At 39.8% G+C, this 72,089-nt stretch overlaps 1 long non-coding RNA gene across 1 annotated transcript; it reads right to left on the reverse strand.

Annotated features, from left to right (window-relative positions):
• Nucleotides 1-7,163: 7,163 nt before the first annotated feature.
• Nucleotides 7,164-40,671, reverse strand: LOC140225233 (uncharacterized). The gene is made up of 3 exons (XR_011900378.1): nucleotides 40,436-40,671; nucleotides 8,705-8,788; nucleotides 7,164-7,723 (listed from the first exon to the last, which is right to left on the reverse strand). It is a non-coding gene; the product is annotated as an uncharacterized lncRNA (long non-coding RNA).
• Between the last annotated feature and the right edge of the window lie 31,418 nt (nucleotides 40,672-72,089).

The following is a 72,089-nucleotide window of genomic DNA, read 5'->3' on the forward strand; positions in this document are numbered from 1 at the left end:
GTCAACAACCCCCTTCCTCTTTCTACACCCCTTCCATGTCCATCGGGTGCGCGCAAAGTGAGACGCTCGCACGCTCGGCTCCTTTAATGACGTTATTTAACTCGATCTGCTCCTGCAGCGACCGCGGCCGCGGAGAGACGCAAGTTCACCGATGGAAAAACGTCGCGCAGGAGCATTTGAAGGCTGCCAGATTTCTTGTAATAAAGTAGTTTTAAAGGAAATTCATGGCCATGTTTCCTTGATATTTTCAAATACTTTCTATTGAATCGACCACTAGATAAGGTACGAATTTCAGCATTCTGATGCAGGTTTTTTACCCAAAATTTCACGTAAAACACGATTCTTACAACGAAAATTACTGAAACCCACTCTAAACGAAGATATTAACGTTTATAATTCACATTGGTTACGAAGAATTTGAACTGCCCGCTCACAAGAAACTCAAAGCTCTACGCGAGTCAAATCGCGCACTACAACGGTTTCAACAAGCTTCTCAATCGAGTAATGTTCATTTCCCACCATGTGTTGTTCAAACTATAAGCCACTTGCTATAACTGAGCCAAACAGTCAAAATTGAGGTTGCCAGATTTTTATATCGCAGAGACTGTCATGATAACGTTCAGCGCGCGATGTGAATCAAGCAGAGCATTGAGTTTTCATGAGCGAATGGTTTAAATCCACGCATCAAGAATCATTAAATATCTACGAGAGGAGTTGATTTCGGTAATTTTCGTTGTGCAAATCGTGTTCTACGTGAAATTTTGGTAAATAATCGTGTGCCAGAATGCTGAGATTCGTTCCTTGTCTAGTGGTCCATTTTAAAGGAAATGCATGGCCATCTTTCCTTGATATTTTCAAATACTTTATATTAAATTGCGAAAAAAAAACTCTGAAAAATTGGAAGAAAATGATTCACGAATCCGCCTGAACGTTTGTACTTTATAAAGGGAAAAGTGGCAATGCATGAAGGATCATACGACGTTCTTGCCTAGCACGACAGATCAGTCGTGACGTCATCGTAAGGATTTCGCGTCATCCCTGTCTTGCAAATTCGGGTCTTACGAAGCCTAAAGTGTACCAGATAAGCAAATTGGATAAAAGAGAAGAAAAGGAGAAGAGGAAGAAGAGGAAGAAGAGGAAGAAGAGGAAGAAGCGGAAGAAGAAAAATAAGAGAGACATGAACTTAGGGAGGGAATACAAGAGAAAGAGCAGGAATAATAACTGAAGAGGCACAATAGGTTAAAGAAGAAAAATAAAGCGGAAAACATATGAGAAAAAAAAGAGGAAGAGAATAATTACCTATAATACTTTACAATTTGGTAAATAGATGGTAGATAGAACAGCTGGAGCAGATAAATGAACCATTGATCGTTGAAACTAGAGAAAATCATAGAAATCTTTACGTAATAACAATGGTTTCATTCTTTGGAAAGGCGTACGCTTTGTAAAATAAGTAAACAATGAAACGTGATCTCAGATGTCACAAACTGAAATACTTGTTTAGCTAGTTTCATTGCCGGTTCATCTACTTTGTTTGGAAAAGTACATAAAATTAGTTTAAAATGGAGATCGCAATCTTACATTGTAAGAATCCTATAGTGGCAAAGACGAGATAAGAGTTGAATTTACAACGTAGATGTAAGAGAGCAGCTGAACGTTTAGAGAGAAAATCCCCCTTTCGAGTGCTAAAGAAAAAAGCTTCGACCTCGGTAATAAAATCCGAACTTTTTTTCTGAATATCGTGTTGCAGTCGTTTCTAAATGGAGCTCGGAGTCGGTTAACCAGTGAATTATTTTACATTCATTTCTCCAGACAGCGGCAATGAGCAACAATTTATGCACATTGAAAAATAAAAATGTACATTACTGCACCGCAAATTGAATCGTACAGAGGGCCTAGAAAAAACTGCAGACGGGGATTCGATGACCAATTCGCGTTGAAAATACTCTAGAGAGAATGCATGACGTCACCCGGTCACGGAAAATTAGTGGCAGCGTCACAGGAATTGCTCTTGACTCATTAATTTTTATATTTTCACTCCCTGCTCTTGAGAGCGTTGATGCGTTTTTAACTCTACTTCTTTTTTACATGTTCTCTGTTTATTATTTGAAAAGCATGGGAGTAAGTTATCCAGGGATCGTTGTGTCCAGGGATAATGTTCATGTTTATGTGTATTTCGATTAACACTCAATGTTATAGATGAACCATTGAGCTGCCTAATGTGACCCAATGAGTCGCAAATTTTAAATATATATTTTAGGAACATTTTTGACAACTTGGTTACATTTCCGGGCAAAATAATTGTTCAAACACTGATTATTTGTTAACCTATTTTAACTAACTTGCCTGAAAACTCATTTCATGTTTAACTTCGTAACACTCCTAAATGCATGACTATAGAGTAAAAACCAAAATCGGTTAAAGCAAGATTCCGTGCAAATGCAAGTGCAGTCATGAGGCTGATTGGATTAATAATTGTAATATGCAAAATATCTCCACTTCTTTATGAGACGAAATTTCTTCGACATGAAAGTTCAAAAACTTAAACTTCACGTAAAAAGCCTTTAAAACGCAGCTCACATAGAAAGAAACACATCGGTCATAAGATCTTAGCAAGAGCCAACCAGCTTATTACACGAGCTTATTAAACTTCTGAAGTGAAGCAAGTACTATAATAAATGGTTAGCTGGATAGTTAATCGGTTAATTTGGATTGAGACAGAATTTTCCGTCGAAATTTAAAAATCCAATCTTCCATTTCAACTCAACACATATGGGTGGTTTCGCGATGATTGGAATAGTTGTGTCGCCGTAACAGACAACACATTTTTTGGTCATATTTTTAGTAGAAATGATAATCACTCGAATTTGTTCGCATTAATCTTCAAAGGGTTACGTATTATAACGCTTTCTAATGATTTATTGTTCTACTTCTCAATTAATATTATGTAAATTCCGGAAATGTGCTGTCTGTTACGCGGCAAAAAGTCAGCGTGACCGACAGTACATTTTCGGCCATTGATTTATTAAAATTGAAAAGTAGAGCGATAAATCTTTGAAAAACGATATAATACGAAACCCTATATAGATAAATGCAAAAGTCATCGAGTACTTATCATTACTTCTAAAAATATGACCGAAAAATGTGGTGTCTGTTACGGTGACAAAACTATTCCAGTAATCGTGAAACCACCCATATCAATCCAGTGAAAATAATAATTTCGTGGACGAAGGTCTAATTCTCCAATGAACGGTCTCATTTGTATGAGGCCACGGATTCCAGTCGACCCCCGTGCTCAGATACAAATCATGATCCGCACTATTTTGCCTATTCCAATAGCATGAGTTCCGGTCATCGATGGCCCTCTTCCCGAACAGGGATCACGTTCATTGGAGATAGCAGTGAGAGAGAAAATCCGACCGAGATTAACTTTACGCCACATTTAAGTTCAAAGCTTTTTTTCAGCGAAGCAGTGAGCGGTTACAGTCTGAGCGAGCGTCGAAGAAGGGGGCGGGGGTGAGTGATTGATAAACACGAGAGATTTTCTCCGCACATGTTGCTGGAATGCTAGCAAACCGCCTGTAAGCTCCCGGCTCCCTGATAAACAGCTCGACAAGGGACAAAAAATAACTTTTTTCAGCGTCGTATTGGTCCCAATGTTACGTGCAGCGATCCAATGGCGTGGTGTGCTTTGCGATCTATCGATATTTCCCCATTTAAAACTGTGGTAAATAATCGATTATTAAGGTGTTTGTTGCGAACACCCTGTCTATCGATACTTTTCTATAGGATTAAATGGACGATCAATCAATATATCGCAAAGCACGCCACGCCACTGCAGCGTTCAGAAAAAAGCTGGTTTTGACTGCGGCGATGTAAATCTATTGAAGAACGATTTCCTGTCGATGCATGTTTTTTTTCTCTTTGAAGTTGCACTCTTATTTCTGAGCGATTTTCGCCAAAATGTTGACCTGTTAATGCTTGAAAATGTTCGTCTCTACAGGAAGGGGGGCGGCATTAGACAGAGTATGAAATAAAGTATTAATTTACATTTTTTATGCTTCCTCTTCACTGGAAAAAACACATTGGATCTGGAGTCCAGACTCTTAAAAACATCGACGAGAAAAAATACCCTTGATTCAATCAGATTTAAGCTTAAATCAGGAACCAAGCCTCTTAATTTGAGCGGATTTCCTTTTGATTTAAGCTTAAATCTGATTGAATCAAGAGTCCTTTTTCTAGTCAATGTTTTCAAGAGTCTGGACTCTAGATCCAATGTGTTTTTTTTTTCCAGTGTCAAAATTTTATCTCAAACGCAAACTTCACAACGAGAAGTTCGAAGATCAACCCCTCCGCAAGATGAAATACCATTTGGGTACACGAAACACTGATGCACTAGAACACAAGTTATTATATATTCAGGTATTGATTTGTAAAACTCTAGATTTGTTAATTGGACCGTGTTCAACAAAAAGGATCCGAACCACATCAGCTTTTGCGTGGGCAATTTAATTTTTAACAAGAGAACGTCTATGCGGATTCCTTTGAAAATGTCAAAGAATTCGCTTCGTACTATTAAAAAGAAATTCACAGAAATTTGTCACCAAAATCTTCAACACCAGGCAGTTTTAGAATCATCGCACCCGTCGCGTGCTGCCAGCGCGGAACGCGTACTAACGCCTCCAAACCTAAGGGGATACCTCAGGCATTGCGCTGGCAGCACCTCGCGCCACAGAGTGCTATAAACTTGCCCACATTTAATACGTCAGAGTATTAAAATCTTTGGCAATTTGGACCACAGTAAACAGAAAGGAACCAAGCCACATCCGCTATTGCCAAATTTAATTTGTCACTTTACTTTTTTACATGAAACCGGATGTGAAGATTTTCGTGCAAATTTCAGTGAATTTTTTCCTTAGTGCGAAGCAAATTGCTTAAAATTTTCAAAGGAATCCGCACAACCGTCTTTACGTAAAAAATTAAGTTGCCCGATTCAATTTGGCAATAGCTTATGTGGCTTAGTTCCTTTCTGCTTAATCCTCTGTGGCATGCATTAATTGTGGATCTCATCAGAGTCTACAGGACCCTAATCTATTCTGTAGCTTGCATAAAAAATAGAGTAACTAATTTGTTTTCAAAATTTCAAACTCAAGGGAATCAATTTTTCACAAAAAAGACAAAACTGTCGAAATTTTGGAAAATAATGCCAGAGGGGCAAGATTCAATTTTTAAAACCCCCAAAAACACGTTGTTACGAATTCGTAGCACTGAAAAAAAAAGAGGTAGGGGTAAGTCACAACTGTTGGATGATATGGACATTTCCAATTAATTGTGGTAGTACCCCAATAAATTAGTTTACTTACCCAAATGTTGCGGTACTACCCCAACTTGAGTTGCGATACTACCAAAATTAATTAGAAATGTCTAAATCATCCAACACATTGGGGTAGTGCCACAATTTTAGGGGATAACCCCTCACACTTATTTTTCCGTGAACGCTATTGTGCTGGTTACACGCTCAAATTTCCATCAATTTCCGATCAAATGGTGACTGGTGCGCACCACCTACCATCAAATTTCTGCGGCCTGCAAAAATTTGATGGTAGATGATGGAGCTGTGGGGCTCATCCTTCATCTGATTTCCACACAACCGTGCTTATTTCATGCTTATTTCAACCAACACGCTGTTTTAATTAATTTCACTCATCAATCTAGCTAACTCTAAACCGCCATCTTGGTCATCATTTTGATCAGAATTTGATGGAAATTTGAGCGTGTAACCAGGCCATATGCCATAGAGGGTTAACGTGGTCCAAGTATACACTAGATTTTTTCCATCGGATTAAACCCCTTGATTATCAATCCTTTAATTTATATCATTCCCCAGCCAATCCCTCATCACTCAAATTCCAGCAGACTTGAAATGAACAAATTCCTACGGCAAAAGTGTTGGATGCACTACCTTCGAACCCGCGGCAGTTTTTGTTATTGTTTCTGTTTTTCGATGACAACACCTCCTCGGCCCCGGGGAGAAGCGGCGAGTAAAAAGTTTCCGGTGACGATCGACTTCCGAACAGCCGCGGTTGATCGATGAGTAACCGGAGGAACTTGGGACTCCGCGCTCATCTCGGGTGATGAATCGTCCGCGGTGCGAAAAACACACGGAATACGCGAGCGCAAAAAACTCATAAAATCGCTGAACTTTGGGGATGCTGCCACGGTTTCACCATGCGAATTTCACTAATTTCAGGGTTAGCCCAGCTCCGCGTTTTATAACCAATCAGAATCATGAAACTCCGGCGTGCTCAATTGCAGCAAACACAAAATTTATTCCAACTTGAGTCCCTTTATAGCATGGTGGCAAAGCTCTTTCCCTGATTTTCGGAAGCTTATTCTCTGATGAAAAATAGCAAATTTTCATGAAAGTATCATAATTTATTTCAATCTGTAGCATTTAACGAACTCGTATATCAACATGATATTGTTATGTTAAATCATGACATGACAGGCATGTTAAGTCAAGTTACGACCTCGCATAGTAACATGATACATTCATGTTGATTTAAAATGACGATATCATGTTTCTTCAACATTTGTAATTATGTTCTCCTAAGTTGATGTAAGTTTGTACCCGTTTTTAAGACGCTCGTCATGCTAAATCAATCGTTCCCAAGTAACATCTTTTATTTTTTGAGTGTGACTACTCCTAAATTTTTCAAATTTACCCAGAAAATCCAGATTGGATGTAAATATAAAAGCATGGCGAGGACTTTAAAATAATGTAACCCGGTGATGAATCCGTGCACAATTTTTTTGAAACAAAATCCAACGCTTTACGCATATTTTTAAAAATAACAGATAATGAACAAGATCAAACTTTAACCGACTGTACCAAAATAGTATTTAGAATCTGGTAAAGCCAGAAGCGCCCAAAAAAACTTTAAAAGATAATTCTTATGAATGTCATAACGATCGTCAATCAATTGTAGATAACAATTTGTTATTGATTATTATCCATTGTTCCTAGAGCTATAAATGAGCATGAGGCGGCTCAAAACGATAAGCCCTTTTCTTATTTAATTTTAGCCTTTTTTACCCATGTCATTAGCTCTTACTCTTCTATGCACAGAGAAATGGACAAAAATAATAATTGACAAGCAAAATGAAACGTTCATGACTGAAATGCTATTTATTTATTTAATTTTAATTGTAATCTTATTTTAAAACATCTTCTTAGTTTACTTCGAATTGAAAATTAATGAAAAGCACAGGGAAATGAATCACTTTACGATACTAAGATTTAACAAGAGAATTCTCCTGATTGGAGAGGTGAGGGTGAAAAACTAAAGTGCGCGTCGTAGGAGTAAAACATTAATTCAGATGGAATTCACCCAGGCCTCCTAGACCTCCCAGGCCTCCCGGGGCAGCATTCACCTTTCCATCCATCAGGCCAGCATGACATCGTTCCCTGGAGTTCTCCGTTGCATGGAATTTCCTGATTGTTCGGAACACATCCGGTCGTATAGCAAGCAAAGCCAGCGCCAAGTAAGCAACCGACCAAAATAAAAACTGTAACTAACACAGAATATACCCTCATTTTGAAGACTTCACCACTGATTTGAATCGATGGGTCGTGGAGACTTTATACCCTTGTCGTGATGTTTGTGCAGTTGTGAGAACAGCTGTAGTGCGAGGTATGTATGCCAAGCTTTCCACTGTATGCCTAAGGACACAAGGTTATTATCATCAAATAAGTATAAATTTGGTAGACGGTTTGGTGACAGTTGCCTTGGGCTAGTTGTGTACGGTACCGCCGCACGGTGGAACGAGTCATTGGTAAAGGTCGGACAAAGACCATTTCCGCCAATCCCATGTTTGGCGGCTGAAAAGTGATCCTTAAGGGTTATATTTCAAAGATATGCCACTGGTTTGGGCAGAACCATTTCCATTTACGCGCCACATCCTACCAAATATGAGGCCACTTGGCCCCTCCAAGAATCGATACATTTCGATAGGTTTAAATGGAGAAAAGACAATGTTGCCAATTTGCTGCATCCGCCAATGCTAAGCGCCGACTGTATACGGCAGTGCTCCCATTTCCCTGAACTAGTTCCGAATTTTGGAACTTTTGGATTTTCCTGAATTCTTTCCGGAACTTTTGAAATTCTCGAAATATTCCGGATCTTTTGAATTTTCCGGAACTTTCTCGGACCTTTAGAAAAAATCTGAAAAGAATCCCGGAACTTTTACGGTCATGGAGTGTGAGAGATTGGAATGAAAAAGTTCCGAATCTCGGAACTTTAGACGGACATTGAATGGGAGCACTGGTATACGGCACTCATGAGCTGTGGAAAAGTGAAAAGAGCGTTGTGGACAGGGCTCATGAGTTAAAGAAGACCAAGGGCAACCGCGGCGATGGCTCCGTCGCCATTGACGTCACTGGCGCTTTATAATTCCCATTCATTCTTACGGCCCTTGACTGATGAGCACACCCCTTCTTTTTCACCTGTCTCTGGTTCCGTTTGGCTGGAATACGTCCTATTAGAGACTAGAAATATCACTTGAAGCTCATAGGTACAATGAAGATTGATTCAGACTCACTAAGAGTAAGAATAATTAAAGGAAGTGGCAAAAAACCACGCTGGTTGCTTTTTGGATTATCTGTATAATGCATGAAAAGGATGAAAAAGTATCTGAGACTCACTCATAATGTTACACTCCAAAGGTGCTTTTCCAATCATCGAAAATACGATAATAGTATTCCGTATGGGACGTGAACTCAGCTTACCTAGAACAGAATCGAAAGAATTATTAGGTAATTAAACATGACTAAAGCAGAATACAGTTCCCAGACAAGGAATTTTAATAAGAAGAAGCTCATGAATTAACGACGACCACTGGCAACAGCAGCGACGGCTTCGTCACCGATGACGCCACTGGCGCTTTATATTTTCCATTAATTCTTTCGGCCCTCGACTAACGAACACACCCCTCCTTTCCCAACTGTATTTGCTTCCGTTAAGCAGGAAAACGTCAAATTTTCCCTGTGGAATGACGCAAATTCTGTGAAAATTTTAAACAAATCGATACAATCACATATGCGACTAACGAGCGCACCCTTTTTTTCCCAACTGTGTTTGCTTCCGTTAAGCAGGAAAACTTCCTGTGGAATGACGCAAATTCTGTGAAAATTTTAAATAAATCGATACAACCACATACTGGACCGCGTGCAGCAGAAAGAAACCAAGCCACATCAACTATTGCCAAATTTAACTGGGCAGTTTAATTTTTTACATGCAAACGCTTGTGCGGATTAATGTTCAGTGAAATTTCTGCATGGTACGAAATAAATTCCTCAAAATTTTCGAAGCAATCCGCACAAACGTTCTCTTGTGAAAAATTAAATTGCCCAATTAAATTTGGCAATAATTGATATGGTTTGGTTCCTTTATACTACACGTGGTCTTTCTGTTGTAAACAAGTAAACTGCCTTGAAACGCGACAACAGCTGGCAAATTTCAGTGAAATCTCTCCATGGTACGAAATAAATTCCATAAAATTTTCGAAGGAATCCGCACAAACATTCTCTTGTAAAAAATTAAATTGCCCATTTAAATTTGGCAATAATTGATGTGGCTTGGCTCCTTTCTGCTACACGTGCGGTCCTACTGTTGTAAACAAATAAATTGCCTGACAAAATGCGGCAACAGCTGATATCCCTGAGCTCCCTTTCAAAAAACACGGGCCCCAATTTGTGTACTTACACGCACGCGAAAAACACACGAAACACGCGAGCGTGCAAAACCCGTGAAACCGGTGAACTTTCGCCCCCATCACTCACCATGCAAATTTCAGGCTAAGCCCGGCTGCAGCGCGGACGTGCTGCCGGTGGCATCGGTGAGATTAATCAAACTGTTGAGCGTTGAGCGGAACGCGCAGCGCGAACCTCCCCCAAAAAAGAAACGAAAAAAAGAGGACGGAACAAGAGCAAAACAGGAAATAATCGTAGCTCTTGCTTCTTTTTATTCCCCGTGGAGGATCCGTCTTCATTAATCATAAAATGATAATTTCCCCTCATGCTTCGTCTTTCGTCTGTCCTGTTGCGAGGATAGGGGGATGACGGGGGGGGGGGGATAGGGGGCAGGAAGCGGGTCGAATTACCGGGGGATGGAGGGAGGGGAGATTTTCGGCTTGAGAGGATCACACGAAACAAGGCGTGTTGCGAGCCGAATTTTCGGCCTAATTTAATCTTGCTCTCCTGCGCGATGTGACGCGTCCCTGGCTGCATTTGGACGGTTTTATGCTAAAAGGAACTATGTCTCACGCAAACCCTACACACATAGGTCCTTTTAGTATGAATACATCCATTTCTCTTTTTCCTCCCCGTCGTGCTCGATAATTTGGACCGCGTTAAGCATGCAGAAAGGAACCAAGCCACATCAGCCGTTGTAAAATTTGACCGGGCAATTTAGTTCTTTACATGAAAACGGTTGTGCCGATTTTCGTGCAAATTACAGTAAATTTTCTACAAAGTACAAAGCAAATTTCCTAAAATTTTCAAAAGAATCCGGGAAAACGTTCTTGTAAAAATACTTAAACTGCCTAATGAAATTTGGCAATAGCTGATGCGGCTTGGTTTCTTTCTGCTTGACACGGTACATTTGTCCTTTCGGCTGCTCCGCCGCGCTAAAGTAAAATGCCGTAAGAACCTTCGTGCGTTGCCAAATTTTTTGCGATAAAATACGGATTAAATTGGAAGGATGCATATCATTTTCGTCAATTTATCAGAAGATTTAATTAGTTATTTTAACTGAATCACTAAATACAAAAAGGGCACATGTCCAGAAAACCAAATTGTTCAGGAGACACAAAAAACTGTTTATTTCGTGGTAGATATTGTTTTAAACATAACGACTTTCCAAATAATTTCTACCACGAAATAAACAGTTTTTTGTGTCTCCTGAACAATTTGGTATTCTGGACATGTGCCCTTTTTGTATTTAGTGATTCAACGAAGGTATCTCAAAATTTTAAGGAAAATTATGCTTGACTTTCTTCTAAAATAAATGTTTGATACAAGGAAACTGGCAACTCTCGAATGATCATACAGCGTTTCCCCTTACTGCCGTGCTAAGGAAAAACGAAAAAAGAAGAATTTCCAATTTTTAACATTCACCATCAGCTGAGATAAGTCCGCGCCGCGTCACCAAAATCTTCGACACCAGGCAGTTTTAAAATCGTCGCACCCATCGCGCCGCGTGCTGCCAACGCGGAACGCCCACTAACGCCTACAAACCTAAGTGGATACTTCACGCATTGCGCAATGCGTGAAGTATCCCCTTAGGTTTGTAGGCGTTAGTGCGCGTTCCGCGCTGGCAGCACCTCGCGCCGCAGCGTGCTATAAACTTGCCCACATTTAATATGTCTAAGTATTAAAATCTTTGGCAATTTGGACCGCGTTAAACAGAAAGAAACCAAGCCACATCCGCTATTGCCAAATTTAATTTGGCACTTTACTTTTTTACATGAAAACGGATGCGCGGATTTCCGTGCTAAATTTCAGTGAATTTTCTCCTTAGTTCCAGGCAAATTGATTAAAATTTTCAAAGGAATCCGAACGTTCTTTGACAATAGCTGATATGGCTTGGTTCCTTTCTGTTAAACGCGGTCCATTCGACATCAAATTCGAATTCAGTGACTCAAAAAACATCCGTTACGAGACTTTCCTGTTGGAAAGTCTGAGACGTTAATGATCCTCCTGTCATGAACCGACTTATATCTTCCTATTTTTGAGTTCTGAACCCTACGGCCGTTCTAAGGAAGAACGCCGTATGAACATTCGAGAGTTGCCAAATTTCCAGCGATAAAATGTTTAATTTTGCGGAAAGTTATGCATATATTTCCTTGACATTTTCAGACGTTTTAATTAAATTGAGAACAAAATTGTCAGAAAAATTGGAAGAAGAATTTTAAGTATTTTTTCAGTGAATTCGTTTTTTATTGAAGGAAATATGGCAACGTCTAAAGGCCCATTCGGCGTTTTTCCTTGGCACAACAGCTTAGCACGGCAATGGTGCAGCGCATTCTGTCCGCATAAAGCATGGTTTGTCCATTTTCATGAAAAAAAGAGAGGGTGATAGCGAGTTAAGGATTCATAATGACTTATATCACTAAGTGCGCACGCGATAGTCGGGTAAAGTGTTGTACTCAGTTACTCTTTTCAAAATTTCTGGCAGTAAGAGACAATTTATTTTAGAGCCCCAGCACATCACTGCCATTCTTTCTTTCGCGTAAACTTTACTTTCGGAATTCAGCACCCAGATTCGCCTGATGATGACTCATCGTCCCTCTCCTGCAGTAAGGCCGAGACTGTATTTACACATGAGCCCTTGCAAACATTGAGTTAAATGGGGAACAGGGCTCAAAAGAGAATCGAAATACGCCCTAACGTCAAAGGAGCGACGTCAGGACCAAAGAGTTGAAAAATTGGCTCAACAATCTTAACCTAAGTTGCAAAAACTATCCTAGTAAAAGTTCACAACCCGGAAGAATTCTGTTTGATTTGTTGCGGAAATGGACGTATTTCTGTCAAACGGAACTGTGTGCATTAAGACATGAGCCCTGACGCCCATACAAATATATGAATGTCAGGGCTCACGTCATAATGCACATAATTCCGTTTGACAGGAATACTTGCAAATAGTTGCTCATTAATCATCATCAGGCGACAAAATATCTTTCCGATCCAAACTCAACTTTTTCTTCAGCCAATTAGATAGCTTTGATTCTCAGTGCGTGGGAGGGGGGGGGGGGGCTCCGGCCTCATTCCTTTGAATGGGAAAAGGTTGTTGTCAACCTATAATCGTCAGCCTATACCGCACTCATTGCTAACCTTGCCACGGTAGAGGTCTAGATTGAAAATAATCTCTCAAATTTAATGACAAAAAAAAAATGGTTAGCGAACGGGGTAGGTACGCCATCGTACATAATATGTGGATTGCATTTCGCAAAAAGGAACCAAGAGCATTCTTATGTTGCTAAGATTGTGTATCTTATATTCATTCAATGAAATTACTGAAATCATGCAAAAAATTAAATTTACAAAGGTAATTTTTGTCTTTAAGTTGAAGTTTATTGGGCAGTGAAGATAAAATTAGTTTAGATAATCTGTATCTATTTGCAAGGCAAGCACAGTTGCACAATCTTGGCGACATTGGAATACTCTTGGTTCCTGTTTGCAAAATGCAATCCCATGTCTTATTCTGGTTCGTTTAATTGGTTTTTTTGCAAGCGGGATGTTAAAATCGTCCATTTTGGACGAGGAAAATAAACGCAAATCTCCTTCGTTGGTTGATTTTGATTTTTTTTTTTATTATTATTTTTAACGTCGTCTATGTGAAATTTTGACGAGGAAACATACCCTGTGATGCTTAAATGCTTAAATAATGGATCCATTCCAGTCTGCTTCACGGAATTACTTGACATTTTCCTGTTTTCTGACTTCCCCCTAAACTATCGTAAACATTCAATCGATTTGCGTCACCAACGCCACTGACGTTCTCTCAATAATAAAATAATCTTACGTCTTAAAACTCAGCAAAGTACATATTATTTCATTGCTGCTTCAAAGTTCCTTCAAGTACGTGCCGTCGTTTTGCTAGAAAATCTTTGGGTACAAAGTCCCCGTTCACTATATGACATGACCCATATACATTACTACATGATGGAATGTCAGCTGGTGTTACTAGCTCTAGTTTTTTTTTTTTTTTTTTTTTTTTTTTTGAGAGCTTGCGCACTCTAGGTATAGTTCATTGGCCTTAGTCGTGTAGACAAACAGCCACCGCTAAATGAAGGAAAGTTTACAACATCAGTAGAAACGGAAGTACAAAGGAAGAAACGAAGAAAGAAACGAAGAAAGAACATCCATGCCACTCCGCAGTGACAAGATCTGAGACCATCAAATCTTGCCACCGTGGCCGGGATTCGAACCCGGGACATCTAGGTCTGTGATCAGTTGCGCTAACCACTGGACCAACCGATGTCGGCTAGCTCTAGTTAACAGGCCGCCATTATCTCCCCTCAAATTTTTAAGAATTATAACAATCAATAAAAATAAAGCATTGTCCAAGATGGGAAATTGCTCTTGAGGACCCATTACGTCTACAGGCCCGTAAATCAAACGTTTATTTTGAACGATAGATTGATTATGGCGTGGCGTGAATTGCGATGTATCGATTGATATGCCATTTAATTTGGATGCCAGGATTTCGATCTCGTCAAGATCGTCAAAATCTAAAATCAACGTGATCGGGGGAAAAACAAAGCAGTGGCGTGGCATGAATTGCGATGTATCGATTGTTATGGCATTTAAACCTATGATAAAGAATCTATTATTAAGGTGTTCGCTGCGAACACCCTGTTTATCGATCCTTCCCCATAGGTTTAAATGGCATAACAATAGATACATCGCAAATCACGCCACGCCACTAAAATTGATTTTATTCATGAAAATCCAAGTATTGTGTCGCACGAGTCTACGCGTCTTGCTTTCATACGTCGGATTTCGTATCATTCGCATCGTGGGACGAATGGCCGAGTGGCCACCCCTGACCAACCACCCCCAAGAATACTATTTGAGATTGTCACGAAAACCTCGAATTTCCGTACCTTTCAACAGCAAAAACGGTACCTTTTTCGTACTTCCATACTGACCTATTAAAATCCGGACTTTTTCAGTGTACACTGGAAAAAAAAAGAATTGGATCTAGGGTCCAGACTCTTAAAAACATCAACAAGAAAAATACTCTTGATTCAATCAGATTTAAGCTTAAATCAAGAACCAACCCTCTAAATTTGAGCGGATTTCATCTTGATTTAAGCTTAAGTCTGCTTGCATCAAGAGTCCTTTTTCTTGTCCATGTTTTCAAGAGTCTGGACTCTAGATCCAATGTGTTTTTTTTTCCAGTGTACCCGTACTTTTTCCGTACAGTATAGACACCCTGGACCATGACTATATGTCTAAATCCGAAGAATCATGCATAAATTTACGGAACGAATGGCAATACTGCTCACAGACTGTTGATCTGCGGCCCTCTCTTTTCAGCGCTTCCTTCATCCACTCTCTCAGTCCCTTATCTGGTTTCCTTGCTCCCTCGACGCCTATCCAAAGGGCTTTTTTTTCTCGGCGCGATAAATCCCTCGCCAGCGCCCCCGGAACGCATAACCGGTTACTGCCGGGCACAAATAGAGACGCTCGTCCCTCCGAGGGAGCGGGCGCACAGTGGATCCAGTTAATCAAACATGAAATTTTTGACTAAACCAGCAAATTTTGATGTTTAATTCGTCACATTTTAAATTTCGAGGGGTGCTATAAGAAGAAAATTTAATGGGAAAACCAATGGTACCACTTTTAAAAGCTCAAAGTTTTGTATAAACGGAGTTATAATGTTTCCAAACTTTGTCCAACCTCTCCAACTGACTCGATCCACTGAGAGGCGGGGGCCGAATTTCCATGCCGCCCGGGTTGCATAACTCACGGGCGCCGGACGACGCGAGGCGAATATTTAATTAAAGCCGACAGAATGAAGCGGTCGAGATGAAAGTTTGCATTTTTGAGCGGAGGCCATGCCGACCTGATGGATGAGTCGAAAGGAATAAGGAGCCGGTAATATATGAGGAGCGAGGAGTGGGGGGAAAGGGGTGACGGGAGGGGTGATGGGGGTGTGGAAGGGGGGCGATGCATCATCTCTCTGGTCGGCCTGTTCGCGAGGGGAGTTCGGGGGCAACGTTTCATCATTATATACGTGACGAAAAAACGAATGAGCCGAAAAATGTGACAGTTCTAATAACTGAGAATCACGCATTTATTCCATTCCTTCGTGGGGCCAGCGAACGATCCAGAATGCGTTCAAGGTTAGTGAGTAAAACGTAGGTGTGGTTTCGGCACGCCATGAAATGATGAAATTTTAATATTTATTTTATTTACTTTTTTAAGATGACAATACTGCCGTGTTAAGGAAGAACGCCGCATGCATATTCGTTGCCATAAGTGCACATAAGTTGCCAAATTTCCTTCGGTGAAATGTTTATTTTCGAGGAAAGCTATGAATAGTTTTCCTTGAAATTGTCGAAAAATTTAGGTGAAATCGCAAACAATATTATCTGCAAAATTGGAAGAAAATCATTCGTAAGTTCACTAGGGAGTTCGTATTTTATAACTGGAAATTTAGCAGCGCCAGAAGGTTCATACGGCGTTCTTCCTTAGCATGGCAAAATACTTTATCCAGCCGCGAAGGGAATGAAAAAGTAAAAACTTGTTCGACAGAGTTTGTGAATGACTGATAAGACAAAGTTTGGTTAAAACGGTAAGTAAAACACAAAATAACCCCAGCCTTCGGTTGAAAATTTCGAGAGAAACCGGCTAGTTTTCTTGAAGTTTATTAAAAAAACAAGCGCAATCGGAGGAATGCATTTTCCCAGTCTCTACGTTGTTTTACAGCAAACTACATCAAAATCAACAAAAAATGTGGATTATTTGTCTTAGGTAGGACGAGTAAAAAGTAGATGATAAATCGCAGTTTCCCAGACGAAGGAACAAAACTCCATTCCAAGGTTGCAAAATTAACTCTAAGTATTCAGTTTTTTATAAGAATGTACCAGAGTAATTTTTGTCCAAAACTTTTCTGATTTTTGCGTGGGGGTTATATGAAAGATTAATGAAATTTTTAGTCAGAAATTCCCAAGATTCTTCAGGTAAAAATGCAATTTACGAGGGAAAATTTGGCAGCATTGGAATGTAGTTACGCCCTTTCGTGGAGAAAACGAAAAAATGTTCAGGTTTTTTGTTTCCATCAGTCAACAGTGCCGCGACTGAGCTGAGACAAGTTCAAAGAGTGCCAGGAATCGAAAATGGCAATAGTTTGCTCTTATGGTAATGGAAAAGCTCAAGATTAATGACAACGAAGTATACTTATAAATGACTGCAATTTTCGGAGGATAAGAAACTGGAACAGCAGTAATGCAGAGTTTTCCTCATGGGCCGAATTTCCATAACTTCCGGTGTATAAAAGAAACAGATGGTATATGTGACGTGTTCTAGGAAAACAGTCTTCAACTTCCTGCAGGCTAACCCTTCATAAGAGCGCAAATAAGTGATTAGGGTCAAAATTATCACTCTCAAGTTTCAATGCAGAGTATAGTCTAGACGGACACACATGAAACCGGAGTATGTTTCAAGGGTCGTTGAACCGGTTCAACAGACGCTCTGCTTCTCTGAACAATGCAGATCACTCAGATTTGATCATTTGTGATCATCGTGTAACAATGAGCATGGCGGATTACAATGATAAAGTGTTAAATTATTTCGACACTAACTTATTTTTTTAGTTTTACAAACTGTTAACATTAAAGCCACTATAAGTAGCTTAGGTTTGATTTGATATTCATGAATTTGTTTCGTCCTTAATTTGGATATAATTCCTTTTTCTGCGCTGGTGGGCAGTACATAAAAGCGCAAATATCAAAATAAAGAAAAATTTGAGTTCATACATATGTGAGATTAAAAAATAAATAAAAAAAAAATTACTTAAAAGTAGAGAAATATTTTGCTCAGTCTTCTATATTTTGCCAAAAATAGAAAAAAAAAAATTGACACCAAAAACGACTAGTTGAAGAGCTTAAAAGGAAACTCTACAAATCTAAGACACCGATACAATTTTGAGGATAGGTAGCGTTATAATCTAGGCACAATCGTCAGCATTTCATACAATCAATGCATTTTTTTTCGGAAAATTGAAAACGTGGAGATAAAAATCAGTAATAATTTATTACTACATCGAAACAAAAGGCACCACCGGACGTAAGAGACGCAAGTAATGCATCCTCAGTTAGTGTCGCATGTGACGAATACGATTTTTACTGTAACGCCTGGATGCAACTATTCGAGCTCGACGGAAGTCCGCGTTGCATACGCCCGGAAGTGAAGGCGTTTATATTCTTCAACCGCATGCGACGAATTACTATTTTTTTTACTATAACGCCTGGATGCAATTATTCGAGCTCGACGGATGTCCGCGTTGCATACGCCCGGAAGTGAAGGCGTTTTGATTCTTCAACCGCATGCGACGAATTACTATTCTTAGTATAACGCCTGGATGCAACTATTCGAGCTCGACGGATGTCCGCGTTGCATACCCCCCGAAAAAAAGGCGTTTTGCTTCTCCAGGCACCCACCTCTTCGCCCACGTAGCGGCGGGGTGAAAAGGTGGTTAAGCTAAAAAGAACGATATCGAAAAGTTGGAAGAGCGATAAGTCAGGCGCGTTTTTCCTCCTACTTTTTCAGCCATCCTCGTTTATGAATATGTATCACTCATCATTTTTTCCTCGTCAAGTTGTTTTCGACTATTTGACAGGAAGCGCACACAAGTCACCTCTCCGCACCCACCCCCCCTCGCCCGCCGCGCCGCCCCCTTTCGCGACCGATTGTCGTGCGGGCTCCTCGCACAAAAACCATGTACCGCAACCGCTTAACCAGCACAGAGGATCGATACCAATGTTGTCAAATGGTGAAATACAATTTAGGGCAGTGCTCATCGGTCACGGCTCATTGATGGTATAAAAATTCGGTAAATCTATGTAAATATACTCTAACATCCTCTTGCACATTGTTTTATTTATTAAACTATGGCTTGAGTCGCATTCACTGCTTATATTTGAATCAGTGAGTTCGAAAACACACCAATTCGGGTTTTTTTCGATTTTCGCTTTTTTACGGTTTAGTAACGCTTATGGATAGAAGCATCTGCACGCAAAAGGAAATTTCGAAATTGCAATCAGATGTGCTCGAAACAGCTACGGGAAAAGGGAAAAATCGAAGTATTTCATTGGAAATACCAATTTTTGGCCATTTCAAGGGAAACGGGTGACCATCCGATTTTGCGGTTTTCTTTTTTCGGTTCAGTATACCTTGTATCAACAAGTTATATAAATATTCAAGCGTTATTCAGGTCGAAAAATATACATTTTTCAGGGCAGACTATGAAAAATTAGTATCTGAAAGTCGGTGAGAATGAAAACACACCAACTCGGAAATTTTTAAACGCTTGATTCTCTGTCATCAAACATGGTGTATCTTTCAACTTGGTGCTTTACAAAGTCTCTAGTCACTTGTTCTTTGGCGTCAAAAAGGTTTTCCTTAACTAACTTCTTCGCTCGCTGCGCAGTTTTAGGTGTTTCCTGAACAATTTGTTTTCCGAGTTGGTGTGTTTTCGAACTCACTGATTCATTTGAAAAATCGGCTAATTGCTCAATTGTTGTTTTCATCATCACGAGTAGCCGAAAACCGAAAAATAGTGTTAAAAATTCAGCTACCTTAATTTATCCAATACCTTAATTTAACGCATTGTTAACTATCCGAGGGCTGTATTCATAGTCTTTCCCGAAATTACTCCTTCTTCTAGAAGGGTCCATTCTAACAAAATTTTTGGGGATTTATTAATGAGCCTTCCAGGAGTTTGTGGGTATTATGTAGTTCTATTCCAATTAAAATTCTTTATCTTTACGATTATTTGTGTTTGTTTTATTCAAGCCGTTGCCTTCTCTGCTATGTTAACTCTTTATTCTAGTAAGGTTTAGTCAAGGATATAAAAACGTTTGAATCAGTTGTTTTCAAAAAGGGAACAAGTCCCAGTGGCGTGGCGTGAATTGCGATGTATCGATTGTTATGCCATTTAAACCTATGGTAAAAAATCGATTATTAAAGTGTTCGCTGCGAACACCCTGTTAATCGATCCTTTTCCATATCTTTAAATGGCATAACAATCGATATATTGCAAAGCACGCCACGCCACTGACAAGTCCATTTTTGCATGAGCCTTGATTTGCATGAAAGGACAGGCTGACTGAGACTCATGGAAGAATGGACCCGTTCCATTTTAAAAACAACTTATTCGTTTGTGTTCTTGTGTTACTTAAGGTTGATCTTGGAATTGAAACACAAACCAACAAAAATTGTATGTTGATTTTGATGGATTGCGGAGAATTTAGCGCAAGCAACGATAGAGAGATTGGAAAACCCCAGAGTCAACAGAGGGCTTAGGTTATTCTGTGTTTTACCTCCCGTATTAACCAAACTTTAATGTTGAGTTTTCTCTCTGTGCACTCACGAAGTTCCCTGACTTTCTTCATTATTTCCCTGGCTTTCCAGGTTTTCTAGGCCGCTAGAAATCCTGGATAACGACGATGAATACGGCCGTGCTAAGGAAAAACGCCGTATGAACATTCGAGAGTTGTCAAATTCCACACGGGGAAAAAAACACATTGGATCTCCAGTCCAGACTCTTGAAAACATTGACAAGAAAAATGACTCTTGATTCAAGCAGATTTAAGATTAAATCAAAAGGAAATCCGCTCAAATTCAGAGGCTTAGTCCTTGATTTAAGCTTAAATCTGATTGGTTCAAGAGTATTTTTTCTTGTCGATGTTTTTAAGAGTCTGGACTCTAGATCCATAATGTCTTTTTTATTTCCAGTGCAGCTAATAAAATATTTATTTTGGAAGGAAGTTATGTATATTTCCTTGATTAATGAAAAATATTTCCTTGATATTTTGGGTTGAAGTGCGAACAACATTATTTGAAAAACTGGAAGAAAATTATTCCCAACTTTCCCAGGAAATTCGCATTTTATCGAAGGAAATTTGGCAACGCCTGAAGGTTCATACGACGTTTTTCCTAAGCACGGCAGAATAGAGTACCTTTATAAACAGAGTATGGCCATTCGTATCTTTTTACTACAGGAAAAGTGTGCCGCTTTTTGATTAGTCAACATGTTTTTAGGCTTCACTGAAAAAAAAAAGGGTCAGATTTTAGCCGAACTGGTCAGTTCAGCGGCGATTAGGCTAATAGGCAAACTGTTTGAAGTAGGAAACAAAACCTTTGAGCTCCTAGCATAACCAAGTTTATGTGCTATCTAAACCCTATTTTAGATTCATCACAAACCTAAAAGTTTATGTTGTATCTAAACCACTTCTAGGTAGTAGCTGAACTAGTTCGGCTATAATCCAAACTGGCCATATACCGTCACAAACTGTTTAGGCAGGTGCAGTGACGAATCACGTGCGTTTAAAAAAGTCCGTTACTTTTTCAGTCTCAGTTGAAATGCTAATGGCGTCGCGAGTCGGTCGTATCGAGTCGGTTAACGAATTAAAAGTAATAAAAATTGATTATCTCAAGTGCTGTGCTATTTCAAATTCACCGCTCATTCTCGGAATCAGTGGCGCTCTCTGAATGCAGTAGAACTTAACTCTCAGTCAGTCAGTGCTGTTGACTTGATGTCAACAGAAACTGATAACAATAACACCATCCCGGTGGGTGAGTCAAGGTATTATGTTACTAATTCTTTAATCATTAAACTAAACACATCTGAAAGCATTATTGCTGATCTTTAATCTTTCAAGTAAGGCAGTATTCCTTCGTTCAAGAGTGTAGATGTTTAACTAATCTGTTCGTTCGAGCGGCGTGCTGCGTGACAAGAATTCGCGATGAAACCGGAGGACTTTAGTCTGACAGTGATTCTTATCATCAGTTTGTTAAATCAAGAAACATCAGCATTATCCAAATCATCATTTGATCGCTCGATATCGGTGTTATTGTTTTAATACATGGGATAGTAACAGTGTGTACCTATCTATGAGTCGCTCGTAATTAGAATCAGGACCTCATGTATGTATCAAAGCTCAATATTTTGGTTTCTTTCAGCGGCACATAGATTTTAAGGTGACAATTTTTTCTCAGGTAACTCATCTGAAATATTTTTAACTTCGTATAACAACTTAGAAATCAATTTACATCTCCGCTCAGCGCCAGAACACAATTGTTTATTTTTCATTAAAGCTAACCTCAAAATATATTTTCATTCTTTATCCGCCTTGGTTTTTCATAACAGTCACTGCGTATCCAATATATCCATGAAATGGACTGTATTTTGTAGGAAGGTACCAAGTCGCATCAAAATCAAATTCAGGCAAAGAGGTTCAAAGTTTTACCACTTCATATGACTCAACCAGAGATTAGTTCTGGAGGAATTCTTTCAAAGGCTGCCCTGAAATCATTTTATTTCAACTCATTTCTCCATCTTCTCTAGAATATCGATCCATCAAACCTGCTTAGTTCAACATTATAGTTTCTAGCTCTTTACTGCAATTAAATTGCGGAACTATAATTTGACAGTTAGCAGAATATCCTTCAATGTACCCACACTTCCAACCTGCAGAACTTACTTTGCAGATAACTGAACAACAATGATTAGCACGGAGGAGAAGTTCGTAAGTACTTAAGTACATATACACCTACTAGCAACTTTACATATCTAGCCCCATTTTCAGTTACAATATTAATAGTATGTTTCATTTTCATGGAACCGGTTATGACTCCAGGTTTGTCTTCCTATAAGCTGTGTTTTTCTGTGCCCATTATTCAGGAGTCAAGAGTAGAGGATTGGAAGTCTGGAGAAGAACCGATCCATTTAATGCTACATCATTAGCATGTCCAAAATTTTAATTTCCAGAGAATTATGTGGTGATGAAAAGCCAGAGCCCTGTTATCCTCTGATTTCTTGTATTTTAATGATTTGAGTTTAGGTATCAGATTTGTAATGGGTGGGTAGTGTACCTTTTTGATCGATTGATGATAAAAAAATTGATGGATGCTTGTCCTACATTCAATTTAAATTTACAAGTACCTGTTAAATGAATTCATAACGAAAATCAATAATTTCAGTGATATTATTTTTATGCTGTCTACATACACTGGGTTCTTATTCCGTGCCAGGATTGTTATCATTTACCAAAAAATACCTTGAAACTGAGCAAAAGATTTTTTCTGGTATGACCTTTTGGAACTGCATAATAAGGGAATAATGCGTGTTTAGAATTTGACTAGGCATTCTATCCACTTTCCCCCTTGTAAGCTAATCTTTTTTATTTAAGACCTTCACATCATTTTTTCCTATTTTAGAGAGAGTAAGGAAATGCTGATTATAACAAAATTTGAGGAACAATTACTTTCATCCCTGTTGAATGAAAAAAAATAAAACGAAGCACCTACCTAAAAAAAAAAATAAATAAAGTAAAAAAATACCATGAAGTAAAAAATAAAATAAAGTAAATTCATAAAATAAAGTAAATTAATAATATTAAGTAAATAAATAAAATAAAGTAAATTAATAAAATAAAGTCAATAAATAAATAAAGTAAATACATAAAATACCTGAAGTCTAAAGAAAATCAACCAAAAACACAAAATGAAGTAAAACAAATGACGTAAAATAATATAATGAAGTGAAAAAATAAAATGAAGTAAAATAATGCATTAAAATAAAAATCGAACAAAAGCTTTGTAAATTGGTCAAGATATCCTGGTTGTCCTAGCAATTGGAAGCTAAATGCGGGTTTTTCGTCCCCGATCATTAAGTTCTCGGCATGGCTCAGTAGGTAGGATCCTCGTCTTCGGTTAGGTAGGTCCCAGGTTCTAATCCCGACATAGGTCAAAAAAATTCTGCACGTAAATATCGAGAAATATGCCTCTAAAAGTCTCGTGGACCATATTTTTCGCGGTTTTAGACATTATTTCCGTAAATAATCCATTTTGGGGGGCTCTTTTCAACTGTCCCCTGGCTACAAACCCCAAAATTTGCTGCCGATGCTTCAATTTAGCGATCCAAACCAGGTTTAGATTTATGCCCAACTAGTTTAGATATTAGCTAAACTTCCGAGTCAGCGTAGATACCAAAATCGGGTTTGCCTACTATCCAAAATAACTAGCTGGGGCCATATCAGCTATCCGGAGTTGGTGTTGTACACCGATATTCCGGCAAAAATCCAAACCCTTTTTTTTCAGTGTTCATGATGCTCTTACGGCCGTAAATAAACAAACAAGATTGCGGCTTACCGTAACATCCATAAGAGGCTAAAATTTGACAAAAAGTTCAATTATACGGCAGTAACATTTTAAACTAGCATATTTACGAATAACACGTGAGAAACACTTGAAAACACTGTTAAATCGCCTTTCGCATTTAACACAGGAGGATGTGAGATGTCCATAACCTCAAACTTGCTTGCTGATAACGGTCATCTTGTTTGTTTATTTACGGCCGTAAGAACAACGTGTCAGCCTATTTTCACGCGACCAATGAAAAACCGGCACAGAAATGGCCATACTCTGTCTATGAAGGTACTCTACGGCAGAATACGGCTCTGGGATATTTTCGCGCTGTGCTGAATGGGGGAAAACACTGAATTTTCCGCAGAATCCGGCGACTACGCTCAGTAAAGTGGTGTAGCCCAGCGAGCGGTTCCGTTTTTGTGTCACTTAACTCGCGTGCCAGACAGACGGTCGGTCGGTCGGGCGGGTGGGCGGACATCCATTTTTTATCAGATTCGGCGGTTTGCTTCGAGCGGATACGATTCGTAAATTCCGGAAATACTCATGTAGATTCGGTCATCATGACATTAATATTGCAAAGAGCCAGATATCAATCTGATTTTATGCTAAAATATATGTGAATAATTGATACTCACTAATGGATTCTTCATTTATGGGCTACTTATTACTGCTTTATGAAGTGGCTTCTCCTTGCCAACTTCTTCTTATAATTCGACAAGGATTTAACCGGAATCAGTCTAACGACATCAGACGTTGTCTAACTTTCTCCGATGTTTTATTTGGTGTGCATTTATTTTTACACGGTGTGCTGCATCTCTGCAAACTAGGATCGCTCAGACATTGACTTTTCCCCTCCTATTTTAAATGCACATTTTAAACTAATGTTAAATACATTAGAAAAATATTATTCCCCGTTTTAGACACCATATTAGTTAATTGTTAAAATTGTTCGGAAACAATATTTTGAGCCCTGCCCAATACTGCCGTACGGAGGAAGAACGCCGTATGAACAATCGAGAGTTGCCAAATTTTCTCTCGGATAAACAATGTATTATTGACGGAATTTATGCATATTTTTCCTGGAGATTTTCAGATATTTTAGATAAAACTGCGTACAAACTTGTCTGAAAATTTTGGGGGGAAATATTCACAACTTTCCCACTAAATACGGTTTTTATCAAAGGAAACTTGGCAACGTCTGAAGGTTCATACGGCGTTCCTCCTTAGCACGGCAGAATAAGGCCATAAATCCAGTGGCGTGGCGTGAGTGATGCGATTATCGATATTTCCCCATTTGAATCCGTCGTAAAGAATCAATTATTAAGGTGTTCGCTGCGAACGACCTGTTTAATCGATCCTTTTCCATAGGTTTGAATGACAGATCAATCGATACATCGCAAGTCACGCCACGCCACTGCATTTCAGTGTTCATCCGTCGTGCTGTTGGGTCAAATTTATGTGGTATTCGTCACACATATTGTACTGTTTCAACAGAGGCGGCAGGCATATCATCACACAATTTATAGGTTTTACGTGACAAGTTTCTCACGCGTGCACCTATTTAAACATTTGCATTTCAGAGACTTGAGCCATATAAATAACTATAAAAATACCGCAGTATTCCATTATTGCTACCGACATCAGGATGCCGCTCAAAATAGCGTACATCTCATTATTATTGGTGCGTAGAAATTGGTTAAGTTCTTATAAATACTGGTCCTTGGAATTAAAATAAATTAAGGTGGCATGCTTTTAATTCTTTTTTCTAGATGCTTCATGTGTTAGGACAACCGATCTTCAAGTAGGTGTAATCGTAGTGCAAAACTTTAAAGGGTATAATTAACTAGTTGCGGAAAATTCATGCATTTCAGGAATGAACAACGGTAGATGTCCTAACTTGAAGTAAGAGCTGGTATGAAATTTGCAATTTCACAAATCGAGATAATGTTTTCCAGTTTTATCATCGATGCCATTGATAACGCGTCACACATTGTGAAAAATTCCTAGCTTTTAGTTCTAATTATTTAAAAAGCGTTTCTGATTTCGACCAATTGAAGAACTTTGAATCGCAACCCTCCCCCCCCCCCCCCAAAAAAAAAGAAGAAGTCCGGCGAGATCCTTACGTCAAATAAAAAAAGGAACGGTATATTAATAATATTAATTGGAATATGAATAAAACATTATAAGTTCGTAACTAGAAATATTTTCCTGTTTAATATGTTCCGACAGGAGTATTCTCGTTGAATCATCTAGGATTATCTTAGAAGCAACCGCTTGACATGCAGCGGGTCTTCAGCATCTTAAACCTAAAAAGAACAATCATTATGGAAAGCGATTTATAGGTGGCATGAACGCTTAAAAAATTGAATTTTTTTCCCGGTCACAAGGCGGAGCTAATCAGTGTACCAATGCAATATGCTAGGAGGACTTATGAAGTAGCCTCACATTAATATCATAGGCTTGAAATTAGAAGAAAATCTACTTAAGGTGAATCCAGTGTTCGATTAGGGATAATTCAAGATTAGAGATAGCGCCACCAGTCTTCACTGAGAATTTCACTTTCCTTCTACGATTACTGAAATAATATTCCTCAAATTACAAAAAGCAGATCCACAAGATATAGATTATTTTTTGCTTGATTTTTTGAGCCAAAAATATTGGCAATTAGAATTACAAGCGCAGAGAAAGTACGGCTTAAACTTTCAGCTCAGAGGCGGCGGCCGAGCGCGCAACCGAATCCCTCATGTTCTGTCTCTCTCTCTCCCATTGCCGCAATGGGAATTACTTTCCGCCGTAGTTACGAATTTATTTTGGGGAATTTTGAGAAGATTTTTTTACTCAGTGTTCCTCAAGTATGTTGCCATATCCCCTGGATCTCCAATCTTGATAAGTATTACGGTTTTTATTATTTTGGCTAATATATGCGGCTATTCTGAGCAGCGCGACGTGGTGGCCAAATCGCGAAGTTCCAAGCCTGGATTCACCTTAATCCTTTTGACTGAGGCTAAATGATGCAAATTCTATTTCGAAGTACTCTACTCGAAGTACTATTTACTCACTTTCACTCTCTCAAATTTTTCACAGGTGATTATCTGCTCAAATCAAATAGGCATGTCGTCGTCAGCGGCGCTCGTACCAAAGGATTCACCTTTACTCTTCAGGACGCTTCGAGCTCCCTTAGAGGTGAGATTTACTAAAATAAGTTTTATTCGCATTTTAAATGTATTTTTTTTGTTTGTTAAATAATCGCTTTCGGTCATTTCAGAGGCTACACAACCATAAAAGTCGTCATCTTATAGGTACTGAAATTCACATGAAATCATAAAAATCGGAGTTACGTTTTATTCTTTCTTCGGTTGAAGATTCATTCCAAAATTACACAAGGAGCTTAAAAGCGCGAATTTGGAAGTTAAGAGTGACGCCGTGTATTGAAATTTTAGAGTAAAAATCATTGAAATATCATTGAAATATCGTTGAAATATCATTGGAATATAGTAAGACTAAATTCGAAATATGAAGACTTGCTGTTAAAAATGCGCATTCACTGCTCTCAAGCAGCAAACTTATCCGTGTAAAGGCAAGTCTTTACATATTAAGTTTAAAAAATATAATAAATAACTCTTTCACTGACACCAGAAGAAGTTTAGGACCGTTGTGTTTTGTTATCAGGGAGATAATTTTGTCAGTGTAGCAGACAAGATTCTGCTTTTCTCCCGCTATAGTAAAGTTTGTCTTGAGTTTCAAGCCTACATGGTAAGAGCCGTTACCTTCGTGCTAGAATGGACCTGGGATAAACAGAGCTCTTGAGGAAGATTTTGATGGTCAATCGATCAACGGATAGTGTCGACTTAAGATCAATAGGACTAAATTTGGAAATTTGGAACTATAAATTCTAGCCCAGTTGAAAAACAACGTATAGGCCATCAGTTTCCCTATGCACATGAGTGTTTTTCCAGAGGAGCCAAAATGTATAGTTACAAATTGCAAAATGCAGTCCAATAATGGAAAAAGCTTCCTATTCCCAGTTCGAAGATGGTACCGACGATAGAGTATTGCGTATGATGTCTTAAAGATATTGTTAATGCAACGTTCCGCGGTAGTTTTCACACATGAACAATCGTGAAATAATAAAATTTAGCCCATTGTTAATGATAATTCTTTAGTATCTGGAGTTTGCAAAAATTGTTTCATAATCACTGAAGGCTTCATGAGACATACTTCGAAAAAATTTTGTAAGTGCTCCTAGGCGGATCAATTATCATCGCCAATCATAAGACAAAAAAATGTTGCGATAGACACTCTAGACGTAAAAAAGGGGAAAAGGTTCCGATTTCAAAACTTAAAATTGCTCGATAAGCAGAAACTCACTCTTAAAAGTGCTGCAAAACCACCTTGAACTCTCTGTTTTACTTGAGACTTGACCTGCAAACTGCATCATTTCTAAACGAAAGAAAATGCAACGAATGAATTTTCTTCTGTTCACAGAATTGCCCTCCAACTTGCACAGGAATTAGAAATGGGCAGGCTGCATGCTGGTGTAAAAATTGCCTTTGCTGAGTTGGACTACGTATGGTCAGCGTGTGACATTGAAGGCACTTTCTTTCACTGAAAAGAATTTTTGGGTTACAATGTTTACGTCCGTCTATTATAAGAATCTTGGCTATATCAACATGTTTCCCTGATAATTATATGTGAAATATAAATATTTTATCAAGTATGAGATCCTCGCAGATACTTCATTTGTTTAAGACTAAAATTTCCTTAAAAGAACAGATATATTTTTAAAAGCGACAACCGAAACATTTCGTTAAACTTGCGCATTGGAAAATAATTTAATTTATGCATTGCCATTTAAGGATAAGCCTTAAGATGTTGCCAAATTGATTTTAATGATGTACAAATGAATTTTCAGGAAAATGTTTCGTGGCATGACGTAATTTGCGATGTATCGAGTGATATGCAATTCAAACCTATGCTAAAAGATCGATTATCAGGGCGTTCGCGACGAACACCACAATAACCGATTTTTTATCATAGCTTCAAATGGAATATTATCGAAAGTCGATTATCACGCTTCGCCACTGAAATTCATGCACATATTTGTTACAATTTTCAAGGGAATTTCATTTGATTAGACAATTGAATCACTTAACGGTAGGAACATTAGGCTCAGAAGACAAAGTTTTATACGAGCACTGGAAAAAAACACATTGGATCTAAAGTCCAGACTCTTAAAAACATCGACAAGAAAAAAAACACTCTTGATTCAATCGGATTTTTGCCTAAATAAAGAACCAAGCCTCTTAATTTAAGCGGATTTCGTTTTGATTCAAGCAAAAATGCGATTGAATCAAGGGTATTTTTTCTTGTCAATGTTTTCAAGAGTCTGGACTCTAGATACAATGTGCTTTTTTTTTTTCCAGTGAGGGACAAGGAACTGATTTTCTTACGTCTTTTTTCTTCTGAACAAGCAGATTTCATTTTAGAAACCACGTCTGTACTATTACTTACCATTTGCAGCACGGAAAAAACAACTAAGCGCTGAGCCCTAGCACTTAAGGTAAAATAGCGCAATCTGCAGGCAGCAGGGCTGGATCTTAAAGCTGTAGGGCTCAACACTACTGCCTGTGTTTGGAGCTATTTTACCTAAAATGTTAAGGCTTGCCATCGAGTGTACAGAGAAATGAGTTGTCTACGGTAGAATGATCGACTGAAAATGTATTTCTCATCGCAAATTCTGTTGATCATATCTACATATTCTCCTCTTCAGAAAAACAAACGACGAAGACACATATCCAGAAGCACATTTATTGTTACATACTACTTCCGAAAAATCTGTTCCGAAACTGAAAAAGTTGAAGCGACGAATAACATTTCGCGAGGGAACTTTGCTTTAGCAATCAAGTTCATTCAACAAACAAGCCATGGAGTATTAACAATCATTTCACTGGTCAGGAAAGGTCAATCTCGAAAAGAAAGTAATCCATAACGAAGCTCTTAACACTAATTCGTTTGGATATCTAATTTGCGGAACGAACACGCGCTGGATGTACTTTATGACAAGCATTTTTCCCACGTCCATGTGTATAAAGGGAAAGGGGAATCACATCTGTATACACAATCACGATTACCGACTAATGTAAAATATAACCAGGCGGTAACAGAATGGCAATCTGACCTTTCGAACCTGCATTAGTGTGCTGCGTAAGCGACCACGATCCACGACTAGCTGCGTAGGGTCTGCCCGTTAAGTAAACATTTAAGTTTTCCAAACGCCCACTCTTAATTATGCCAAACTTGATTTACAAATAACAATTCTTATCAAAACTATAACCTCAATTAATACACAACGATAACAAGTGCGGTGATCATCATGACGTTGAGAGTACTTTTCAACTGTCTGTTTAATTAAATGAAAACAATGTAGCTTCAACATTAATGACATTTTTTCCTCGAACTTGGGACTATACATTCAGAAAGAATTGTTTCATTGAAAATTGTAGGAGAGGAGAATGCTTCTTTCCTAACCAGAGGAACATTTTTTGAGTCAAGTTCTTCTTCTTTTTCAATTCGAAGCTGTGGAATTTTGCAAATAATTGTTTTTAATATTTTTTTTTCAACGTAAGAGATAAATACTGATAACTTTCTCAAGTAGTGGCGTTACCAGAAATTTTCTTTAATTTGGAGGGATAGAAGGGCCTGCGATCCAATATTTCTCATTGAACCTCTGTCTAAAGGCGAGAAACCCTGAAAATTACGGGGATTTTTTAAACGAAAATTTTCCAGTGATGGGGGGGGGGGGGGGGGAGCGTGCCCTAGCCACGCCATAGCTCATGAGTTCGTAATGAGAATTTTCAAACAATCTAACTTGTGCGTCACTTACGCACTTTCGATGAAAAAGCAGGTGTTATGGTACTTAAATTGGACTTCATTTTGTAAAAAGGAACTACTTTGTTTACGGCCAATTTCACAACCAACGTATGTGCTACGAGTTTCCTTATGCAGATAAGTACTTTTGAGAGTGACGCAAAAATAGTGGTTCCTAATTGCAAAAAGCAGTCCAATTCTTACTCTATCCAGTGGTCCATTATCGAATAAGTGAAGCACTCGATACGGACACTGCCATGCTAAGAAAGAAAGTCGTATGAACATTCAAGAGTTGCCAAATTTCCCAGGATAAAATTTTGTATTTTAGAGGAAAGTAAAGCATATTTTTCATTATAATTTTCAGATATTTCAGCTTAAATTGCGAACAAAATCGCCAAAAAATTTCTAACAAAAATATTCATAATTTTCCCCGTAAATCCGTATCTTACCGCAGGAAATATGGCAACATCCGAAAGTTCATACGACGTTCTTCCTTAGCACGGCAGAACAGGTCGGCAGCCAAAACGGCGCACAGTGGATCGAGTCAATCAGAGAGGTCGGATATGAAATTGTTGACTAAAACTGCAAATTTTGGTGTTTCTTTCTGCTCACTTGAATTTTTAAGGAGTGTTTGTTCAAGAAAATTTCACGGGGAAACCAATGGAACCACTTTTCGAACCTCAAAGCTTTGTATAAACGGAGTTTTAAGCGTTTGAAGTTTCCAAATTTTGTCCGACCTCTCTTGTTGACTCGATCCACTGTGTCACGGTTGAAAAACGGCCACTAGGTATCGGTTAAAAAATTGAATGGTGTTAGAAGAAAGAGATTCCTCAAAATAAGACTTTTTAAGAAAGTTTAATTCCCTTCTCTGCAGAATATTTTTGCTCCCCCTTCTCTCTCTTCGCTCCTCCTGATGGCGGATACCGGGATGGTCATTTCCGGTGATAATTTGACACATCCTTTGAAAGCACATAGTTTTTTCTTTCATTTGCGTACCTAGTTTTTTCAATAACTTTAAGAACCTCAAAATCGTTTGTATAAACGGAGCAGGTTGTCTAATAAAATAGGCGGGCCAAAAATCAGTACTTTCATAGTACTTTTTCAGTACATTCCCAAAAAATTCAGTACCTCCTCAATAGAAAAATTCAGTACTTTTTCAATACCTCCATTTGACGAAATTCGAAAAATTTCAAAACTTTGAATATCTCGCTCAAATTGAGACAAAAATGACCAAAAATGAAAAAAAAATTCCGGATCTTTTGTTGAATTCTCTGCACTTCTTCAGTAATTCCGGACCCCCGATAAAAAATCTGTACTATTTCCGGACTTTTAGAGACCCTGTGGAGTTATTAGCTTTCAAAGTTTCCAAATTTTGTCCGACCTTTCCTATTGACTCGCTCCACCGTGCGGCGCGTTTCTGGTGCGTGCGTGCCGTGACGCAGCCCAATAAAACGCGATCCTCGAGCAGAACTCCTTCTTCCTTCCATAAATCAAGTTCCAATCTCCTTTTACCGATAGGCGCCCATCGAATGGATCCGAAACATGCATCGGGGGTGCATGTGCCGGGAAAAATTAGGGGGGCGCGGGCTCGTTTTGGATTGCGTTCAAAATGCACGCATCGACGAGCAGACCCCGGAGAGGGCGGAGGGGGGGGGGCGCACGCACTCCCGAGCAGTGTCCCGTGACGGCGCACAGTGGATCGAGTTAATAGGAGGGGTTGGACAAAATTTGGGAACTTTAAACGCTGATAAATCCATTTATACGAAAATTTGAGGTTCTAAAAGTGCAGGGTGTCTATAAAAAACAGGCTGGCCAAAAATCAGTACTTTCAGAGTACTTTTTCAGTGAATTCCCAAGAAATTCAGTACCTCATTGACAGAAAAATTCAGTACGTTTTTAGTACCTCAATGAGGAGATTCGGAAAATTTCAAAAAATTGAAATTCCCGCTCAAATTGCGACGAAAATGACAAAAATTAAAAAATTCCGGACCATCTTGCGGAATTCCGCTCTTCATCAGTATTTCCGGACTGCCCTGAAAAATCAGTACTTTTTCCGGACAATTCCGGGATTGGAGACACCCTGAAAAGTGGTTCCATTGAATTTCTCATTAAATTTCCTTCTAAAACCACCCCTTGAAAATTTAAAATGTGACGATATAAAGATCGAAATTTGCAGTTTTAGTTAAAGGTTTCATGTCCGACCTCTCTGATAGACTCGGTTCACTGTGCGCCGGTGGGCCGGGGGGGGGGGGGGGGAGACCCGCCCGTATAATCGCTCCCCCTGCCCCCCCCCCCTGTCGGCTGAGCTTTGCTCCCCATATTGGATTTTTCGCGCAATTTCCGTGAAACAACAAGTTGAGAGCGGCCATTCCTTCCTCCGCGGCGGAGAGTTTTCGGTTTTGGTGGAGCCTTTTCGTCTCAAACACGTTGCCAAATTGCCCTATAAGATTTTTTCAACCGGATAGGCCACCCGGTTAAAAGAAAGGATTTGGTGTAACGTCACAATATCGCCAACCTTCTAGCTATACATTTTTGAAGAAATAGTTAGTTAGTTAGTTTGATGGCAGGCGAGCATCTGCTTTGGCTATTTACGCCGAGTCCACAGGATTAAATTTTGAGTTTCGAGAGCTTAAAAAGTTTAAGAATGTCTGTGGTCACTTTCGAGTTATAGGATATTAAAGAGTGGGCGTTTGGAGGGAGATAATTTTAAATTTTGATGCGTGTAGCATGGGTTTTTGGGGAATATCGTAAAATATGGTTGATTACGGGGAGAATGATATATTATGTGGATATTTAATAAAATACAGATAAAAATATGAAGTGATATTTTTGCATTAACTGAGAAAATGTTTCCATTTATGTTCTCGGATGAGATTTACATGTATTCATTTTACATGCACTGTCAAACACACAAAAATGTTCTGATGATCTGGACCAAATTTAACAGAAACGCACCATCAAGTCGCATTTTTAAACAAGCGAGTCAGGAATATTCTAAAATTTAATTAGTGTCAAATTTATCCTATCAAAAATTGAAACCGATACACGAACCGATTTAAAAATCTGCGGCGACAGGAAGATCGAGGGTGTAAGGCTGGCAACTGTTTCTCCACAGGTGGTCTGCATGGCAGATATTAAATACAGCCCATTTTTCAAGGACTTCAAATCATTTTCCTGGCAAAAAAAATTTGAAAGTCAGATCCCGCATTATACATTCTGCTCTGAACCACCACAGACTTGATTTCCGAAAGCATGGATCTTGGTTTTACGCGGGAAACATTATCAAAATATTACCGCACAGCGTTAACCCAGAATAGAACACTGCCGTGCTGAGAAGAAACGCCGTATGAACATTCGAATGCTGCCAAATTTTCCCTGATGGACAATGTATTTTGGAGGAAAATCATGCACATTTTTTCTCAAAAGTGTCAGATATTTTAGATTGAATTGCGAATAAGATTCGCATGAGTTGAGATTTTCAAATTACTCAATAAATTTGTGGTTCGATCCAAGATTTGTGGTTTGAAAGAGAGCAGTGGAGGTTAGAAGTCGTAGAGCGCGAGGAAGTGCTGTATAGAGTCCCTTTATACTGAGAGTCAAGACAATTTGAATCCATTTCTGATTGGTTCCCGTATTTTAGGCCTCCACAGTGTCACAAACGGGAATAAAGATTACATTATCACCAATTGCAAAGATTATAATCTGGAATGGACCAGGGAATTACGGGTTCGGCAAGGAACAAACGGAATGAGAGGAGGAACGGAGAAAGGCATTTGAGAATGGGCCGATCAAAGATTACGAAAAACGTTCAATTTCTGTAATCTTTATTCCCGTTTGTGACATCCATGAGCCGAATTGTCTTGACTCTCAGTATAAAGGGACTCTAGTACTGTAAAGCGACTTATATGTTGTATGTATGTATGTATGTATGTATGTATGTATGTATGTATGTATCAATAAATTAATAGAACAATTTTACAGAAGTTCAAAAAACTAGCTTGCGACGATGTTTCCATTAAAAAATCGTAGCAAGGGAGGTTTTTTTTTTTTTTTTTTTTTAAACTGTTTTATATAATGTCATAACTTGTGCGAAAATATCGCTCTCTCTTTAAAAAATCGCTTATGTTTCCAAAAAAAATCCTATTTTATCAAAGGAAACTTGGCAACGCCTGAGGGTTCATACGGCGTTTTTCCTTAGCGCGGCAGAGTACGTCCAGGCGTCCAGGTGTTCCCGTGATTAAAATTCCAAAACTTTTTCTCGGGATTAGATATCGGAGAATTTTTTACCGCACCGGCTGCGCGCAACTGACCGGGCTGTGGGGAATAAATCTCGCATTAAGAAAGCGAGCGCAGGCTTGGCGATAGGAGCGAGAATATGTACTCGCCCATGCAGAAATTTTGGGAGTCATAAATAAATCGAAAATATGTGGCCGGAAAAGCCGCCCCGGGTGGAGGCATCTGGCAGTGCTTTTGAAAAGCGATGAGAGAGGTTCCGTCCTGCTTGTTTCAGATCCAGCGATTCAACGTTCAGCCAGAATTAAGAAGGGTGGAACACAACCCCTACACGGAAAAAAAAAAACCTTACCAGGGTGTCTACTAAAACAGGCTGGCCAAAAGTCAGTACTTTTGAAGTACTTTTTCGCAGTACCTCCTCAACAGAAAACTTCAGTACTTTTTCAGCACTTCCAATCAACGAAATTACAAAAATCTCAAAAATTTGAATTTCTTGCTCATTAATTGCGACAAAAAAGACAAAAATTCCGGACCTTTTGTACTTATTTTTTTTTGCTTGATTTCAGTAATTTTATTGCAGAGGATGTAAGTAGCACAATCTTATCAAAATGGGATTGCTCTTGATTTCTTTTGCAAAATGTACTTTTTTCAATCCAAATGCCTGATGATACATTCGGCATCGATGGCAAGTTAGAGGGAATCGAGTGACAACTCAATTATATCCAACTTCTAATTTTTCAAAAGTAATTTCCTTTTACAGCTAGTTAAAACCGCAGAGCTTTAATCGGAAAAATATCTTGCCGTCGCGAGGCCGAGTAACATGATTCGTTCGGACGTCAATGAGGAAAACTCTGGGTCTCCGAATTCCTCTCTCTCTCTCTATCTTTCCAGGAATCGCTCGTTGTTCACCCCTCCCTCTCTCTCGACGCTCGACGTGGCTTCAGCACAGAAACTCTCCACTTTAACGCGACGGAAAGAACGAAAAGTTTCACTTTTAGGGATTGAAAATTTCATGATAGACAGCAACAATGGAGATGTTGCATGTGTGAGGAATTTACGATTTGACCATTAATTCTTATGTAAAAGATCGCGAGAAACACGATGGTGCCACTGGTTTTCTCTGAAATCATCTCCCAAGCTCAAAAAAAGCTCTCAAGTTGAGGCCAAAATGGAGGGAATATCCCACCCTACCCTGATAGTCCACGTCTACATATAAAAAAACTCTCCATGCAAAGATAGGCAGCAAATACATTAGCAGTGATGCCGTGTTTTCAGTTATTTGAAGTCCCCAAATAAGGTGGCAGCCCTGTCAATGTATTTCCTCCCTATCTTTGCATGGAGTGTTTGTCTTGATGTAGCGGTAGACTGGCAGGATAGCGTGGGATATCCCCTCCATTTTGGCCTCAACTTGAGAGCTTTTTTTGAGCTTAAGAGTTGATTTCAGAGAAAACCAGTGGCACCATCGTGTTTCTCGCGAACTTTTACATTAGAATCAATGGCCAAATCGCAAATTCCTCACACATGCAACATCTCCATTGCTACCTACCCAAGTCTTGGTGGCAAGACGCAGAATGTGGACGGTGAAACTACCGGATCACGTATCTCGTTTCCGGTGTTTAAAAATCTCCGCCGTCGTTTTATTTTTTTGAAGGAGAACAAATCAATATCCTTTCTCGAGGATATCACAGAATCTTATTCGCGAAGAGAAGAAAAATCACGGAGGTTTTCAAAAATGGATGTTGAGTGGCTTTCAATTTAAAAATAAAGTGTGACAGGAAGTCTGCAACGTCGTAAACCGAGATACGTGATCTGGTTACACCGCTGATGTGTTACTTCCCCGCAATATCGTTTATTTTTAGGATTCTCCACATAAACGAAAACCAAAAAATAAAGTCTTAAGCTAGTGAGATGAAAAAATAAATTGCACCTCACTAATCCCTTCAAGGAATTCTCGAAAATTGATTTTTACAATTTTTGACCAGAAACCTCTTTCCTTCCGGAGTATTTCTCCGCAAAAAACCTCAATTTTGGAAATTTTAGGATAAGTTTTGCATGGGCCCCCTCCTTAAGCGTTTGTAGTCTGTTAAAATGTGTGTCTGTAGAACAATAGTGAGGCGTGAATGATCGATTATCGATACCTCTCCATTTGAAGCTGTGGTGAAGAATCGATTATTGAGGTATTCGTTGCGAACACCCTGTTAATCGATCCTTTTCCACAGGTATGTGGACGACAAATCAATCGATAAATCGCAAAGTACACTACTACCGTGCTAAAGAAGAACACCGGTTGAACTTTCGAGGGTTGCCAAATTTCCTTCAATAAAATGTTCATTTCTGAGAAAAGCTATGAATACTATATTCTCCCTTGAAATTTTCAGGACTTTCAGTGGAATTGCGATCAAAATTATCTGAAAAGTTGAAAGAAAAATACTCTTAATTTTACGAGGAAATTCGTGTTTTATCAAAGGGAATTCGACAACACCTGAAGGTTCATATGGTGTTCTTCATTAGCACGGCAGGCTAGGTCACTACTATAGAATCCCCCCCCCCCTCCCCCATGTAGTGGTCACCGACGGAGTTTTGCAGTGTGTTATATTTGCCAGAAACCGCGGGCGATCCAAAAACCAAAATTTGGCACACAGTGTATCTCACCCGAATGGACCACAAGACAAGGTACAAATTTCATCATTTTGATACATGTTTCTTAACTAAAATTTCACGTAGAATACGACGCGCACAACGAAAATTACCAAAATCAACTCCTTCCAAAGATATTTAATGATTCTTGATGCGTGAATTCAAACCACCCGCTCATGAAAACTCAATGCTCTGCGTGATTCACATCGTGCGCTAAACGTTATCATGACAGTCTCTGCGATATAAAAATCTGGCAACCTCAATCTTGACGCTTTGGCTCAGCTGTAGCAAATTGCTTATAGTTTGAACAACACATGGTGGGAAATGAACATTACTCGATTGAGAAGCTTGTTGAAACCGTTGTAGTGCGCGATTTGACTCACGTAGAGCTTTGAGTTTCTTGTCAGCGGGCAGTTCAAATTCCTCGTAACCAATGTGAAATAAAAACGTTAATATCTTCGTTTAGAGTTTGTTTCATTGGTTTTCGTTGCGCGAATCGTGCTCTACGTGAAATTCTGGTCAAGAAACATGTATCAGATTGCTTAAATTCGTACCTTGTCTAGTGGTCCATTGACAACTCAAGATCAACAACAGATTTATCCGTGGAGAGCCAATCAAAACTGGACTCCACAAGTCTCTACCTCCGTCATAAAGGGACTCTACAGGGGACAAAAAGGTAGATGACTGTTGCTGCCCATGAGGAAATGCTGTATCCCCGAGGGTACAAGGGATATTGCCACCGTTGACGGGACACTAGTTGGGTTCGTCCCCGGTTCTCTCCTCATATTATACGATTCCAACGAAAAAGTCAATGCTGATGCTTTATTATGCTCGCGGCCGGTGACAAAAACCTCGGACTGTCCAGCGATCGCATCGAAAATCGAACATTCGTGGACACGGCAGACACGAGAAACCAAAACCGCAAATGCCTTCCATCTCGTGAACCCTGGGATACACACATTATAACGGACATCGAAGCTCATGAGAAGAGGGACATGTTGGGTTTTGACGTGGACCGCTTCAACTATGATTCGAAGCAATTTCCCGCGGAGTGGTTCTCCGTGCGGTTCGTCACGGCGCACAGTGGATCGAGTCGATCAGAGGGGTCGGACAAGAATTTTTTGGCTAAAATTTCAAATTTTGATGTTTATTTCGTCACACTTTGGAGTTGAAAGGGTGCTTCCCGAAAAAATAGGTCACGAGGAAACCAACAGGACCACTTTCAAATTCTCAAAGTTTTGATTTACGCATAATGTCTAGAATTTTTGACCAGGCTCGTTCCCTGATTTTTCCCTGATTTTCAGGAGCTCATTTCCTGATGAGAAACCAAAATTTTCTCCTACTTCCCTTGGATTTTCTGGGGGAGAAAACTATAATGCTCCGGAGTTCCGTAAATTTAATACCGATTTTAATGCATCTTTAAGCCATTTTTTTTGGCGCACATTCAAAATTTTAATTCCGATTGCGTTCCTGATATTTATATTATTTAATAAATGAAAGCTTTTCCATTCGTTTGATGATTTGAGGCTTCAAAGTGTCAATCAGGAAGTCAATAATAGCGCTCAGTCGGATTAGACGGCCAAATTTGAAAGCAAAATGATCCCTAGGCGGTAGAAGAAGAGATTTCCGGTTTTTGGAACAGCTTCCCTGATTTGTCCATGTTAATTTTCACTCCCTGATGAATCCCGGGTTTTCCCGTTCTAGACACTACGGATTTAACGGAGTTATAAGCTTTTAAAGTTTACAAATTTTGTCCAACCTTTTATATTGACTAGGTCCACTGTGCGGCACCTCATCTTTCGAGGAGAAAAGAAGGAAAACACGTCTGTTTCCGTCCCTGGGGACCGCGCGTCGGGCCAGGGTCCCCGTTGCCGGGCTCCCGGAGGAGAGCGTCGAATTTCGCGAGGAGGGATTTCGGGTTCGGGAGATCGCGCCGCCGACGGCTTCATTATTTATTCATTCAAATTTCATCCAAATTCATCGCCCCCCCGCCTGCCCCCCCCCCCTCCGCGGCTCGATCCACGTGTGTAGACCCGTCGTCGTCTTCTTGACTGAAGGGGGGGAAAAAATGAGTTTTATATCCTCGGCATCGGCGGATACTTGCTGTGAATTTTCAATCGGACGGATTCGTGTCGCGTCGCGTCGGCTCGGTATGCTCCCGTGCTGAGGAAGAACAACGTATAAACCTTCAGGCGATGCCAAATTTCCTATAGCAAGATACGAATTTATTGGGAAAGTTGTGAGAATTTTACCTCCAATTTTTCAAGAAATTTTGTTCGCAATATTATCTAAAGTATATGTGTGTATTTCAAGAAAAATGAACATGAATTTCTACCAAAATAAATTTTTTTATCGGAGAAATTTGGCAACAATCGAATGTTCATACGGTGTTTTTCCGTAGCATAGCAGTGTAAGGACACCCGGTGGGTTAGGAGGGCGGTTTCTTCGCCGAGTTTCGGAAGGAAAATCCTTTGGATTTGCTTACAGCTATACAGGTCTTGAGCGGAACGGTGAGGTATTCACTTTTTTTGGCTCATCTTTTGGGAAGATGTGTGCTACAAACTGGTACTACAAACTGTGTACTACAACGTGGTAAAATAAGAAACAAGAGGTAGAGGCCAGTAGAAAAAGAAGAAAGAGAAGAGGAAGAATGAGAACTAGATGGAGATAAAGAAAAAGAAGGATAAGAATGAGAACTATACGAAGATGAAGAAAGAGAAGGATAAGAACGAGAACTAGGAAGTATCTGAAACTCACTTGTGATGTTTCAATCCATAAATAGCTTTTCCAATCATCGAAATTACTATTCTAGTATAAATGGCACAGGACGAGAACTGAGCTTACCTGAAACAGAATCGAAAGAATGATGAAGTAATTAAACATGACTAAAGTTGAAGACAGTTTCTAGAAAAGATATTTCAATATAAAAATCAATGATGGTATTCTTAACCAGAGGAAGCAGCCCACACGTGGTGAGACAAACACGACGCAATAACCCGCTTCAACAGTATACAAGAATAAACACTAAAAATGGGCATGACAAGGCTATAAAAAAAAAACTGTGAAAACACATTTATGATGTGTCAGACTAAATACATTCCCACTATCAACAGGAAACGACGCTGAAAATTTAAAAAAATAAAATAAGCATGCAACTGACTGAGGTAGGAATCAAATCTGTATTCGGATGTATTTATGCTAAAAGGAACTATATTCCACGCAAACCCTATGCACGTAGTTCCTTTTAGCATATAATAGTCAATTTGTGTGTTTATGTTGCTCCAATTCCACCGTATACCTCGGTCAGTTGAGGGCTCATTTTTCTCTTGGAATTTTTAAAGTTTAAGCTTTGTCTTCACTTTTCAATTAAGAATTGGCATGTGATCGGTCTGAAACGTCCTGGCGTTTTTCAACCGATTTTTTACCTTTTGATACCAATTTTATCAGGTGTTACTTCTTGTATTTTACTTAACTGGAAGTCAACTGAACTACACTTTGCAATAAAAAAATACTATTTCTGCCCGATTCATAAAAAAAAAACCCATCTACACACTCAAAAACTAATGGCATTTACGTTGTTTCGAAGATGAGCCGGAAACAGGAGTCCCTAATAATTGCAGAATGTAATCCAATTCGAAAGCCGAGGATCTTATATCGCACCAATATGCCGCTCGTTAGCCAACAAGAGGGTCATTTCAAATTTTGAGTGGTGGAGCCACGAAAGATGAAAATAGGCTTGTCAAAGCTGAAAGAGACTCCCTAGAGGCTAATCGAGGGTCTCTTGTTGTTGGTGATCCCATTGCTTAATAAGCGCTCACCAAATTTGAAAGTTTTTCATGAGCTTGGAAGTAAGTTCTAGCTGCGGAGTAAAATTAATAGCTGCCTCATAAATAACTTAGGTGTAGTTAACTGAATTGAAGCCCTCCGTTCAATTTAAATTCAGACTACGGAGTGTCCACTGTCTATAAAAGCCAGATAATGAAGATATGGCGATTCTATAGGGTTTTTAGAAGCTACTTTAAAAAGCAAAAATTAAAAAGTAGGGAAAAAATAAGAAAAAAAATAAAAATATAACAAGTTGGATTTTGCAATCGCTAGCGATAGCAATATTCGTCATGGGAACGTTAGCTTCTGGGATATGAAAATGTTAAGGTACAGTTCGTTTGTAGTATCTTCTGAATTGAAGGGGCTATGTAATTTTGTGTTGACATCTCTTTTTTAACATTTTTAATTATTTTCTTTGCATACAAGAAAGCTGTTATGTACCAATTATTTATTTTCGTTGGATTATTTATGGTTTTCGGAAGTTAACGCATTTAAGTTTCAGGTTCGCTTATTCGGCGTAAAGTATACATAAGGTGTCCCAAAAGCACCGGGACTTGTTCTGTAACTTCGAAAGTAAGATGGATACAGACATGATCTTGATCTCATTTTAAAGATCAACTCAATACCTATCGATTAAAACCAAGATCAGCTCAATCGGATAAAAATTGACCGAGTTATGGCAATTTGAAATCAGCGAGGAAAGTTTACGCCTACGGTTTTTAAGGAAGATTCTTCATCGCCGTAAATCGAAAAGTCGGCCGATAAAGTGATGCTTATTGTGTTTTTTTTATTTTCGAGGTGTCATTTATCAACATTTTGTACCATCAAACACAACAGTTGACAGTGCGTATTATTGCAAAGTGCTAAAGGAGTTGAGAATGCACATTTCCCGGAAACGGTCGGACTTGAAAGCTTCGTGGATACTCCATCAAGACAATGCGCGGCCTCACACATCGAGCTTAACACGTGAATTTATGAGTAAAAATGGAGTTGAAACAATCCCTCATCCCCCTTATAGCCCTGACTTGGCTCCATGTGATTTTTGGATGTTTCCTACGCTTAAAAAGGAGCTTCGCGGACGAAGATTCGTATCGAAGACCGAAATCCAGAATGCAATTCAAAACTTCTTCAACTCCATCCCAGAGGAAGAATTCAGGAAAACAATGTTGGATAAGTGGCAAGAGCGCATGAAAAAGTGCATCCGGTTTGATGGACGGTACTTTGAAAAGCAAAAGGAAGTTATGGAAGATTCGGAGGAAAGTGGATACGAATATTAACTTTTTGAATCCTGGTAAGCGAAAAATCTTCCTAAAAACCGTAGGGGTAAACTTTCCTCACTAATTTCAAATTGTCATAACTCGGTCAATTTTTATTCGATTGAGCTGATCTTGGTTTTAATCGATAGGTATTGAGTTGATCTTTAAAATGAGACCAAAATCATGTCTGTATCTATCTTACTTTTGAAGTTACAGAACCAGTCCCGGTACTTTTGGGACACCCTACGTATGATATTTTTACTCTACACATATGCCCGAATACGCATCATAAGGGACCTATGTGCTTCCTAAGTTGCCAAGTATTAATTATTGTTAGATGATTGGTCTAAAACATTCAATACAACCAGTAAAAATTAGCTGTCCCCTACGAGATTCGAACCCCCGCTCGCACAAAAAGTGACACTCTCCCAGGATCAGAACAGTGGCGTAGCTAACTGAGCTATCTCGCCGCTCGGATGATGATGGAGAAAAAGAGAACAGTTAAGTGATCTCGGACGCTGAGCGGGGCTTCACAAAAGACGTCCTTGAGATTTCAACGGTTCGGCCACTGGCGTGATAAGAGACAACGGATCAACCGCATTACTCTGTGAGACATTGTTTACCTATGCTGTCATGTGTCACGAGGTTCATCTCACCATGCATTTGCGATCGCGGTAGTAAGCTGAGGCAATATTTCTGTATTCATGGATTAAATCCATCAATCGAGTTCTGATTTTGGCTCATATATCCGTAACGGGTCCTCCAGAGCAATTTTCCACCTTGTACGATGGTTATTATTTCTTTATATCTATGTTTAAAATTTGAGGTGGGATAATGGCGGCTTCTCAAGAGCAACGAGGTAGGCGATCTTTTGCACCAACGAACAGAAAACTGATGGCGAAAAATAACCAATCAGAACCTCCCAAAAAAAGAATTTGCCTAAAAACGGAACTTCGTGGTTCTGCGCAGATTTACCAGTCAGACACGACATCTCAAGGTGGAAAAAAACTCGCTGAAAGCGAATTTTAGCAATCAACACAACTTGACGTAGAGACATGATTGGCTAAAAAATACAACGGTTTTTGATACATCGGAAAATCAACCAAAAATCGGAGACTGGGCGAAACGCTCAAGGTCGCAGAGGTATAGGGAATCCCATAGCGAAAGCAACGGAACGATTCTAATATCATGGGGAACTCCGTTCCCATGACAAAATGCAGGGGGTACACGAAAAAGATATCATGCTCGAGCGTGAAAATTCGCCTGATGTTGTTTCGTCACCTTCCGTCCAAATATCACAAGCGCCGTGCGACGTTACAAAATTTCCGCCACCATTTTATTTTTCTAAAGAGAAACTTTTCAACGAACCTGTCCGAAAATTTTACTGAATTATCATCGTGCTGCCGATAAAGTTCAGTGAAATTTTCAAACAGATTCAACCAATAATTTCTCTGTAAAAAATAAAATGGCGGCAGAAATTTTAAAAAGTCGCATGGCACTTGTGATACTTCGGTCGGAGGGTGACGGTTTGTAGATCACGATACCTTGAAACGTCATCGATCGAGTTCTAAAGTTGATACCTTTCCAGAGGACTTGGGACGGTCATGTAGGTCCTAATCCCCGTAACATGTTGAGCGTGCATTTAAAGTAGAAAAATTAAGGGAAAAAAGTCTAAGTCTGAGCGATCGTAGTTTGCATAGATGCAATCACACCTTGCAAAAAAGATCGGATGCTAGCAAAATAGGGATCTTCGCACAGCTCGTAACCTCTCATAATGTAAAAATACTAACTCGTCGAAATTCATGCCATCGCGAACCGGTTCGCTCCAAGATCAAAGCGGAAAGCGGATGAAAAGACTGAATACCCAACGCATCAAATGTATGTAGTTATGCTGAAAAGAACTGTGTGCATAGGGTTTATGTGCACCATAGTTCCTTTTAGCATAAATACGTCCAAATAGGAGGCAAAAATCGTAGCAACCAGCTTCACGAACGAAAACTGCGCGGTATTAAAAAAAATTATAAGCCCCGCCACCGAAACGTCACAAGCTCTCACCGCGTGCCTTTTACCGTCTCTTACCGGGCGATGAAACCAGCGAAAAATTCTCGAGATTGCAAAGCCCCGAGCATATGCCGGGTCGTGAAAACGACGGAATCGTCGTAAAGGAAATCGCACGGGAAATTCGAGCAAAAGAGCGTTTGCGTTTATGTCGACTTTCAATGCATAACTGGGTAACTACCGGCGCTATGCGCGGTAAAGTGCTTTTAGAGGGGATTTTCTCGTCTGTAAGCTGCTCTTTCGACGTTGCCAAACCAACTACTAGTAAATCGTCTAAAATCAAGATTAAGAGGCGGATCGGCAACGCTGGAGCGTTTTAGGGATCTGCGACAGCCTCACTTAGAATATTACAACCTCGGAACATTATATGCATTGTAAACTCGGGGAAGACTTGTGTACGGTGCCCGATGCACGGCATCCGACTTCGTCACGACGCACAGTGGACCGAGTCAATTAGAGAGGAAGGACATGAAACTTGTGTCTAAAACTGAAAATTTTGATGCTTATTTTGTCACATTTCAAATTTTAATGGAAGCTGCTGGAATGAAATACCACGAGGAAGCCAATGAAACAACTTTTTGAACCTCAAAGTTGTGTATAGACGGAGTTATAAGCTTTTAAAGTTTCTAAATTTTGTCCGACCTCTCTCATTGACTCGATCCACCGTGCGACGGCGGCTTATCGGAGGAAAGATGCTGCCTGGATTTAATGAGATTGAATAGTTCGGGACGGGGCTGAGATTAGGTCATAATTCGGAGAGGAGAGGGTGGGAATCGAAAGCGACATCAATTTACAGACAACGCGACGCCGCGCCGAAAGCTTACGAGAATCCTCCCATATGGAGGGGGAAATGTGGGCTCCTATCCTTGATGTCTCATAGCACCCGAACTCCGGTCTGGTAGACCATTTTCGAAATTTCCTGTCCTAAAAGTTCTGTATTACTAAGAGCGGTAGCACGACCAAAAGGTCTGGAATACATAAACAAGGAGCGTATTGGCATGCCTGTACCACTCTGTGATGGTTCATTAGTTTAAGGTTTCCCACACGGAGGAAAAAAAACTCGTGCGTGGGACCCGAAGTTTAGGTCATATGGATCTCTGAAGTTTTCAGATCGAGCATCTGAACACTTTAGGTCTAGCTGCCGAGGTTCGGATCACACATCTGAAACTTCAGTTCTTACATCTGAAGTACTTCGGTTCTCACATCCGAAGTACTTCGGTTCTCACATCCGAAGTACTTCGGTTCTCACATCTGAAGTACTTCAGATGTAAGAGATCCATATGACCTGAACTTCGGGTCCCACGCACGAGTTTTTTTTTCTCCGTGTGAAATGGACACAGTTCCTTCGTACAGGAGACGGCGAATCGGAGTACACTTCGCAGGTAGGAACTATAGTTTCTGGCTCATCGGTAAAAACACTTACGTGCATCGGGAAACTAACGGCACATGCCTTGTTTCCAAACTGAGCCAGAAATTGTAGTTATAGTTGCAAAATGTAGTCCAATGGAGATGTTGTATGTGTGAGGAATTTGCGATTTGACTACTGATTCTTATGTAAAAGTTCGCGAGAAACACGATGGTGCCACTGGTTTTCTCTGAAAGCAACTCCCAAGCTCAAAAAAAGCTCTCAAGTTGAGGCCAAAATGGAGGAGATATCCCACGCTATCCTGAGAGTCCACCTCTACATCAAGACAAACTCTCCATGTAAAGATAGGGAGCAAATACATTAGCAGTGATGCCGTGTTTTCAGTTTTAGAGCCCTCAAATTAAGTGGCAGCCCTGTCAATGTACTCGCTCCCTATCTTTGCATGAAGAGTTTGTCTTGATGTAGAGGCGGACTCTCAGTATAGCGTGGGATATCCCCTCCATTTTGGCCTCAACTGGAGAGCTTTTTTTGAGCTTAGGAGTTGATTTCAGAGAAAACCAGTGGCACCACCGTGTTTCTCGCGAACTTTTACATAAGAATCAGTAGTCAAATCGCAAATTCCTCACACATACAACATCTCCATTGGAGGAAATTTTGCCGGTAGGAACTACAGCTTCAGGCTCATCGGTAAAAACACTTATAGGCATAGGGAAATTAACGACACATAAGAGGACTTATGTGTAACAATGGCGGACGTGAAAAATTACCTTTTTGAAACACATTCAAAAAATTGTTTCGATAGATTTTGAGGTAATACTTGAGATGTGATCTTCGAGATCTGTACATTATGCCAGAGCCAAACATTACATTTTTGTGTGAACAAAACAGTTTTTTAAGCGTGTTTCGAAAAAGGAATTTTTCACATCCGCCATTGTTACATACGAGGTCTGTTAGATTAGAAACCGGATTTTGGTCATAACTAGCCCACAATGCGTCCAAATTACGTTTTCTTGAGCTTTTCTGATAGCTGAAAATATATTTAAGAACGCTACGTTCACAAATTTGAAAAATCCTAATTAGCTTCGTTGGTATGTGGCTTGAAGTAAGGCAGCCTCAAGGGTGTTTTGCGATTTTTATGTTTGACCGAACTTGTCTCTCTTTTTTCGGTCTTGCACTACATTTTTCAACCCACAAGGAAGATTGGAGTTTCGTCCCCATATTGTAGCCGTGCACTGAAGTATTGTCACCGAAAATTATACTATCCAAAAATGTAGGATCATTGTTAGAACGTTCAAGCAGCTAACGGGAAATTGACATTTGGTTGGATTTTCGTTAAACGGACAACAATCAAGGGGCAAGTGTACCTGAAACTCGATGCGTGTCTACATATTCTATCAAAATTGTATGTACAGAGCCTTCAGAAATATTTCTCTGTTCAACAAGCTCGAAACGACCATTTTCGAGCACTTTGGCCCGCACTTCTTCCACGTGACAAATGTCAGTTGCCGTTGAGGGTCGATTCCCATGCACCTCATCTTTGACGAACTCCTGACCAGTTTTGAATCGTTTAACCCATTCAAAACAGTGGGAACGTCTCATACAATGATCATGGTAAACTTTACTTAGCATATACCAATAGTTTCGGTATAAGGTATACCGAGTTTAAAACAAAATGTAACGTTGAATCTTTGCTCTATCAGTGATCGCATGATGAAAATCGCAAAACGCACCTGACTTGCTCGTATTCAAGATGACACAGAATAAACACTGATCAGAATAAACAAAATCTGTAAACGTAGCGTTCTTTAGTATATTTTCAGCTATTAGGAAAGCTCAAGAAAACCTAATTCGGACTCACTGTCGGCTAGTTATGACCAAAATCCGGTTTCTAATCTAACAGACCTCGTATAAGGCCTCATATACATTGTTTCCAAACTGAGCCAGGAATTGTAGTACCTATTGCAAAATGTAGTCCAATTATCCTATCGCCGTGAGGGAAAATCGAGGAAAAACTCGGGGCACGGTCAAGAGAGCAGTCAATGGTCCGGCACCGGATACGTTTTGACGGAAGGAGTGGAGGCGGCGGCGAAGGCGTGTGGAGGACGTCGAGGGGATGATCAAGGGACGCGTCGCGCCGCAGCGGCGACTTGAGCCGGAAAAGCCGATCTCCCGGTAATCACTTCTAATTAAAAGGAAATGCTCCACTCCGAGCGGAGCACAATCGAGCACGCAAGGATGTTTGCGGAACGATACGGACTTCCTTCCCGGAAAAATGGCGACAAAGGTTGTCGATTCGAGGGGTAAAAGTCATATTCGTCGCATTTCGAACGTTCAAATTCTCTGCTGTCTGATTGTAGAAGTTCAGTGTTTATCGATCGGACAAGACTAGAGTCCCTTTATACTGAGAGTCAAGACAACACCCCTCATGGAGTCACAAACGGGAATAAAGATTACACAAATTGAACGTTTTTCGTAATCTTTGATCGGCTCATTCTTAAATTCCTTTCTCCGTTCCTTCTCTCATTCCGTTTGTTCCTTGTCGAACCCGGAATTCCTCGGTCCATTCCAGATTATAATCTTTGCAATTGGTGAAAATGTATTATTCATTCCCGTTTGTGACACTGTGAAGGCCTAAAATCCGGCTAACCAATCAGAAATGGATTCGCATTGTCTTGACTCTCAGTATAAAGGGACTCTAGACAAGACAAGATTAAAAGGATCGCGGTGAGCAGAAAGGAACCAAGCCACATCAGCTGTTGCCATATTTAATTGGGCACTTTAATTGTATAAATGAAAACGGTTGTGCGGATTTTTGTGCAAATTTCAGTGAGTTTTCTACCTAGTACGAAGCAAATTCTTTTAATTTCCAATTTTTAACATTCACCATCAGCTGAGATACTTCCGCGTCGCGTCACCAAAATTTCCGACACCAGGCAGTTTTAAAATCATCGCACCCATCGCGCCGCGTGCTGCCAGCGCGGAACGCGCACTAACGCCTACAAACCTAAGGGGATACCTCACGCATTGCGCAATGCGTTAAGTATCCCCTTAGGTTTGTAGGCGTTAGTGCGCGTTCCGCGCTGGCAGCACCTCGCGCCGCAGCGTGCAATAAACTTGCCCACATTTAATATGTCAGAGTTTTAAAATCTTGACAATTTGGACCGCGTTAAACAGAAAGGAACCAAGCCACATCCGCTATTGCGAAATTTAATTTGGCACTTTACTTTTTTACATGTGTGGATTTTCGTGCTAAATTTCAGTGAATTTTCTCCTCAGTGCGAGGCAAATTGCTTAAAATTTTCAAAGGAATCCGCACAAACGTCGTCTCGTAAAAATATTAAATTGCCCACTTAAAATTGGCAATAGCTGATGTGGCTTGGTTTTTCTCTGCTAAACGTGGTCCGAAGAGGAACGGAACCATTTTATTTGTTGGCTTGGTCGGTCATCCACTTTAGAGTGCCTTATGGTGAGTCTGGATCGTATTCGATGGTAGGTTCGATGTATCGCACGGTTCAAAAAACAGAAAATAACCTCGTACAACAATTTAAGGATTTAAGTCAGAAAAGCTGAAAAAGAGAATACTCCTGACAGTTTCGTAAAAATCGGGCTTGATGCGCCACTTGGCTCCTAAAACTTAAAGGTTAGTGTCGAACATTGGTTTGGACCCAAAAAAATTCTGATAAATTAGTGAAAGTCTATGACCCGCAAATCCCGCAAAATATCGAAAGTGGCCACCGAGCGCGTCAGAGATATTTTGTATTCATCGATCGGCGTTATTTAAGCTATTTTGATAAATCGCTTCTGCTCAGAGCGGGACAAACAGCGTGAAACAGGTCTTTAAACGCTGGTGCGGCTTCGTGATTAATACACCGCGTAATTCCTGAAATTATAAATAGGGTAACTCCGTATCACCCACCGCCATAACGGCACCACATTGCGGATTTTCGTATTGATCCGGATTCTAACGACACGCTAATTTATCGCGATTACGGCCCGCATTCGACGGGACCAGTGCGAGACGCGAATGATCCGAGTATCGATATTTCCCTATTTGAAGCTATGGTAAAGAATCGGTTATTTAGGTGTTTGTTGCGAACGACCTACTTATCGATTCTTCCCTACACTGAAAAAAAAAAAAAAAAACACATTGGATCTAGAGTCCAGACCAAGTCCAGACTCTTGAAAACATTGACAAGAAAAACTACTCTTGATTCAATCGCATTTTTGCTTGAATCAAAACGAAATCCGCTTAAATTAAGAGGCTTGGTTCTTGATTTAAGCTAGATTCTGATTGAATCAAGAGTACTTTTTCTTTTCGATGTTTTGAAGAGTCTGGACTCTAGATCCAATGTGTTTTTTTTTTTTTCTTTTTTTTTCTTTTTTTTCCAGTGCAAGGGTTTAAAGGGCAGATCAATCGATACTTCGCAGAGTACGCCACTCCATTGGACGGGACCGGGCAGAAATAATACCCTCAAAATTGTTCAGTCGACAGGAAACACTCAAACCCACACAAACACTCGAAATAGAGTAACTGATACCAAGGTAAAAGACTTTGGAAAAAAAATTAAGGACGAAAAATGATCGAAAATTTCAAACCAAACCAGAGTTGAGTTCTATGTCTTGAAGGCAAAACAAGTGATTTCGTAAAAACAGGATTTAAAATTCTATTCAGTTCAGGGCGCGCACCTTCCTGAAAATTACAATTACCGATGTTGCATTGGTAATAATCGCACGCAACTTTGTCGGTATCCCAGAAATTCTCATTATAAATTGCGGAATTTATAAAAATTCGCGCCTACCAGCACGGCTTTTGCCTCGGAAGACTACGTTACCTCTTCTAGTAGAATAAAGTGACAAAGCGACAGTGAAATCCCTAAACCGCAGATCTTCATTTGTGGAATACGAAGTTCTTCCGTGGCAAACTATTCACAGTCATCGTTTGAAAACCGCCTGTGATTTATTTCTCATCAGTGTGAAGAATATTCCTAGAGAGCTTCAAGAACTTATATTCGTACTCCATCGAAAAATGAATGAAGAGAGAAGATTCTGAAACACGGGAATCCATAAACATGATTTGGGAATTTTACCGTCGAGACACCGATGACGCAGCCTTTATATTATTATTTATTGAGCACTGCGCTCCGCTTGACTCTCCACTTCTCTGCAGTTTTTTTTTTTAAAAAGAGAAAGACCTGATTATTTCTTCAAAGCGTCAGGTGTAAAGATGTAAAAAAAAAATTGAGGAGCTCGTAGCGCTTGTTGGTGGATTTTTGGAACGGTGTCGCGTTTCTTTGGGGGCCCTGATGTTGTTGGCAGCTAAATTGGGGGAATGACGGTGAACATTTAAGACCTGCTTTCGTACCGGGGTGACAGCCCGCCATCTGCTCTTTGTAAAAATGTAGCGCGGCAATGCCAAATGGATCGAATTCAACAGGAACTCCACCGAAATCAAAAACAAACTTGGGTTCATTTGTGCTGTCCTTCTTCAATCAAAGCCCGGAACGGATGGTTTGTCTATACAGCCCGTAACTTTATTTCAATGTATGCATCCAGATTTCATCCGACTATTTCCGGTTGCTTCTGGGTGTTCCTGGATTTTCGACCGTTCCCGGCAAGAATCGGTCATTCTGGGGTGCTTTCGACATATAACTTCATCCAATATCCTTCGATGACGTCATTGGGAAGTATTTTTTCTGTCATTATCGCCCATATCTGGTTATTTTTTTATGCTTCCGGCTATTTCTGGCCATTTCCGGTTGTATTCGGTTACTTCGGGGTGATTCTACCGGATGGCGTCATTATTCCTTTATGACGTTCTAGGATACCCTTCAATGACATGACCGGGCACCTTTCCGTGACGTCACCAAGAAGCATAATTTCACATTTTTTCCTTAACTTATTACGTTAAAAAAATATAAGCCGTTTTTGGTGTGTACGTTCGTGTCAATTTGCTTTCTTATTGGTCCTTTCACTAACCGATCAGAAAACGTCATTTTTTACTCGAAAAAACAAATAAAAAAACTTCCTCTGTAGAAAGGTCCCCTCTGCTTTTAGTGATGTCTAAATTATTTACAACAACGCTAACTGATGCGAACGCTTTACGCTAACTGGCTGAAAGCTTTAGCAGGAATCCCGCGCCTCGGCTGAGATCCCGCTTTTAAACGGGGCGAAATAAAATTCGCTCATTGTTTCCGAGAATTTTCGACGAGAGCGTTAAACGCGGCACTCAGGAACACGGCGGCGGTGTTAGCTTTGGCGCTGGCTAAGCTCCGACCCTCCAGCAGAGTACACACGCAGGCCCGCCGGATGACGTTAAAAAACAACCAAATTCAGCCCCTTTCGTGATGCCTTCGCGTAGAATGTTTACCCTTTCTGGCAACGTCGCTTTCTCATCGCCCGATCAACATCTCGGAATTATATCTTGGTCTCGGAAAAGGATCTTTTATCCAGCCCGTAATCTGAATAGAATGTTTCAAGGCATGGCCTCGAGTAAGACCGCGAAAAGAGATCCTGCTTGGAGTCAGATTCTGTGTCAAGTCTGCCGTGCTTGGGAAAAACGCCGTAAGAACATTCGAGCGTTGCCAAATGGACCGCGTTAGACAGAAAAGAACCAAGCCACATCAGCTATTGCCAAATTTAACAGGGGAATTTGAATTTTTACGAGAAAACGTTTGTGCGGATACCTTTGAAGGTTTTAAGGAATTAGCTTTGTATTATGGAGAAAATTCTTAGAAATTTGCGCAAAAATCCGCACGAACGGTTTCATGTAAAAAATTAACATGCCCGATTAAATTTGGCAGTAGATGATGTGGCTTGGTTCCTTTCTGTTCAAGGCGGTCCAAATTTCCTCCGGTAAAATGTTCGTTTTTGAGGAAAGCTATGAATATTTTTCCTCGAGATTTACAGGAACTTTAGTTGAAATTGCGAACAAAACAATCTGAAAAATTGGATGAAAAATATTTTCAAATTTCCCCGAAAGGTCGTGATTTACCATAGGAAATTTGGCAACGCCTGAAGGTTCATACGGCGTTTTTCCTTAGCACGGCAGAAGTTTAAGGGACCTATATTCCTCACGTTGAGCTTACGAGCGCACAGAGCTGTTTACGGAATTTTAATTGGTCCGTCACGGGTAAGAAATACAAATAAACGATTTTACTTTCGGGGTGAGTATCCATCGACTCGCAGAAGTGGATCCAGCAATTTGGCAACACCGAGTTTCCTCCATTTAGACCCATGTTAACTAATCGATTCTTGTCAGAGCACCTGGCCCCTCTAAGAATCGAGACATTTCCATAGGTTTAAAAGGGAAAAAACAATTTTGCCAATTTGCTGGATCCGCCAATGTCGACTCGTACAGTGAAAATGTGTTTACGATCAAGGGGCTTCAACGCCACCGCATTTATTATGATTGTTTCATTACATTGAAAGAATCTGTGCAGCTTGATAATATGGGCCGTACTTAAATTGGACTACATTTCGCGATTTGGAACTATAAATTATAGCCCGATTTAAAAACAACGTATGTGCAACTAGTTTCCCTATACACGTAAGTGTTTTTCCAGAAAAGCCAGAATTTATAGTTCCAAACTGCAAAATGCAGCCCAATTACGTAACACTCTAGGGGAGATGGGGGTGGGGGGTAACGGCGACCGTTACGCCGTTTTGTTTTTGCTATTGGAACAATCTCAAAAATATGCATCGGTATGAAGTTGCATTGGTAATGGCATTTAAGAGTTCGATCTAGACTTGGAGGGCCTTCAGCTTGCCATGATACTTTACGCTTTGTCAAGCAGTAAGTTTAGTTGCATATCTGATCCAACCCCACCTCAGGTCACTAATTTCATTACCCGCTTCGGAGAGTGTGCCGTATGCTATCATGGAGTCAGCGAAAAAGAAAATCTTTAAGCTGTCTTCTTCCTTTATTCTTGATTTTCACGGTTTTATTTTCCACCTGTCTTTGGTAGCTTGTAAATGTCCGGCAACTGCTCCTAGCCTGCGATATTTTTTGATAAGTTCATTGACAGGTTTGGTTTGTGCGCTTGCTCGATCAAATACGGCACCTACCTAAACTGAAAACTTCTACGCTCCTCGTGCACTGGGAATAAAAACACATTGGATCTATAGTCCAGACTCTTAAAAACATCGACAAGAAAAAGTACTCTAGATTCAATCAGAATCTAGCTTAAATCAAGAACCAAGCCTCTTAATTTAAGCGGATTTCGTTTTGAATCAAGTAAAAATCCGATTGAATCAAGAGTTTTTTTTCTTGCCAAATGTTTACGAGAGTCTGGACTCTAGATCCAATGTGTTTTTTTTCTAGTGTGAACTGAGTAAGTGAAGACCTTGTAAGTGAAGTTTTTTTCCGTCCAACACGGGGAAAAATAGTATCACGATTCCATAACTACACTCCTGGCTGATTTCGGCGGCAGATATAAGAGTAGTTGTACCAGTCGGCGGTACAGTTGAGTCTGCCGAAAGTGTGGTTGGATTAACCATACCTCTGGCTAGTGCAACTAGTCTTAAATATCTGGCGCCAAAATCAGCCAGAAGTGTATTGGGATTGTGATGCTTTTTTTTCAGTGAAGGCCTCGAAATTAGAGACACTTCATCTTAGAAACCATGCACTAACACTCGAAATTATGTAAGATCGGGTGAGGCGAATATTGAGGACACTCAAGACTACTTGTCACCTGATGATGGTTGATGAGTAAATTGGACTACATTTTGCAATTAGAAACTATACTTTCTGGCTGAGTTTGAAAACAACGTATGTACCATTAGTTTTCCTCTGCACATAAGTGTTTTCACAGATCAGCCAGGAGTTAAAGTTCCGAATTGCAAAATGGAGTTAAATTTGTTGAGTTTAAAATTCTGTAGCATAAATGGACGTATTTCTGTCGAACGGAACTATGTGCATTATGACGTGAGCCCTGTTATACGTATATTCTTATTGGTCTCAGGGCTCATGTCTAAATGCACATATTTCCGTGTGGCAGAAATACGTCCTTAGAATATTGCGCCTATAATGATGACTGATAAATAGACCGCGTTTAGCAGGAAGGAACCAAGCCGCATCAGCTATTACCAAATTTAACGGGGCAATTTAATTTTTCACAAGAGAGCGTTTGTAAGGATTTTTTTGAAAATTTCAAGGAATTTGCTTCGTACCATGCCGAAAATTCATGGAAATTTGCATAAAAATCTGCGCAACAGTTTTCATGTAAAACTTTAAATTGCCCATTTAAATTCGGCAATAGCTGATGCAGCTTGGTTCCTTTCTGCTTAACGCAGTCAAAACTCAAAATATATTACCTCTGACCCCAGCATTGCCATCTTATTATCCTGATTTAAAATATGCTAATATGCAATTGAATCAGTGAGTTCGAATTCACACCAACTCGGTAACTCGAAAATGCTCAATTTTAGTTTGAGACGGTCAATTTTTATAAATGTCATTGAAGTTAGCGCATCTATTCCAACTTGTACCTTTAGAATGCCCTTAAGTGGCTTGTATTTCAGCACTAAAAATCTCTTTCTTAGACAAATTTCTTCATTTACTGTTTGGTTTCGTGTGTGTCTTGATTCTTTACATTTTTCTGAGTTGGTGTGTTTTCGTTCTCACTGATTCAATTCAAAGCGTACCGAAAATAACTGAAATTGCCTGAGGTTAGTCGTAAAAAACGCAAGCAGTTGAACGGAGAAAAAAGGAAAAATCGCCCGACCTGCAAACAGAACTTAAGCTCGACCTCATCAATAGTTCTTTTCATCGGGGAGGTAATATTTATCATTGCTCGTCCGTCGAAACCGACGGTAAAAGCGGATTTTTTCGTTTTGTTTCGGTTTTTGTTCGAGCGCACGGCGCGCGGCTCGGACGAAAAAAAAGATAATCAATTGTGGCTGCGCCGGGCATGAGTTTCTCATTTGTCTTTGAACGGTTACCATTTTTATAATGCGGTATCCTCATTTCTCATTTAAATGAGACAACCGCATTCGTCGGTTCTTAAAGTTCCCGTTATTTATTATTTAGCCCACCGCCTCCGCGATTCGCTCTACTTTCCTCTTTCGAATCCGAACTCGGCGTATCTCTGATGAATAATAAATTCATCGGATTCCCGATGAGAGAAAAAGGGGCTTTTATCGGATAATTTTTATTTGTATTGATCTTTGGTAAAAAAAATCTTCCTTTTTCATACCAACGGCGTAGCTCAATACGCTTAAAGGGTCAAGCGCAAAGTGCAATTAGAGGCATCGACATCACCCGCTATGATTGCCAATCCAAGATTGCGCGAAAGGTCTAAGAAGATATATAGGGATTGCGCGAATAGAAACCTTATAATATCTGCTACAGGAATGCATGATTTTAAAATGAAGTTAATTTGAGGTAGAAGCAGAGATTTTCAAACACCGGAAACAAGATACGTGGTTGCAGACTTACACAGTGGCGTGGCGTGAATTGCGATGTATCGATTGCTATGCCATTTAAACCTATGGTAAAGAATCGATTATTAAGGTGTTCGCTGCGAACACCCTGTTTATCGATCCTTTTCCATAGGTTTAAACGGCATAACAATCGATAAATCGCAATTCACGCCACGCCACTGGACTTACACCGTCGATATGCCCCATCTTCACACACCTTTTTCCGAAATCACAAAAATATCACAGAACCCTTATTTGCGATATCTTTCATACCTATTTTCAAAAGTAATTGAGTTGTTGAATTTGAACATAAAAGATTAGCGTGCCTTGATGGGTCGAGAAATTCAGCGATATCGTTTCACAGTCTAAGTAAAGTCGCAGAAGTCATTCAAGGATCAAAGGAGGGAAACTTAAAGGTTCAATCTACACGGTCAAACTTTCCGGCGCATCGTGGCTCATCGTTGTACCCACTTTAATCGATTTCCTTAGATGAGTCAAATTCGGTACGTCAAACTATAGTCAAAGTTTCGCGAAAGTTAGAGCGATGTTTTATCGTCCAAACGTATTCTAAAACTACAAACTGCTTGGTGCTGCTTTCTTCCGTGCTAAGTAGAAACACCGTATGAGCCTTTCGGAGTTGCCAAATTTCCTTCGATTGAATACGAATTTTCAGGAAAACTCGTGAATATATTCCGTTATATTTTTCAGAGACTTTTCTTCGTAATTAGATCTAAATTATCTGAAAATTTCAAGATAAAACATTCATAACTCTCCCCAAAAATAAACATTTTATCGGAGGAAATTTAGCGACACTCACATTTTCATACGGCGTTTTTCCATAGCACGGCAGTAGATAAACTATTAGGTGTTTATTTAATTATGGTTTTAAATCAGTTACTTGTAAATGATGCGATACGTTTCAAGCAAGCTTCTACGGATTTACACTTAGTAGGTCAGATACGTAAGCTCTCTAAACTTGAATGAAGATTCTCTCCGCGGCGCGGCGCTGTTGAATTTCGATCGGCTTCTTCCTAGAACTCTGGTATGGTTAACGAACGACTTCTAGAAAACCTTTCTTTACCAATTTCCTTAATTTGATGGGAAAATGAGTTATCTTCAAAGCAACCGTGAGATCGTTTCGTTGTAAAACCAAATTCTCTGAGAGGCTCTCACCCACCTCGTGGGAAACTTGGTCAAGTGCGATAAAGGCCCCATTCTGTATCTTAGAATTCGGCCTTTTTTCATTAAAACTTTCTCGCCCACTAATCTTCGGGTCTGCCTGTCTTTCTCTCCTGTTTTCGACGCAGGATCAGCGTGACCATCCTACATCTTTAAATTTTAAACGAGCAGGGTGTCCGAGTTCGTAGACTTCAGAGTAAAAAATGTTCATCTTACAAGGCCCCTTTTGATCAAAAAAATTCCTACCTTTAATGATCAGCGTGCATGAAAGGAGAGCTGTTCATAACGGTAATTAAATAGTTCAAAGTCTGCAGTTTGCAGTTATTTAATGTTTAAACTTTAAAAAAAAAAATGTTCTTTGCTGTACTCGTAGATATTCTATGAGATATGCAAATATTTCAGTATTTTTCCTGAAATTCTCTGAGGCATTTCTGCACTTAATTATCAACGTATTATAGCTAAAGTCGGAAAATGCGCAGCTCAAATTGCAACGTTGAAGGTATTCGCTCGTGTTTCATTTTTTTTTTTTTTTTTTTTTGTGAAAAAACCAACTGCCCACTTTGCTATAATTTTTTAAGAATTTTATTCATTCATTCCTTGATATGTAAAGAAATTGATCGGTTAGCTTTATTTTACAAAAAAAAAAAATCGCCGGCAACCTTTTAACGTCACAGAAAAGATGCACCTTTTTCGACTAAAACCATCGTAATCTTTCAAAAAGGTATGCAGACTCACGTGCTTGTGCAAATATCGGAATACAGAACTGCATTTTTCTTGAACAAGGGAAGGGTACATACAGGGTTTTCATAAATTCGCTCCCCTCCCGTGGCTGACTTTTGAAAGGTTGCGTCTAGAAATACAAAACTTCAGGGATATTCCTAGATCAACGGGACCTGATTTTTAGTAGAGTCCCTTTATACTGAGAGTCAAGACAACCCCCCCCCCCTCCCATGGAGTCACAAACGGGAATAAAGATTACAGAAATTTAACGTTTTTTGTAATCTTTGATCGGCCCATGCTCAATATCCTTTCTCCGTTCCTTCTCTCATTCCGTTTATTCCTTGCCGAACCCGTAATCCCTGGTCCATTCCAGAATATAATCTTTGCAATCGGTGAAAATGTGATCTTTATTCCCGTTTGTGACACAGTGGAGGCCTAAAATACGGGAACCGATCAGAAATGGATTCACATTGTCTTGACTCTCAGTATAAAGGGACTCTACTTTTTAGCATATTGCAATTTTCTGGAGGAAGTGCGCTCCCGAGTAGCCGAAATGAATCCTTACTAAGAGATTTCGAGAGAAACGGTTACCACGCAGCATCACGATGCAAATAATTACCACGGAAAATAACTATTGATCGCTTTAACTCTTTTCAAAATCAATTTTTGATTTAAGATCATAAAATTTTGTCAGTTTGAATTTGAGAATAAATTGGACTACATTTTGCGATTAGAAACTACAATTTCTGGCTCATCTTAAAAACAGCATATGAGGCCTTATCTGTAACAATGGCGGATGTGAAAAATTACCTTTGGGAAACACGCTTAAAAAACCGTTCTGTTCACACAAAAAAATATGTTTGGCTCCAGCATAATGTGCAGATCTCGAAGATCACATCTCAAGTATTTCCTTAAAATTTTCTCGATGCCAAAACAGTTTTTCGAATGTGTTTCGAAAAGGTCATTTTTCAAATCCGCTCTTGTTACAGATAAGTCCTCACATGTGCCATTAATTTCCCAACGTACACGGCCGTTTTTAAGAATGCGCCAAAAATTGCAGTTCCGTATTACAAAATGCAGTTCAATCGTCAAAAACGGGCTTCAAAAGTTCAACGTGAAAAAAATGACAATTATTTGATCGACAATTTCTTCGAACTTCAATATAAAGATAGAAAACACTCAGTCGCGCGGTGACGCGGAGAGCCTGTGCCCTCATCCTCTTAGCACTCGCTTAAACTCGCTAGTTTCAATCATGGAGGGAGACATTAGCGGATATTGATTCACCTCAACTCGTAAGCTGCGTTTCCAACCACCGATTGGAACTAGTGAGCAGGATAAGGTTTTAACGCATCGCAGTCCATTCAATCATCGACTCACTCACCTCCTATATCCCAACTCCCGTTGCCAGTCATCGAAAAATACTTCTATAATCTTTCAGCTTGATTTTCTCGTTTTCTTCCCAGCTCTTTCGTAGGTAAACGGTACGTGGCAAATACTTTCAGGGAACACTTTCAAATGTCCTGCACCGCTACGAGTGATTAAGCAGTTTCAATCATTTTAGTACAAGTGAACGACATTTTACAATGAGGAACTAATATTCTCCCTCATTTTAGGTAGTGAAAAAAAAGGAAGTGCCCTTTTTCTCCAGCTCAGCGGCCCGATAATTGAAACTATGTCGGCCCGTCAAGACAAAACATAGCCCTATCTTAATCATACAGTACATCGCAATTCGATGTCTTATCGGGCTGCTTCAAACTTTCGACTTTAGCCCATTAGAAGTGCAAAATACGCAATTTTCTCACTTAAAGCAAACATAATGGACCAGTAGACAAGGTACGAATTAAAGGATTCTGGTACATGTTTCTTAACCAAAATTTCACGCAGAACACGATTCGTGCAACGATAATGCTGAAACCAACGCCTATCGAAGATATTGACGTTTTTATTTCAAATTGGTTACGATGGATTTGAACTGCCCGCTCACAAGAAACTTAAAGCTCTACGTGAGTCAAATCGCGCAATACACTGGTTTCAGCAATCTTCTCAATCGAGCAGTGTTCATTTCCCACTATGTGTTGTTCAAACTCTAAGCAATTTGCTATAGCTGAGCCAAAGCGTCAAGATTGAGGTTGCCAGATTTTTAAATCGCAGAGACTGTCATGATATACGTTTAGCGCGCGATGTGAATCACGTAGAGCATTGAGTTTTCATGAGCGGCTGGTTTGAATTCACGCATCAAGAATTATTGAATATCTTCGTAAGGAGTTGATTTTTGTGATTTTCGTTGTGCGCATTGTGTTCTACGTGAAATTTTGGTTACGAAACATGTACCTATCAGAATGCTGAAATTCGTACCTTGTCTAGTGATCCATTAGGAAACTGATTTAAATGTGCTCGTCATATTAGACGTGTAAATTTAATCACGTAAAATTGTGGTGCTTCATTCCATGTCCTGCTTGGGCCTTGTCTCCACGGGACGTTTTCATGGGATTTGTCCCAAGTTCGAATCACAGGAATGAAACTTCTGGGATTTTTCACAGTTACCGTCTCCACGGGACGGGGCTCATACAGTCCTGCGACTAGTTTGCGCGGGAAGATAAAGTAGTTGAAGTCGAGTATTTAACCGGGATTATAATAATAAATGCACTCAATTGACAATTAGACACATTATTTTAACTAATCAAACATTAACAATGTAGTAATGAATAAAATATCGCTTAATTCGTTTTCACTTCTTCTTCTTCTCTCGGTGGGTCCTAGGTGTAGAAGTACCATACTTGGTACTGGGAAAAATATTGATTAACTCAATATTTTTCCCAACTTCGTAAGTGGGATTTTTCCCTGCGACAAATCTCGTGAAACGGCTCGTGGAGACAAGGCCTTAGTGGTCTCATTAACTACTGTGGTGTCCTTATATCTGTAAACGATCAAATTCCAGTTGCATTTTCAGATCCCTCGTGTAGCCTCTGTCACACACTCGAAAAATGGTATCTAACGTTGTCCCATTCGGCAACCGCGCAGAGTAAAGATCAAATGAGGTTTCACGATTCTTTCTGCTCCCGTGCTCTAACGACCCGAATCCAATTGCATAAGGGTGCGAGCATCTCTCTCTCCGGCTGTGTTAACTTTTGTTTCTTGGCAAAGGGAAAACTAAGAAAAAAACCGTTCCGAACCAACGAGAAAAGCAAAAGAACGATATCGAAACTGCGATCAAGACTACAGGTTTTTATGTCTTCCAAATTTTGACATTAAGAATAGCATTTTTATAGGACATTAAAAGTTCGTTAGAAATCTAATTTTTATGTTTTTTCTCGTACTAAGCAGTCCTACGTACGAGGAGGGTAGCGATCCTGCGGGCTGATTTTTGAAATTGATAGACAAAGCTATAGACAATGCTACAGACAAAGAAGATATAGAGAATATGAAGTGATCCTATTGGTTGAAATAGGTGGTGCTCATAGACCAAGGGGGTAAATGATGGATTAATACGGGAAAAAAAGTCAGGGATTATCCCCTAAAATTGTGGTACTACCCCGATTTGTTGGAAGATATGGACATTTCTAATCCATTGTATTAGTACTGCAACTCAAGTTAGGGTAGTACCACAACATTTGGGTTAGTTACCTAATTTATTGGGATACTTTCATAATTAATTGGGGTGCCACCATAATTAATCGGGGTACTACCACAATTAATTGGAAATTCCCATATCATCCAACAACCTCGTGCTTTTTTTCCGTGAGGATCTCTCTTGGGTTGCCGTTAGTTAGTCTAGTATCTACCCCTTTTGTCTATTGCAACCACCCGCTTCCACCAATAGGATCCCTTCATATCCCTTTAGTCATTTTCGTCTAAAGCTTTGTCTACCAACGTCAACAAGCAGCCCACTGGCAATTTGAAAGAGCACTGTGGCGAAATCTGGCATGATATCTAGTTATTTTATAAATTTCTAAAAATTTAATTTTTCTCTAATAAATTGCCGCTATAGTTTAAAAACCTGTTGCAGAGGCGCGAAGAGAGGAGGGAGGCAATAGCAATCAAAATGTTCTTACCTGAGGGTGTGATCAGAAATTTGGATTCGCTGCAACAACCTGGAAAAAAAAAGATTGGAATTTAATTTTATTAACTCAGAAAAAGACTATATTGGACAGGATTTAAATAAATTACACCAGAAAAATTAAATTTTCTAGTATACGAAGGTCAATACGGACGATTTTTCGTATCGACATTAGTATAACATTGTTTATCTATACTAAAAATCTTTAATCCTGCAAGTTCTCGCACTAGGAGAAAACATTGAAGAATGATGAGAACTCAGCTAAAATGTAATGCAATTATAGGAGGCAAAAATATTTGTTGTAAAGATTCTGTTTTTACTATAGGACCTAAATTGATATAGAAGTAAAAGATAGCAATTGCAGCGTTGATACCTTAATATTAGTTTATTTCAATTCATGTTGCGCGAAGTACTTTTCGGTTTGATTGATATTGAAAAAAACTAATATTTAGGTATCAAGGCTACAATTACTATCTTTTACTTCTTTAAATTGGATGCCTATGCGTACAACAATGATGTTTAATAATTAAAATAGGAGTAAAAAATATATTATTCGTGCATTTTCATAAGCCTATCATTGTAAAATGCAAATTAAGTCAGTTTAATGACTTAATTTTGACGGTGCACGCCGGCTAACACGAGGTACTAAAAAAATATCCCACACGGCTCGTAAAACATCATTCCGAGAGGAAACTCTTTTGGCGTCATTAACAGACGTACTCCATTTGTTTGAAAACGTTGACGGAACGTTGCAAGGATGTGTCTGATGCGATAGTTGCCGCGACTGGTCGTTTCAAATGCGGTCAATGTTGAGTGAAGCAAAAAAAAAAAAAAAAAAAAAAAAAAAAAAAAAAAAAAACCGACGGTGTAACGTTTCTCAGCTATTATAGCGCGCGAAAATGTTCACTATGGCGCCATTTAGACGCGGGGGACTCGCTAACCCGTATGTTGTTGCACCACGATCATTATTCCATGGCAGGTTGCCAGATTTATCTACATAAATAAGATTATACGAGTGATACTAGAGAGATATTTGGTTTCGAGTAAAGTTTTGGAGCTCTCCGGTGCTGCTTTTAATGTTCAAACGTGAACTGGAAAAATTGCCACTGAAATCCAGATATTTCGTGCCCTGAATATGACATACAATGGGTTAGTGTTGCGCTGGTCATGGAATCGGTATATGGTTTGGAATTGTTCATTTCTTCTACCTTGCTTTCACACTGAATAACCAGTGCGAATGTGTGTCTCACTGATTGATGAAGCAAGGTGGAAGAAACCACGGGTGTCATTTCCGCGGCGGATGACGTGAGAAACCGAATTTTTCAAAGCGCGATGTCTTGGTTGACATTGAACGTAGAAAGTTGCTATTCGGGTGGATCTTTTTATTTTTAGCTGATCTATGAAAATTAAGCATCATTTAATCAAAATTCTGTGACCAGCGCAACTGACCCATCAGTAGAACTTCAAATGTGAATGGAGAGTTCAAAACCTACTTGGAAAAAGGATGGGAAAGGGGCCTTGATTTTGGAATCAAAATCAGGATTTCCTTCCATAATGGAACCATAAGAGGAGAAAACCATTAAATCCTCTCGGCAACAGAAAATTTGATAAGACAGACTCTATTAGCTAAATTAGGGTTACTCATGAAAGCTCACTGAGCTTTTGGTTCGATCAGCTGGAAATTCTGCACGAGAAAAGTGATCATAAATGCTTTCATCAACAATTATCATTTAAAGCGTAAAGAGCAAAGTCGCCTCAGTTACTTAACTTGTCAGCGAGAAGATACCCTTCCAGATAGGAGTGTCAGGCAGTAATTGACGTATACCTCAGCTCTGTCTATCAAAGTTACTAATCATGTCCTTGTCTGCACTGAATGTTGTAATTAGTGATCGCATTATTCTGCCACTTACTAAAAGCACAATGCTTGCGTGATAAATAATTTTGGCTAGTTGCGAAAAGTGACTTGAGCACAAATACATCCCCGCTGCAAAATTTTCAGTTTATCCATGTGCTTATATTTTATCCATGTGATTCTTTGATCCGCTGGAAAAGTTGAAGGACATTGATACTGTCCATTAGAGAAGTGACCGCGTTAATCCAGGAAGAATTCGGCACGGTAATCGAAATAAGCTGTTTTGGTTCCAAAATGAGTAATTCGTGTTTGAAATCAACCAGTAAAGGCCCGAAACTCGAGTGGATCATGTTAATTCAACCTGTGCAACGAGTGAAGCATTTGCATAATTTAATGACACGATTAGATTCCTCAATCGGAATAGGTTAAAAGGATGCGACACTATACTGCAGTAGGTACCATTACGCCAAAACATTTGAGGTGAATCATTTAGTTTTTATTAATCTGAAATTGTGTATTACAATGTCGACATAGATTACCTTCACCGTCATCTAAAGAGTGTGGATACTCGGTCCCAGAGAAAACAAGTAAATAAAAACATGCTTTCATTTTTATATCGATGGCGATACTACGATACCACGTGTCTCCATTTGCAACGTTGCAGACTTCATGTCATATTTTTGGGGGGAGAGGGGAACTAGAGAACGTAATTTCTAAAAAGTTAATTTGATTTCTCTAGGTCACCGGAATGTTCTGTACAAATATCAAGCTTTGAAGTTCGCGTGTTTCTCGTTATGAAAAATAGGAGCGGAAGTTTTGAAACGCCGCAATTATTGAAGTACGTGGTTTCAAATGACATGAGGTACTTACATAAGGTACTTGGTTTCGCACTTTCGCCATCGATATTCAGATTTAAGCTCATGTTCTAAATTGTTTATTGCACCTCAGCAAATCATGAGCACCTTAAAAACTCATCGCAAATTCAGGTGAAGGATACCTCAGTTATATATGCCTGACACATATTTTCAAACGGCCCGTTCAAAATTTGATAAAAATCCGGAAACAGTGAAGGCGCGTTCAGACGGCACCCGAGCCACTTGTCAAAAATTATACAGGGTGATCCAAAAGTCCCTTCCACCACTTCTAACTTTTCACCCTGATTGAGGTAAAGATTTGAAACTCGGAGGATGTTCCTAATCTTTACCTCAATTTGTTAAAAATTTGATGAGGTGAACGTGGAAGGGACTTTTGGATCACCCTGTATGACTCTGGGAAAATTATATCCCCCACCCCATCTGACTTAAACCCAATGGAGAATTTGCACTTATAATTTGTTTTTATTGCTTCATCTAAGAGTGCTGAAAGAACTGATTTCACAGTATTTTTTATAATTTTCTTCTGACATGGGAAATGCTTTAAAAATATATTTAAAAGTGAGAAAATGCACCGCCTAGTGACGTCATCTGGCGGCATTTCCCATTTAAACACATGTATTTTAGTAGAATCGGTTATTTAGTCATACCTCCTCTAATAATTGCTCCATTAATGAATGAAAGGTATCTCCGTGTTCAGTTCACTCCGTAGATTCCACTTAAACATGAAATTCATCAAATTTCAGACCCTTGCAAATTCTTCATTGAGATAAATATTCGAAACTTGGGGGATGTTCCTAATCTTGACCTCAATTTGGTAACCAGTTAGATGAGGTGGAAGGGACTTACGGATCACCCTGTATGCATGAGTCTGGAAAAATTATATCAAAACAAGGGTTTGAATTCATCGTCCGCATTTTTCCCAACTTTCCATAAAATGACGTCGCTTCGGCCTTTTCGGCCCTGAGGCCTCCATCGTGTCCATACCCTCCGAATAAAGATACCCTGGGGTACACTTCGCGAGAACCACCAAGTGTTGAACCTCACGACGTCCCTGTTTCACCTGCGTCGCCCTTCGCGGCCGTATCTCAAATGACCTGATAAATCACAGCCCTTTGTTTACGGGTGAAAGTCCCTCGGATCGGCGGCGGGGGCGGCAGGGTGCCCTACTTGCAAGTCAGTCCCTCCCCTGTCGCCGAAAGGGGGAGCAGGGACGGGTTTAATCGATTGTATCAGTTGGAAGGCTCATTACCGGCTCAGCTACGAGGGGCTCAATAATTTCGGCGAGGTATTGATAATGAGCGATCGGCAGGGATAATGAAATATGAGCTGCCGGGCATTCATCATCCTCGGCTTCCTGCACTTGCGGGGGGGGGGAGGGGGTTGAAAAGGGGGGGGGAGGCGTCAGGGACGGACGTCCCTCAACTCACGGGAGCGATTGCCGAGCAACAGTGCGCGACCCTGTTGCCATCAGGGCCCTGCATTGACCAGTGCTCACTAAAAAACAACCGATCTTGCAAGTTAATGCACACTGGGAAAAAAAACACATTGGATCTAGAGTCCAGACTCTTGAAAACATTGACAAGAAAAAATACTCTTGATTCAATCGGATTTTTGCTTGAATCAAAACGAAATCCGCTTAAATTAAGAGGCTTGGTTCTTGATTTAAGCTAGGTTCTGATTGAATCAAGAGTACTTTTTCTTGTCGATGTTTTTAAGAGTCTGGACTCTAGATCCAATGTGGTTTTTTTTCCAGTGCATCGTATGATTTTAATCAACTCGAAGCATACTTTTTGATTATTTATACGATTAAAGAGGCGAAAAATTCTCAAAAACAGTTGAAGCTATCCGTAAGAGAGATAAGTGATAGTTTGTGACGTTCTTGACTTGTTTGCGTCTCTCTCCTTCGGCAAACCTGATAGCAGCAACTAATTCGACGAATCAAATATGAATGAACTGAATGATTCTAATAAAACATCAAAACGCACCTCTTTTCCAAAAAACAAGCGTTTTCGTCGCCCGTCACAAACGGAACATGAATGGTTTGAACCATAGATTCATCGCCTCACGCCATGCGCAGTGAGCTTTGACTGATTTCAAACAGAATACATAGCTGTGGACTCGAGCAACAGCAGTGCGCCTTCAACTGTGTGAGTATGCAACGAGGACATCCCTCAACCACGAATAGTGGTATCAAGGCGCCTGTATCAACGAACCGGCGCTGATTGACAACAAGTTTTAATGGCCTCGCCCGCACTGTACTGCCGTGAATTTTTAAAATCTTGTTCTCTACGAAATTCGACTCAGTCTAATTGAAGTAAATGGAATGATTCCACGAGAACAGTTTCTTCTTATTTCCAAAAAACAGCCGTAAAGAAGCAGTAAATACGCAACAATTCACGTCATTTCCGAAAAAGGCGATTTTTCTTACAATGGTAAGTTTACATTATTTATTTCGCCGGAAAGCTGAATCTCCTTCTGCATTGTGCATCAGATGGGCACTTTTGGACCATCATAATACACTCATTACGTACACTAAGTAATGCGTGCAATGTGAATGATGACTGCATAAATGTGCCATTCTGCACAGGACAGCAGTACACACAATCACACAAGAATGTAAAATATTCCACTCACGACTATCTAGAATAAGATGGACAAAGCAGTCCTTTTCTCTCCCGATAGTTGAGGTAAAAATTGTCGATCCTGAAACCACAATTTTGACAACAAATTGAGGTTGCTTAGTCATCCAAGAACACTTGTCATAAATATTTTGCTTCGAAATGAAGAAGAAGAAAAATATGCACCTTTCCCCCTCAAAATTCAATTAGGTACAACGCTCATTTGTGCAAATAAAACTCTCAGGCAATTATTCATAAAAAACGCGTTTTTATTCAGATCATAATAAGATACCGTGCCGGACCCTTACATTTTTAACAGCCGCATTCGATGAGGTGTTTGTGCATTGCTTTCGCAGGTACTTTTCTTACCTCACGTGATAAAATGATTTTGCTGATTTAACAATTCTAGTTAAAAGAAACGTCCGACATGTTTCAATGCAGATTTTCCAATTAAATATGCTAATTTAACCAACCCCGTGGTTAAATTGCTTCCACTACTGTAGATGTAAATTTGAAACATGTCTGACATGCTTTTAAAACTTAATTGTTAAACAGCAATCCATTTTTTTCCATATATTTTCCTGCGTGATGGGTTTTCACCCAATATTGTGATTGTGAATTAATGAAAAAATCGTTTATTTGGATATTCTTCTACAGTATAATTTAATTAAATTAATTGAATTTAAAATGATGGGTCATCATTTTACATGGCCGACGTAGCGGATACTATATTGATTCGCAGTGAGGCATGGTAATTCACTGGTCCAGTCGCGGGGCTGAAATTCAGTAACGATTTTGGCCCGAGGTTGGAAGTTGAGAGGCTCTGCATAGTGCCTTCGATTAACAGCACAGAAAAGCTTTTAAGTGCACTTTCAAGATTAGTATACACCCTGTCCGATCTACTTATACAATACGGTTTCCTCTTTCAACTTTGTTGTTTCAATATGGCTCCGGTGGGGCGTAAGATTCCCCTCGTCTTACAAATTCCTCGTATTTATAGAGAGAAATATCCTCATTGGAATTGAGTGAGTCTTTAATGTGCAGAGCTGGAGGATTTACTGCGTTGACTTTTTGGGTTCTTCCAGAAACGACCCATTCACTATTGATTCCCCTACATTGGATGGCATTTTCGTCGGTCGATGGTGAAAGTTTCACCGTCAAACTATAAGACCCCTTTATGTCGGTGTGAAACATTACGGATTTCCTGTTGCATTTTACTTTTTTGAACGATGACCGCTGTTTATGCTGCGGAAACCTTTATTTGATCTTTTCTTACTTTTTAGAATTCTTTTCGAGAATCACGAACAAAAATGTTTGGTGGTTTCTCTCATTTTTGAAAATTCACGATTTTTTTCGTCCTCTTCTTTATAAATTTACTCCTCAAGCTCTTCTTTTTCTTTTTCCTCTTTTCTCTCTTCTTGTTCCACATCTTCTTCTCGCTTTTTTTCACAGACTACTTTGCAATTCCCAATACGGCCTTATTTGGCATATGTTGAGTCTTACCATCAGAGTCCATCAAACTAGATTTGAAATTAGGTTACATGAGTTCGACTAGATTTGAGTAGCTTTTGGGATAAGATGCATAAATGAATTTTTTCTATTGGAAGAAATACGAGTTTAAAGGTTCAAAATTACATGGAGCCTTGTGGCGGTAAGGAAAGTTCAAACTCACTTTTTGATGCATAAATTGGATTTCAGTTGTAAAATTCTCACTAGACACATGTTAAGACCAATTTTAGCTTAAATTATTTTACTTTAATTTCTTCAAAAATTGCATTTAAGTATGCGCTTTATTCTCCAAACCCTTCATTCGAACTGACAATCTATAAAGGGCTTCAGAGGTGCATAATAGTCCAAGCCTCTACGTTTTCACGCTCCCACCCGCCGGCTTTCCACATTTTCCCATCAGTTTCCCACAAAATTTCCCACAAATTTTAAAAAAAGAGGACCAATTTCCTCTTCTTCCTTTGATTTCCAACTTTTGACCATTAAAAATATTCCTTCTTTCCACAATTGCAAGGGCCCTTCAACATTTTCACACGCCCGGCACCCGGAGGGTCGCGCGATCGAGCATTTTCTGCACTTCTAGGCGTGTTACCCTGGAAAAAAAAAGCATTGGATCTAGAGTCCAGACTCTTAGAAAACATTGACAAGAAAAAATACTCTTCGTTCAATCGGATTTCTGCTTGAATCAAAACTATCCGCTTAAATTAAGAAGCTTGGTTCTTGATTTAAGCTAGATTCCGATTGAATCAAGAGTACTTTTTCTTGTCGGTGTTTTCAAGAATCTGGACTCTAGATCCAACGTGTTTTTCTTTCCCAGTGCGTGTTACAAAATCCACCGTTGGCGTAGCATAGGATCACTCTATCTATATTTTCTAAATCGTTGTTCTCAACACCGACCTCTAGCCGATTGAAAATAAACAGAATCGGCGTAATCCGGCAACATCGCTGGGAGTATAAAGCGTACGTGTGCGTTTTGTTGTTGCTCCGCGGAGCATCAAAATCACGTTTTATGCGCTCACCTTTTCGCCAAATTGCCGGCTGGGGCGGAATTTCGCGGCTGATAACGGGGGGATCGAATTTCCAGGAGCTCAGTTGACAACCGCCTCGAGTCGGAGTCATGCGGGGGGGGGGGGGGGCTGTGGGGGGGGGGAGGCGCGGGGCGAATAGCTTCAATTTCATCGAAGAACCGTTATTTATGGTGGTCGCGACCCGCAGCTAGCGCGAGACGCCGTCCGTACGTTGAGCGTCACACCGACGGCGTTCTTGCAAGTTGGCGGAACTGCTTTCCCTCCCTTTGAATGTATGGAAAATAATCGATTCTTAGTGAGGCAGCTTGCCTCGCCTGGAATCGATATTTATAGTGGATTTGAATGGAGGAGCTAAACGGTGTTGCCAACTTACGAGGATCGGCAATGCGCCGCGAGTCTTTTACTAAGGCCAAGGGTCACGATGTGCTCAAAGACACTGTCGTGACGGTGCCGAGAGGGTATACGGCTGCAGTGGCGTGGCGTGCTTTGCGATATATCGATTGTTCTGTCATTTAAACCTATGGAAAAGGATCGATAAACAGGGTGTTCGCAGCGAACACCTTATTAATCGATTCTTTACCATGTGTTTAAATGGCATAACAATCGATAAATCGCAATTCACGCCACGCCACTGACGGGCTGGGTTTCACAGAGACATACCGAGTCGCATGTTGGGAAGAAATGAGTGGGGAGCAGTTTTGAATTCAACTGGTCGTAAATCCATACATAAAACTGTATGTACGTCGTAAATTATAATCGCATTTAAAATTGAGAAAAAACATATCGAACGTTATCATGGGAGATCCGAGGGGGAGGGGGGGGAAGGGCATAAGGGGAGTATGCTCTCCTCCCTCCGTTCGCCCGAAAAAAAGAGGAAGAAAAGGGAAGGAAGAAAGGGACGGAGGGAAGAAGGGGGAAAACGCTTGATTGGTACTTTTTCATGACAAAATTGACTAAAACTGCATATTACATACTTTAATAATTCGACAATTTTAAGGGGCCTGCCCCCCAGGCCCCCCTCTGTTTGAGGAGTCTAGATCCGCCAATGAACGTTAAAATAGTCGTTAAACTTTGTCTGTATCATTGAGTCTTATGAGGGCGTAAAACTTCAGACTTCTTTTTCTCAGCTCAAACTTGATGCGGCTCAGAGGCGGATCCACCAATTTGGCAACACCGGATTCCCTCCATATAAACCAATGTTAATGATCAATCTTGTTTAAGCACTCCTCCAAAAATCGATACATTTCCAAAGGCTTAAATGGAGAAAACAATGATACCAATTTGCTGGATCCGCCATATGATGCGAATTGGTGAGTTTCCATTACACTCGGTCAATAGGTATGTGACCGTCCTAAGGAAAAAGGCTTTTCTCTGCGAGGACTAAAAATTGGATTACATTTTGCAAAAAAGAACGAAAAGCATTTCAATGTCGCTAGGATTGTGCAACTTACATTCGTTGCCAACAATTACGGAAATCATGCAATAAATTACAAAGGTAATTTTTGTCTTGAATTCATAGTTTTTTGGGAGTAAAGGTAAAACTTGTTTAGATCATTCAGATTATATTTGCTACGTAAAAAAAGTTGCACAATCTCAGCGACACTGGAATGCTCTTGGTCCCTTTTTGCAAACTGCAATTCGATTGAATTATT

Source organism: Bemisia tabaci, chromosome 8 (genome assembly GCF_918797505.1).
Source record: "Bemisia tabaci chromosome 8, PGI_BMITA_v3".
NCBI lineage: Eukaryota > Metazoa > Arthropoda > Insecta > Hemiptera > Aleyrodidae > Bemisia > Bemisia tabaci.